Source organism: Panulirus ornatus, chromosome 6 (genome assembly GCF_036320965.1).
Source record: "Panulirus ornatus isolate Po-2019 chromosome 6, ASM3632096v1, whole genome shotgun sequence".
Lineage (NCBI taxonomy): Eukaryota > Metazoa > Arthropoda > Malacostraca > Decapoda > Palinuridae > Panulirus > Panulirus ornatus.
In genome coordinates, this window is record NC_092229.1 from 30,636,441 (window position 1) to 30,708,529 (window position 72,089).

The window sequence follows — 72,089 nt, forward strand, 5'->3', positions numbered from 1 at the left end:
ATGCATTATGGTCAGTCCTAAGTGTCAAGAGCGTGAGGGCGTCAAGTTACGTTCTCATTTAAGTTCTAATTTCTACCAGCCCGGCCACCATCAAAGTGTCATGCATCGATATATCTTTCTATTATGCCATACCCTGAACTCTGTATGTTCCGTGACCAAAATATACCAAAATATACAGAAGGTAGTGATGTTACGAGCAGCTACATACACAAAATGACCCAACCCGGACGGAGAGAATACAGACAAAAGAGAATGTTAAGAAGCGATCTAATACAAGTACTCGTAACCATTAAAGGTTTCGATAATCTCCATCTACCGAGATACTGCAGAACAGATTCCTCTGACACAAGGAGTTTCTGGCAACTATGCCACAAGGTGTTTCTGGCCACAGAGACACAAGGTGTTTGTGCCCATCAAACACAAGGTGTTTCTGGCCACAAAGACACAAGGTGTTTGTGCCCATCAAACACAAGGTGTTTCTAATCACCATGACACATGGCATTTCTGGAAACCGTGACACCAGGTGTATCTGGCCACCATAACACAAATAAGTTTCCGGTCACCACAGCACAAGGTGCTTTTGGCCACCATGACACACGGTGTTTCTGGTCACCATGATACAAGGTGCTCTGGCCATCATGACATAAGGTGCTTCTGGCCACCATGACGCAAGGTGTTTCAGACCATCATGACAAGTGTTTCTAAGCCACTGTGAAACAAGGTTTTTTTCCAAACATCATGACAGGTGTTTCTGACCATTATGACACAAGGTGTTTCTAGCCACCATGACGCAAAGTGATTCAGGCTACCATGGATAAAGGTGTACCTAGCCACCATGACAGGTGTTCCTAGCTACCATGACAGGTGTTCCTAGCTACCATGACAGGTGTTCCTAGCTACCATGACAGGTGTTCCTAGCCACCATGACAGGTGTACCTAGCCACCATGACAGGTGTTCCTAGCTACCATGACAGGTGTTCCTAGCCACCATGACAGGTGTACCTAGCCACCATGACAGGTGTTCCTAGCTACCATGACAGGTGTACCTAGCTACCATGACAGGTGTTCCTAGCCACCATGACAGGTGTTCCTAGCTACCATGACAGGTGTTCCTAGCTACCATGACAGGTGTTCCTAGCCACCATGACAGGTGTACCTAGCCACCATGACAGGTGTTCCTAGCTACCATGACAGGTGTTCCTAGCCACCATGACAGGTGTACCTAGCCACCATGACAGGTGTTCCTAGCCACCATGACAGGTGTTCCTAGCAACCATGACAGGTGTTCCTAGCCACCATGACAGGTGTACCTAGCCACCATGACAGGTGTTCCTAGCCACCATGACAGGTGTTCCTAGCCACCATGACAGGTGTTCCTAGCCACCATGACAGGTGTTCCTAGCCACCATGACAGGTGTTCCTAGCCACCATGACAGGTGTTCCTAGCAACCATGACAGGTGTTCCTAGCCATCATACCACAGGGCGTACCTGGCCACTAACCTGGTAAATACCAGGTAAAGTTTACGAGGTCTTCACCCCTACAACACGGGCTGGACCTAGGCTGCTGGATCGGGTCGTTGGTCGACCAAGGTGTTGGAAGCCGCAGCCCTCACAGCCTGGCTGGTCTGGTACACTGTGTAGGTACTTGTCCAGTGCACTCTTGACCTTCTCTACCGTGCATCCCACCAGGCTGTGTCTCATGATGGCAGATGGTAAGGTGTTGAAGAATCTTGACCTTCTCTACCGTGCACCCACCAGGCTATGTCTCATGATGGCAGATGGTAAGGTGTTGAAGAATCTTGACCTTCTCTACCGTGCACCCACCAGGCTATGTCTCATGATGGCAGATGGTAAGGTGTTGAAGAATCTTGACCTTCTCTACCGTGCATCCCACCAGGCTGTGTCTCATGATGATAGCAAGCAAGGTCATGAAGAATCTTGGACCCTGGATCTTCAAGATGTTCTCTCTTTTTAGACATCTCGCACCTCTGGATTTCAGAAGTAGTATTCTACCATCCATGGTTATCATGCCAGTAGGTCATTTCCAGACTAAGTTGGCAACGGTAACTTCTAGGATTTTCCAGGTACAGATGAGAATATACCTCTCCCGTCTGCCTTCCTGGGAGTACAGCCTCAGAGATTTCAGCCGTTCCCAGTAATTCAGTTCCTTTACCACATTAATATGGGATGTGAAAGATCTCCGAAATTTTTTTTACATCCGCAATCTCGCCCGTACTGTAGGGTGATGTTCGGATGTAGCAGCATTTCAAATCGTGACAGAATTATCGCACTGAATGATATCATTATTGGGTTTTTTTCTCTGGTCTTGAAGGTCTGCAGGATCCAGCGTCCCATCCTTCTGCATGGAGCAACCGTTATTTCGTTATGCTCGCAGTAGGTTAGGTCAATAGACATTATCAATTCAAGGTCTTTCACTTTATGCAATAGGTTAATGTTAGCGTCTATGTTTATCCGGTATAATGTGTTGTTTTAGATTCCCTTATATTCCCCATGCCGGAGGAGTTTAAATTTATCTCCATTAAAATCATGTTGTTCTTAGCTGCCCAGTTAAAGCCTTCTTTATGTCTCTTTCTTGTCTTTTTTTTATGTTGAAGGCTCCAGTCACGGTCAAAGGTCCACATCAAGGCCGGGCCTTAACTGAAATAAAGAATTATGAAACAGAAAAAGAAATGACAAGGGAAGGTATTTACGAATTTTTGAGGACGTGAAAGACCTGTCTTTAAAAAAAGAGAGTTCCAAAGTTTTGACGTTTAGGAAAAGAAGCAGGTGCCGATGGCCACACAATAATCATGTGACGCAACAGCCTGCCGAGTATTACGTGGTCTAGCTAGTGATGGGAGCACACAAGCAGCCAGCTCTCGGGAGCAAAAACTAAAGCAATACCTCAAGAAGAGGGAAAGTGAACCAACATTGCCAAATAGGGCAAGAGGTTCAAGTTTGCATATTAGCATGGGATAGTTTATAATTCGAACCGCTTTGGACTCAACTCTGTCCGGTACTCCACACAAGGACGAATCAATCACTTGTATAAACGTAGCAACTATTCAGAAAAGAGGTTTCGACATCTAAACAGGACACCCAGTTTCCTAGAGGCAGACTTAGCTATTCCTTAATGTGGGGGTTCCAAGAGAGAGTGGATGTTACAGTAATACCAAGTATGTTCAGCGAGTCAAGAGGGGGAATTACAAAGCCATCAAAGGAGACGTGAGAATTGTGAGTTTTCGATAAAGATGGGTAGAAATTGGGTCTTGGAGGCATTAGATGTAACAAGATTTGATCTACCCCACTGAGAAATCATGTCTAAGTCTGAGTTTATTGAGGAAGCTGTGTCAAGACGAGATGCAGATCGAGTGAGAGAAGAGGGAGCAGAATTGAAGGACGTGGATGAATGCAGTGATGAGTCGTCAGCGTATGAGCGCATTGGATCATCTATGGAGTGGAAATCGTTGAAAGAGGGATATAAAGTGTGGGAGACACCGCTGTTGATGAAAAGAAGGAGAGAGAGGCTGGTCCATCAACAACCACAGAGATAGATCGGCCAGAAAGGAAGTTAAATATAAAAGGAAACCAAAAGAGGGGAGCTCAGAGATGAGACCTCGAAGCCACACCCTGTCAAAAGCCTAAGATATGTCAAGGGCAACTAAACATGACTCCCTAAAATCTTTCAGGGATGATAACCAGACATTAGTAAGGATTTTCAAGGTGTTTAAGGAGTTGAGGATGGATTCACACTCCGGAAATGGTAGATGTTAGACAATAGGGCGATAGTTAGAGGGCTCAGAACGGTTACCCTTCTAAGGGATGGGATGTATCAATGAGTGTTTCCAAAGAAGGAAAAGTTTTGGTTTTTGAGCAGAAACAAAAAAGACGAGCAAGGACAGGTGCAAGTTCAGAGAAACACTCATTACACGGGGGTGGATGCCATCAGGACCATAAGCCTTGCATGTGTCCTGAGAAAGAAGCGCTCTTCGGACAGTCCGAAAAAAAGATCATGGGAAGAGGCATAGGATTAGTAAGAGAAGCATCAGGGGTGAAGGAATGTTAGAATCATCCAAGGTGCAGTTAGAGAGAAATCGAGAACCAAAGAGAGTTGCTTTGTCAGTGTGAAGGAAAGGTAAAGAGATAGTTGTTAGAGATGCCCTTAGCTAAAGACCCGGAAGACCTATCAATGGATGACGAGAAAGGTTATCGCTCTTCCTATGTATAAAAGAACGCTCCGCCTCCCGGATAACGTGCTTGCAACGGTTATGAGCAGTGATAAAAGCTGAATGGAAGCCAAAGGTAGGAGAGTTTTCACAAGCCTGATATGCGTGATCCCATGCCTGAATGGCCTCAGAACAGGAACGGTTGAAGCATGGGTTGGAAGAAGAGGTCCTCTTAGAGGAACAGGGAATAAGTGCTTCCACTCCCGCAATATTTTCATTCTTATTCTTGTATTATCTGCAAAGGATTATACGAAACTATGGCTCGTGTTGGCGTTAGTGTCAGATATGAAAATGAGGGAGGGGATGCGCGCAAGTACAGTTCTTTTGGGAACTAAGTGGTTTACCGTGGAGGCACTGGCATGGTTTACAACTACGTATAGTGAGCTATTAGTCAACAAGCTGTTTATCCAGCTCCCTGCGTTTCCTGTTATTCACATCCTTCTCAGTTGATGTGCTATGACGCCAGGATCACATGTGTCAAATGTTTTAGTGAAGTCTGTGTAAATCACGTCATCATTTTCTTTGTCAGCTTCAACGATGCCATCATAATGGTCAAGCAGGTGAGAGAGGCAGGATCTTCCCGCCCTGACACCATGTTGTTCTGGGTTATGTACATGTTATGTACATTGTCCACTTCCATAAATCCAGTACGTTTGCCTCCTAGGACTCGTTTAAAGCTTTTTGATAATGTGTGACGGTAATTAATGTTATCGTTCGATGTTTTCTGGGATTTCTTTGCTTCCAGCTTTGTGAAGTGGGGCGATGTGCGTCAGTTTCAGACTCTCGGGAATGCTGGCAGAATCTAGACTATTTCCTCAGAGAATATCAGTTCACGTGCTAGAGGCGTCCTGGTTTCTCTGACGGCTGCGTTTCGTGGGTCTGGGCCAGGGGCTGTGAGCACGGGTATGACCTTATTGGTCCTCTCCAAATCTTGTGGTGAGGTGGGGATACCTGCTTGGTCCTGACTTTAGGGATTACTGTTTACCAAGACGTCTGACGAATACATAAAGTCTTCCCAGGAACTCAACCACAAGAGTCAGGAAGGAGCCAAGACTGCTGGACCACAACAACGTCAGTACCAGACCACAACAACGTCACTACCAGAGCACAACAACGTCAGTACCAGACCACAACAACGTCAGTACCAGACCATAACAACGTCAGTACCAGACCATAACAACGTCAGTACCAGACCATAACAACGTCAGTTCCAGACCATAACGTCAGTACCAGACCATAACAACGTCACTACCAGACCATAACAACGTCAGTTCCAGACCATAACGTCAGTACCAGACCATAACAACGTCACTACCAGACCATAACAACGTCACTACCAGACCATAACAACGTCAGTACCAGACCATAACAACGTCAGTACCAGACCACAACAACGTCACTACCAGACCATAACAACGTCACTACCTGACCACAACAACGTCACTACCAGAGCACAACAACGTCAGTACCAGACCATAACAACTTCACTACCAGACCACAACAACGTCAGTACCAGACCATAACAACTTCACTACCAGACCATAACAACGTCACTACCAGACCACAACAACGTCAGTACCAGACCACAACAACGTCAGTACCAGACCACAACACCGTCAGTACCAGACTCTAACAACGTCAGTACCAGACCATAACAACTTCACTACCAGACCATAACAACGTCACTACCAGACCACAACAACGTCAGTACCAGACCACAACAACGTCAGTACCAGACCATAACAACGTCACTACCAGACCATAACAACGTCAGTACCAGACCATAACAACGTCACTACCAGACCATAACAACGTCACTACCAGACCACAACAACGTCACTACCAGACCACAACAACGTCACTACCAGGACCATAACAACGTCACTACCAGACCATAACAACGTCAGTACCAGACCATAACAACGTCAGTACCAGACCATAACAACGTCAGTACCAGACCACAACAACGTCAGTACCAGACCACAACAACGTCAGTACCAGACCACAACAACGTCAGTACCAGACCATAACAACGTCACTACCAGACCATAACAACGTCAGTACCAGACCATAACAACGTCAGTACCAGACCACAACAACGTCACTACCAGACCATAACAACGTCAGTACCAGACCACAACAACGTCACTACCAGACCATAACAACGTCAGTACCAGACCATAACAACGTCAGTACCAGACCATAACAACGTCACTACCAGACCATAACAACGTCAGTACCAGACCATAACAACGTCAGTACCAGACCAAAACAACGTCAGTACCAGACCACTACAACGTCCGTACCAGACCATAACAACGTCAGTACCAGACCATAACACCGTCAGTACCAGACCACAACAACGGTCAGTACCCAGACCACAACAAACTGCAGTACCAGACCACAACAACGTCAGTACCAGACCATATCAACGTCAGTACCTAAGAACCACAACAACGTCAGTACCAGACCACAACAACGTCAGTACCAGACCGACAACAACGTCAGTTACCAGACCACAACAACGTTAAGTACCAGACCACAACAACGTCAGTCTACCAGACCCACGAGCAACGTCAGTACCAGACCATAACAACGTCAGTGACCAGACCACAACAACCGTCAGTACCAGACCCATAACAACGTCAGTAACCGTGACCACTAACAACGTCTACGCACCAAAACCATACGTCAGTACCAGACCATACCACCGTCACTACCAGACACTACAGCGCAGTACCAGACCATAACAACGTCACTACCAGACCATAACAACGTCAGTACCAGACCATAACGTCAGTACCAGACCACAACAACGTCAGTACCAGACCATAACAACGTCACTACCAGACCATAACAACGTCAGTACCAGACCATAACAACGTCAGTACCAGACCATAACGTCAGTACCAGACCATAACAACGTCAGTACCAGACCATAACAACGTCAGTACCAGACCATAACAACGTCAGTACCAGACCATAACAACGTCAGTACCAGACCATAACAACGTCAGTACCAGACCATAACAACGTCAGTACCAGACCATAACAACGTCAGTACCAGACCACAACAACGTCACTACCAGACCATAACAACGTCACTACCAGACCATAACAACGTCACTACCAGACCATAAAGTCAGTACCAGACCATAACAACGTCAGTACCAGACCATAACAACGTCAGTACCACACCATAACAACGTCATTACCAGACCATAACAACGTCAGTACCAGACCACAACAGCGTCAGTACCAGACCATAACGTCAGTACCAGACCACAACAACGTCAGTACCAGACCATAACAACGTCACTACCAGACCATAACAACGTCAGTACCAGACCACAACAACGTCACTACCAGACCATAACAACGTCAGTACCAGACCACAACAACGTCAGTACCAGACCATAACGTCAGTACCAGACCATAACAACGTCACTACCAGACCATAACAACGTCAGTACCAGACCACAACAACGTCAGTACCAGACCATAACAACGTCACTACCAGACCACAACAACGTCATACCAGACCATAACAACGTCAGTACCAGACCATAACAACGTCAGTACCAGACCACAACAACGTCAGTACCAGACCACAACAACGTCACTACCAGACCACAACAACGTCAGTACCAGACCATAACGTCAGTACCAGACCACAACAACATCAGTACCAGACCACAACAACGTCAGTACCAGACCACAACAACGTCAGTACCAGACCACAACAACGTCACTACCAGACCATAACAACGTCAGTACCAGACCACAACAACGTCAGTACCAGACCATAACAACGTCACTACCAGACCATAACAACGTCACTACCAGACCATAACGTCAGTACCAGACCACAACAACGTCACTACCAGACCATAACAACGTCAGTACCAGACCATAACAACGTCAGTACCAGACCATAACAACGTCAGTACCAGACCATAACAACGTCAGTACCAGACCACAACAGCGTCAGTACCAGACCATAACGTCAGTACCAGACCACAACAACGTCAGTACCAGACCATAACAACGTCACTACCAGACCATAACAACGTCAGTACCAGACCACAACAACGTCACTACCAGACCACAACAACGTCATACCAGACCATAACAACGTCAGTACCAGACCACAACAACGTCAGTATCAGACCACAACAACGTCAGTACCAGACCATAACGTCAGTACCAGACCATAACAACGTCACTACCAGACCATAACAACGTCAGTACCAGACCACAACAACGTCAGTACCAGACCACAACAACGTCAGTACCAGACCACAACAACGTCAGTACCAGACCATAACAACGTCTGTACCAGACCACAACAACGTCAGTACCAGACCATAACAACGTCAGTACCAGACCACAACAACGTCAGTACCAGACCACAACAACGTCACTACCAGACCATAACAACGTCAGTACCAGACCATAACAACGTCAGTACCAGACCACAACAACGTCAGTACCAGACCACAACAACGTCAGTACCAGACCATAACAACGTCAGTACCAGACCATAACAACGTCAGTACCAGACCACAACAACGTCAGTACCAGACCATAACAACGTCAGTACCAGACCACAACAACGTCAGTACCAGACCATAACAACGTCAGTACCAGACCACAACAACGTCAGTACCAGACACAACAACGTCAGTACCAGACCACAACAACGTCAGTACCAGACCACAAACAACGTCAGTACCAGACCATAACAACGTCAGTACCAGACCATAACAACGTCAGTACCAGACCAAACAACGTCAGTACAGACCATACAACGTCATACCAGACCACAACAACGTCAGTACCAGACCATAACAACGTCAGTACCAGACCACAACAACGTCAGTACCAGACCACAACAACGTCAGTACCAGACCACAACAACGTCAGTACCAGACCACAACAACGTCAGTACCAGACCACAACAACGTCAGTACCAGACCACAACAACGTCACTACCAGACCATAACAACGTCACTACCAGACCATAACAACGTCAGTACCAGACCATAACAACGTCACTACCAGACCACAACAACGTCACTACCAGACCATAACAACGTCACTACCAGACCATAACAACGTCAGTACCAGACCACAACAACGTCAGTACCAGACCACAACAACGTCACTACCAGACCATAACAACGTCAGTACCAGACCACAACAACGTCAGTACCAGACCACAACAACGTCAGTACCAGACCACAACAACGTCACTACCAGACCATAACAACGTCAGTACCAGACCATAACAAAGTCACTACCAGACCACAACAACGTCACTACCAGACCATAACAACGTCAGTACCAGACCATAACAACGTCAGTACCAGACCACAACAACGTCAGTACCAGACCACAACAACGTCAGTACCAGACCACAACAACGTCAGTACCAGACCACAACAACGTCACTACCAGACCATAACAACGTCACTACCAGACCATAACAACGTCACTACCAGACCATAACAACGTCAGTACCAGACCACAACAACGTCAGTACCAGACCATAACAACGTCACTACCAGACCATAACAACGTCAGTACCAGACCACAACAACGTCAGTACCAGACCACAACAACGTCACTACCAGACCATAACAACGTCAGTACCAGACCACAACAACGTCAGTACCAGACCATAACAACGTCACTACCAGACCATAACAACGTCAGTACCAGACCACAACAACGTCAGTACCAGACCACAACAACGTCACTACCAGACCATAACAACGTCAGTACCAGACCACAACAACGTCAGTACCAGACCACAACAACGTCAGTACCAGACCACAACAACGTCACTACCAGACCATAACAACGTCAGTACCAGACCACAACAACGTCAGTACCAGACCACAACAACGTCACTACCAGACCATAACAACGTCAGTACCTTAAACAACATAAATATAGTATAAGAACAGGACAATAATCAAATGCCTTGTTTAATCACGTTAAGAACTACGATCATTGAACTGACTGGAGTAATGCCATCTCAGTTATTAACTCTAACTCTATTACCACGAGAAATATCATTGAATCTTCTATTATTAAATACACAAAAAATTATGATCTTAATATTTGTGATGGTCTATACAAATTGGATATCTTTATCTTTGATAAAATTTGTAAACAATTTACTTTCTTGTCCACAAAATAAGTTTGATACGCTCGTTGTCTGTCTTGGACAATCACCTGTTTACCAAATGGCGTCCTAGCTACGTCTCTTCTTTGTATATCAACTGACTTATATTTCTCTCTTGTGTCTCCCCTGATGATGTGATTATTACCCGAAAGTGCACTTGGGAACTTATCGTGTTTCATTTTCCTTATGGATTTATAGGAACATATATATATATATATATATATATATATATATATATATATATATATATATATATATATATATATGTGTGTGTGTGTGTGTGTGTGTGTGTGTTTCGTGAAACTGAAACAGCTCCACGTAAAGTGTCTGTTTCATAACAGCGAGCTATGTTTTATAGGAATACTTAAGAGCCAATCAGCATGCGAGTCACTGCAACCAATTGACCAATCAACGGTTAAGTTGCGAGTCAGGTACATGCACAGCAGCATAACCACGTACACAGCCACTCAACACATGTTCAAGTAATGTATGGGAGGAGAGTACGGTGGCCGCTGACTGTGGCTATACACACCAGTCAGGTGTATATGGCACCGTGGTACACTAACACACCTGCAGGTGTGCCGTCCGGGCTGCCTACACAGCGCCCAAAATGACCAAAGAAAACCAGGAACGCGTACACAATTATCTCCTACCTCCACCCACCGCCCAGGCCAACTTGGGCGCGCGTTAAGTGTGTCTACGACCCAGCAGGCACGTCCCCGGCCCCCGTGGGCGTGCAGACAGGCAAGGCTGATGAATGACTGTGTGTTACGGTTACACTGTGTTGCCTCTGTAACCTTGTGTATGTGTACCATGTCTTGATACACACACACACACACACACACACACACACACACACACACACACAGCCAGTGCCACCTACCCATCTATCTACCGCACCCCAAGGAAGGATGAACATCTGAGTTAGTTATAGGTCGACTGCCGCTCACAGGATTCGAACCCATGCGGTTCCGATTCCTGGCTGGCCCATGCTGACTGGTCAGAAACGCTAACCATCACGGAGGCCCGTGTGTGTGTGTGTGTGTGTGTGTGTGTGTGTGTGTAAACAAGGTTAAGAGACGGGACAATATGAGTGTAAGATTCTTTTCTCCCAACACACAAACATTAACCACAAATGAGTCATCACAATATCCAACCTCACCCGTCTTACATTAAATCCTCACCACAATCAAAACAACCCCCACAATATGCTAATAATAAAGTAAACCTCTGAATATACTCATAATAAGGTAAACCCCTCGATATACTCATAATAAGGTAAACCCCTCGATATACTCATAATAAGGTAAACCCCTCAATATACTCATATTAAGGTAAACCCCTCGATATACTCATAATAAGGTAAACCCCTCGATATACTCATAATAAGGTAAACCCCTCGATATACTCATAATAAGGTAAACCCCTCGATATACTCATAATAAGGTAAACCCCTCAATATACTCATAATAAGGTAAACCCCTCGATATACTCATAATAAGGTAAACCCCTCAATATACTCATAATAAGGTAAACCCCTCAATATACTCATAATAAGGTAAACCCCTCGATATACTCATAATAAGGTAAACCTCTCAATATACTCTTATTAAGGTAAACTTTTCAACACACTCATAATAAACTCCACAATCAAATATAAAATACTCAACCCACAATATGGTAAACCTCTCACAATACTCACAATAAGGTAAACCCCTCACCATACCCAAGTAAACCCCTCGCCACTGTTACCATAAGGCAAACCAACCAATTGAGCCGGAGGGAGAGATGGTTGGGGAGGTGCCTTCTCCTTTGCTGTCCTATTTCTACGACAATTTAGATGATAACCGCAGATTACCGAGTCATGGGCCATCAAGCACTATTACCTGTCCTTCCCACGTCGTCTTCCAGGGTTGTCTACCCCTACAGTTAACCCAAACTGTAGGGAGGAGAAGAAGACAACCCCCCCGGAATACTAACCAGACTGCTGAGTTGGGTCGCTGATCGACTAGGCTGTTAGAAGCCGCAGACCGCAGGCCCATATGGAGCCACCACATGTGTGTGTGTGTGTGTGTCTGGTACATTATGCACATATTTGTCCAGAGCTACCTTAAATTCCTTTATTGTACATCCCATACTGTTTCCTGTCCTGTTCTTATACTATATTTATGGTGCTTAAGTCTAACAGAAAAATCCTTACCAGTCTGACCAACACAAGGATCTTTCTGTTACACTTAAGCAACATAAATATAGTATAAGAACAGGACAAGAATCAAATGCCTTGGTAAATCATGTTAAAAATTATGATCATTGTATTGACTAGAGTAATGCCATCTCAAGTTATCAACTTTCAACTCCTGTACCATGAGAAATATCATGAATCTTCTATCATTAGATACACAAAGAATTGTAACATTAATACCAGTGAAGGTCTATACAAACTGGATAGCTTTAGTGTTTATAAAATCTGTAAACAGTTCCTCTTTTTGTCCACATAAGTTTATGATACGCATGTTGCCAGACTTGAACACACCCGACCTATATTCAGGTAGTCACTTGTTTACCAGATGACGTCCTAGCTAGGTCTCTTACTTGTGTATCAACTGAGTTCTATATCTTTCTTGTATTTCCCTTGATGATGTGATTATTACACGAAAGTGCAACTGGGAACTCAGCGTGTTTCATTTCCCCTTGGACTCATAGGAATATATATATATATATATATATATATATATATATATATATATATATATATATATATATATACATGGGTGTGTGTGTGTGTGTGTGTGTGTGTGAGGAAGTACTAGCAGAGACTGAGTGGAGAATGGAAAAAGGTGAGAGCAAATGAAGTTTGGGGAGTGGGGGAGGAATGGGTTGTATTTCGGGAAGCAGTGATGACTTGCGCAAGAGATGCCTATTGCATGAGAAAGGTGGGAGGTGGGTAGATTAGAAAGGGTAGTGAATAGTGGGATGAAGAAGCAAGATTATTTGTGAAAGAGAAGAGAGAGACATTTGGACGATTTTTGCAGGGAAATAGTGCAAATGACTGGGAGATGTATAAAAGAAAGAGGCAGAAGGTCAAGAGAAAGGTGCAAGGAGTGAAAAAGAGGGCAAATGAGAGTTGGGGTGAGAGAGTATCATTAAACTTTAGGGAGAATAAAAAGATGTTTTGGAAGGAGGTAAATAAAGTGCGTAAGACAAGAGAACATATGGGAAAATCGGTGAAGGGGTCAAATGGGGAGGTAATGACAATAATAAATTCCACTGCAATACCGTCCGAACCCGTCGCCTTGCCGTCGTTCATCTTCCGCAAAGCTTTCACTACCTCATCTCTGTTTACCAAACCATTCTCCTTGACCCTCTCACTTTGCACACCACCTCGACGAAAAAAACCTACATCTACCACTCTGTCATCTAACACATTCAACAAACCTTCAAAACACTCACTCCATCTCCTCACATCACCACCACTTGGGTATTCCTGGGAAATTATATGGGAGGGTATTGATTGAGAGGGTGAAGGCATGTACAGAGCATCAGATTGGGGAAGAGCAGTGTGGTTTCAGAAGTGGTAGAGGATGTGTCGATCAGGTGTTTGCTTTGAAAAATGTGAGAAATACTTAGAAAAACAGATGAATTTGTATGTAACATTTATGGATCTGGAGAAGGCATATAAGAGAGTTGATAGAGATGCTCTGTGGAAGGCATTAAGAGTATATGGTGTGGGCGGCAATTTGCTAGAAGCAATGAAAAATTCTTATCGAGGACGTAAGGCATGTGTACGAGTAGGAAGAAAGGAAAGTGATTGGTTCCCTGTGAATGTCGGTTTGCGTCAGAGGTGCGTGATGTCTCCATGGTTGTTCATGGTTTGTTTATGGATGTGGTTGTCAGGGAGATGAATTCATGAGTTTTGGAGAGAGGGCCAAGTATGCAGTCTGTTGTGGATGAGAGGGCTTGGGAAGTGAGTCAGTTGTTGTTTGCTGATGTTACAGCGCTGGTGGCTGATTCGGGTAAGAAACTGCAGAAACTGGTGACTGAGTTTGGTAAAGTGTGTGAAAGAAGAAAGCTAAGAGTAAATGTGAATACGAGCAAGGTTATCAGGTACAGTAGGGTTGAAGGACAAGTCAATTGGAAGGTAAGTTTGAATGGAGAAAAACTGAAAAAAGTGGAGTGTTTTAGATATCTGGGAGTGGATTTAGCAGTAGATGGAACCGTGGAAACGGAAGTGAGTCACAGGGTGGGGGAGGGGGCGAAGGTTGTGGGAGCGTTGAAGAATGTCTGGAAGGCGAGAACATTGTCTCGAAAAGAAAAATGGGTATGTTTGAAGGAATAGTGGCTCCAACAATGTTATATGGTTGCGAGGCGTGGGCTATAGATAGGGTTGTGCGGAGGAGGGTGGATGTGTTGGAAATGATGTTTGAGGACAATATATGGTGTGAGATGGTTTGATCGAGTAAGTAATGAAAGTGTAAGAGAGATGTGTAGTAATAAAAAGAGTGTCGTTGAGTGAGCAGAAGAGGGTGTATTGAAATGGTTTGGTCACATGGGAAGGATGAGTGAGGAAAGATTGACAAAGAGGATATTTCTGTCAGAGGTGGAGGGAACGAGGAGAAGTGGGAGACCAAATTGGAGGGGGAAGGATGCAGTGAAAAAGATTTTGAGCGATCGGGGTCTGAACATGCAGGAGGGTGAAAGGAGTGCAAGGAACAGAGTGAATTGGAACGATGTGGTATACCGGGGTCGACATGCTGTCAAAGGATTGAACTAGGGCATGTGAAGTGTCTGGGGTAAACCATGGAAAGTTTTGTAGGGCCTGGATGTGAAAAGGGAGCTGTGTTTCGGTGCATTATACATGACAGCTAGAGACTGAGTGTGAACGAAAGTGGCCTTTGTTGTCTTTTCCTAGCGCTACCTCGTGCGAGTGCGGGGGGGGGGTCAATTCATGTGTGGCGGGGTGGCGACGGTAATGAGTAAAGGCAGCAAGTACGAATTATGTACATGTGTATATATGTATATGTCTGTGTATGTATATATATGTATACGCCGAAATGTATAGGTATGAATATGTGGGTGTGTGGACGTTTATGTATATACATGTGTATGTGGGCGGGTTGGGCCATTCTTTCGTCTATTTCCTTGAGCTACCTCGCTAACGCGGGAGACAGCGACAAAGTATTATAAATAATATATATACATATATATATTTATATATATATATATATATATATATATATATATATATATATTTTTTTTTTTTTTTTTTTATTTTGTCGCTGTCTCCCGCGTTTGCGAGGTAGCGCAAGGAAACAGACGAAAGAAATGGCCCAACCCCCCCATACACATGTATATACATACGTCCACACACGCAAATATACATACCTACACAGCTTTCCATGGTTTACCCCAGACGCTTCACATGCCTTGATTCAATCCACTGACAGCACGTCAACCCCGGTATACCACATCGCTCCAATCCACTCTATTCCTTGCCCTCCTTTCACCCTCCTGCATGTTCAGGCCCCGATCACACAAAATCTTTTTCACTCCATCTTTCCACCTCCAATTTGGTCTCCCTCTTCTCCTTGCTCCCTCCACCTCCGACACATATATCCTCTTGGTCAATCTTTCCTCACTCATCCTCTCCATGTGCCCAAACCACTTCAAAACACCCTCTTCTGCTCTCTCAACCACGCTCTTTTTATTTCCACACATCTCTCTTACCCTTACGTTACTCACTCGATCAAACCACCTCACACCACACATTTTCCTCAAACATCTCATTTCCAGCACATCCATCCTCCTGCGCACAACTCTATCCATAGCCCACGCCTCGCAACCATACAACATTGTTGGAACCACTATTCCTTCAAACATACCCATTTTTGCTTTCCGAGATAATGTTCTCGACTTCCACACATTCTTCAAGGCCCCCAGAATTTTCGCCCCCTCCCCCACCCTATGATCCACTTCCGCTTCCATGGTTCCATCCGCTGCCAGATCCACTCCCAGATATCTAAAACACTTCACTTCCTCCAGTTTTTCTCCATTCAAACTCGCCTCCCAATTGACTTGACCCTCAACCCTACTGTACCTAATAACCTTGCTCTTATTCACATTTACTCTTAACTTTCTTCTTCCACACACTTTACCAAACTCAGTCACCAGCTTCTGCAGTTTCTCACATGAATCAGCCACCAGCGCTGTATCATCAGCGAACAACAACTGACTCACTTCCCAAGCTCTCTCATCCCCAACAGACTTCATACTTGCCCCTCTTTCCAAAACTCTTGCATTTACCTCCCTAACAACCCCATCCATAAACAAATTAAACAACCATGGAGACATCACACACCCCTGCCGCAAACCTACATTCACTGAGAACCAATCACTTTCCTCTCTTCCTACACGTACACATGCCTTACATCCTCGATAAAAACTTTTCACTGCTTCTAACAACTTTCCTCCCACACCATATATATATATATATATATATATATATATATATATATATATGAATCCGCCACCAGCGCTGTATCATCAGCGAACAACAACTGACTCACTTCCCAAGCTCTCTCATCCCCAACAGACTTCATACTTGCCCCTCTTTCCAAGACTCTTGCATTTACCTCCCTAACAACCCCATCCATAAACAAATTAAACAACCATGGAGACATCACACACCCCTGCCGCAAACCTACATTCACTGAGAACCAATCACTTTCCTCTCTTCCTACACGTACACATGCCTTACATCCTCGATAAAAACTTTTCACTGCTTCTAACAACTTGCCTCCCACACCATATATTCTTAATACCTTCCACAGAGCATCTCTATCAACTCTATCATATGCCTTCTCCAGATCCATAAATGCTACATACAAATCCATTTGCTTTTCTAAGTATTTCTCACATACATTCTTCAAAGCAAACACCTGATCCACACATCCTCTACCACTTCTGAAACCACACTGCTCTTCCCCAATCTGATGCTCTGTACATGCCTTCACCCTCTCAATCAATACCCTCCCATATAATTTACCAGGAATACTCAACAAACTTATACCTCTGTAATTTGAGCACTCACTCTTATCCCCTTTGCCTTTGTACAATGGCACTATGCACGCATTCCGCCAATCCTCAGGCACCTCACCATGAGTCATACATACATTAAATAACCTTACCAACCAGTCAACAATACAGTCACCCCCTTTTTTTATAAATTCCACTGCAATACCATCCAAACCTGCTGCCTTGCCGGCTTTCATCTTCCGCAAAGCTTTTACTACCTCTTCTCTGTTTACCAAATCATTTTCCCTAACCCTCGCACTTTGCACACCACCTCGACCAAAACACCCTATATCTGCCACTCTGTCATCAGACACATTCAACAAACCTTCAAAATACTCATTCCATCTCCTTCTCACATCACCACTACTTGTTATCACCTCCCCATTTACGCCCTTCACTGAAGTTCCCATTTGCTCCCTTGTCTTACGCACCCTATTTACCTCCTTCCAGAACATCTTTTTATTCTCCCTAAAATTTACTGATAGTCTCTCACCCCAACTCTCATTTGCCCTTTTTTTCACCTCTTGCACCTTTCTCTTGACCTCTTGTCTCTTTCTTTTATACTTCTCCCACTCAATTGCATTTTTTCCCTGCAAAAATCGTCCAAATGCCTCCCTCTTCTCTTTCACTAATACTCTTACTTCTTCATCCCACCACTCACTACCCTTTCTAAACAGCCCACCTCCCACTCTTCTCATGCCACAAGCATCTTTTGCGCAATCCATCACTGATTCCCTAAATACATCCCATTCCTCCCCCACTCCCCTTACTTCCATTGTTCTCACCTTTTTCCATTCTGTACACAGTCTCTCCTGATACTTCCTCACACAGGTCTCCTTCCCAAGCTCACTTACTCTCACCACCTTCTTCACCCCAACATTCACTCTTCTTTTCTGAAAACCCATACTAATCTTCACCTTAGCCTCCACAAGATAATGAATGTAGGTTTGCGGCAGGGGTGTGTGATGTCTCCATGGTTGTTTAATTTGTTTATGGATGGGGTTGTTAGGGAGGTAAATGCAAGAGTCTTGGAAAGAGGGGCAAGTATGAAGTCTGTGGGGGATGAGAGAGCTTGGGAAGTGAGTCAGTTGTTGTTCGCTGATGATACAGCGCTGGTGGCGGATTCATGTGAGAAACTGCAGAAGCTGGTGACGGAGTTTGGTAAAGTGTGTGGAAGAAGAAAGTTAAGAGTAAATGTGAATAAGAGCAAGGTTATTAGGTACAGTAGGGTTGAGGGTCAAGTCAATTGGGAGGTGAGTTTGAATGGAGAAAAACTGGAGGAAGTGAAGTGTTTTAGATATCTGGGAGTGGATCTGTCAGCGGATGTGTATGGGGGGGTTGGGCCATTTCTTTCGTCTGTTTCCTTGCGCTACCTCGCAAACGCGGGAGACAGCGACGAGGTATAAAAAAAAAAAAAAAAAATATATATATATATATATATATATTTTTTTTTTTTTTTTTTTTTTTTATACTTTGTCGCTGTCTCCCGCGTTTGCGAGGTAGCGCAAGGAAACAGACGAAAGAAATGGCCCCCCCCCCCCCATACACATGTACATACACACGTCCACACACGCAAATATACATACCTACACAGCTTTCCATGGTTTACCCCAGACGCTTCACATGCCTTGCTTCAATCCACTGACAGCACGTCAACCCCTGTATACCACATGACTCCAATTCACTCTATTTCTTGCCCTCCTTTCACCCTCCTGCATGTTCAGGCCCCGATCACACAAAATCTTTTTCACTCCATCTTTCCACCTCCAATTTGGTCTCCCTCTTCTCCTCGTTCCCTCCACCTCCGACACATATATCCTCTTGGTTAATCTCTCCTCACTCATTCTCTCCATGTGCCCAAACCATTTCAAAACACCCTCTTCTGCTCTCTCAACCACGCTCTTTTTATTTCCACACATCTCTCTTACCCTTACGTTACTTACTCGATCAAACCACCTCACACCACACATTGTCCTCAAACATCTCATTTCCAGCACATCCATCCTCCTGCGCACAACTCTATCCATAGCCCACGCCTCGCAACCATACAACATTGTTGGAACCACTATTCCCTCAAACATACCCATTTTTGCTTTCCGAGATAATGTTCTCGACTTCCACACATTTTTCAAGGCTCCCAAAATTTTCGCCCCCTCCCCCACCCTATGATCCACTTCCGCTTCCATGGTTCCATCCGCTGACAGATCCACTCCCAGATATCTAAAACACTTCACTTCCTCCAGTTTTTCTCCATTCAAACTCACCTCCCAATTGACTTGACCCTCACCCCTACTGTACCTAATAACCTTGCTCTTATTCACATTTACTCTCAACTTTCTTCTTCCACACACTTTACCAAACTCAGTCACCAGCTTCTGCAGTTTCTCACATGAATCAGCCACCAGCGCTGTATCATCAGCGAACAGCAACTGACTCACTTCCCAAGCTCTCTCATCCCCAACAGACTTCATACTTGCCCCTCTTTCCAGGACTCTTGCATTTACCTCCCTTACAACCCCATCCATAAACAAATTAAACAACCATGGAGACATCACACACCCCTGCCGCAAACCTACATTCACTGAGAACCAATCACTTTCCTCTCTTCCTACACGTACACATGCCTTACATCCTCGATAAAAACTTTTCACTGCTTCCAACAACTTGCCTCCCATACCATATATTCTTAATACCTTCCACAGAGCATCCCTATCAACTCTATCATATGCCTTCTCCAGATCCATAAATGCTACATACAAATCCATTTGCTTTTCTAAGTATTTCTCACATACATTCTTCAAAGCAAACACCTGATCCACACATCCTCTACCACTTCTGAAACCGCACTGCTCTTCCCCAATCTGATGCTCTGTACATGCCTTCACCCTCTCAATCAATACCCTCCCATATAATTTACCAGGAATACTCAACAAACTTATACCTCTGTAATTTGAGCACTCACTCTTATCCCCTTTGCCTTTGTACAATGGCACTATGCACGCATTCCGCCAATCCTCAGGCACCTCACCATGAGTCATACATACATTAAATAACCTTACCAACCAGTCAACAATACAGTCACCCCCTTTTTTAATAAATTCTACTGCAATACCATCCAAACCTGCTGCCTTGCCGGCTTTCATCTTCTGCAAAGCTTTTACTACCTCTTCTCTGTTTACCAAATCATTTTCCCTAACCCTCTCACTTTGCACACCACCTCGACCAAAACACCCTATATCTGCCACTCTGTCATCAGACACATTCAACAAACCTTCAAAATACTCATTCCATCTCCTTCTCACATCACCGCTACTTGTTATCACCTCCCCATTTACGCCCTTCACTGAAGTTCCCATTTGCTCCCTTGTCTTACGCACCCTATTTACCTCCTTCCAGAACATCTTTTTATTCTCCCTAAAATTTACTGATAGTCTCTCACCCCAACTCTCATTTGCCCTCTTTTTCACCTCTTGCACCTTTCTCTTGACCTCCTGTCTCTTTCTTTTATACTTCTCCCACTCAATTGCATTTTTTCCCTGCAAAAATCGTCCAAATGCCTCTCTCTTCTCTTTCACTAATACTCTTACTTCTTCATCCCACCACTCACTACCCTTTCTAAACAGCCCACCTCCCACTCTTCTCATGCCACAAGCATCTTTTGCGCAATCCATCACTGATTCCCTAAATACATCCCATTCCTCCCCCACTCCCCTTACTTCCATTGTTCTCACCTTTTTCCATTCTGTACACAGTCTCTCCTGGTACTTCTCCACACAGGTCTCCTTCCCAAGCTCACTTACTCTCACCACCTTCTTCACCCCAACATTCACTCCTCTTTTCTGAAAACCTATACTAATCTTCACCTTAGCCTCCACAAGATAATGATCAGACATCCCTCCAGTTGCACCTCTCAGCACATTAACATCCAAAAGTCTCTCTTTCGCACGCCTGTCAATTAACACGTAATCCAATAACGCTCTCTGGCCATCTCTCCTACTTACATAAGTATACTTATGTATATCTCGCTTTTTAAACCAGGTATTCCCAATCATCAGTCCTTTTTCAGCACATAAATCTACAAGCTCTTCACCATTTCCATTTACAACACTGAACACCCCATGCATACCAATTATTCCCTCAACTGCCACATTACTCACCTTTGCATTCAAATCACCCATCACTATAACCCGGTCTCGTGCATCAAAACCGCTAACACACTCATTTAGCTGCTCCCAAAACACTTGCCTCTCATGATCTTTCTTCTCATGCCCAGGTGCATATGCACCAATAATCACCCACCTCTCTCCATCAACTTTCAATTTTACCCATATTAATCGAGAATTTACTTTCTTACATTCTATCACATACTCCCACAACTCCTGTTTCAGGAGTATTGCTACTCCTTCCCTTGCTCTTGTCCTCTCACTAACCCCTGACTTCACTCCCCAGACATTTCCAAACCACTCTTCCCCTTTACCCTTGAGCTTCGTTTCACTCAGAGCCAAAACATCCAGGTCCCTTTCCTCAAACATACTACCTATCTCTCCTTTTTTCACATCTTTGTTACATCCACACACATTTAGGCACCCCACTCTGAGCCTTCGAGGAGGATGATCACTCCCCGCGTGACTCCTTCTTCTGTTTCCCATTTTAGAAAGTTAATACAAGGAGGGGAGGATTTCCGGCCCCCCGCTCCCGTCCCCTCTAGTCGCTTTCTACGACACGCGAGGAATACGTGGGAAGTATTCTTTCACCCCTATCCCCAGGGATAATATACATACATATATACATATACACACACACACACACACACACACATACGCACATACACACACACACACACACACATACATATATATACATATGAAAAATGTAAGAAACAATTTAGAAAAACAAACTTTTAGCTTGAAATGAATGAAAAAAATGAATGTCACATAATGGTTCAACCTCTGGCTATGGAAAAGGAAATGTACAATTTATTCACACAAACGTCAATAGCAGTTCTCATCAATTTCACCACTGTGTCAATAAGCTTCAATGTCTAAGCTACATTTTTTCCAACTTCACTATTTTCTTGTCAAAAACACCATGCATGAAAACTATCACTCCATTAACACAACTATAAACATTTACTTCCCCTTTAAAAGTTCTGGGGAAGTCTGTCTCGATACACTGCGGCGAGGCGACGCGACGCTGACACGATCACTGTCACAATATCACTTCTGCCTCCTCAAGTCAATCTCTCAGCCACAGTGCAGGCCTTCATCGTCGAAATCGGTTACTGCCACTCGTCAAGGTGATGCGTCATCTTCAGGACGACTTCTCTACGTCCAGTTGGTTGGCAGGTATAACCTCGGGCCTGCTGCCTCTTGTGACGAAACCTGCAACAGACATGAAGTTCTGTCTGAAACTTGCCAACGGGAGGTCTACCGGGCCACGGTGATGTACGTCCTCCCCCATCTGTCACTTTGGTTTAAAGTGAAATCTGTTCATCAAACACACACGATGGTGGAGAAATATAGGATGGTCGAGGGAGGGTGGCCCATGAGTGGATCAAATGGCGTCCTAGCTTCGTCTCTTCGATGTATATCAACTGACTTATGTTCCTCTCTTGTGTCTCCCCTGATGATGTGATTATTACACGAAAGTGCACTTGGGAACTTTTCATGTTTCATTTTCCCCGTGGACTCATAGGAATATATATATATATATATATATATATATATATATATATATATATATATTTATATATATCGTCAATGCACGGAAAGGAGCAGAGTCTTGTGAAAGACATTTTCATTGGAAAGGACTGTATCATTTCCCAGCTCCTGCGTGGAGCGCAGCCTTGAAGCTGCAGAAGCGCCATGGTAAGGGGTCCTGGGGTTATATAAGACCACATACAAGGCTAACGAGCCAGGAGAACACCAGCGTACTGTACAACAACTCCGGCAGTACCACACACACAGGAGACCACAAGGAGCCATTCATGATGTTGTGGTGCCACAGACTCCACAGTAATACTTCCTTTGAAGGAGCTAAGTCAACTCGCCACACAACACATTGTCACATTCCCCCCCTCAACCATTACTAAAGCCGTAAACATAAAAGCTTCACATTTTCCATTTTCCTTACGGAACATTTATATTTTTTCTTTACAAAACAGCCACATTAATGGATGAAATCCATTATCATGCCAAGAGGCGGTGTGGAAGGAACCTCCATGCTCGTAGGTCAACTATACAACATGGTCGTCGCTGTTCTTGTATTAGTGTGACTTGCTGTCTACACCTCACCTACCACAGGTGACAATGTCAGACCTGGCTAACGTTCTGCTCAGCTGGGGCAATGTCTTGACGACCATTCTTGGATCATACCTTCATCAACTCTCTCCCCCTCACTCTCCTCATCTACCTTCATATATCCCTCCAACTCATCTACCTACTTCACCCCATCACCCTCAGCCTTCTTATTTACCAGCAACGACCCACTTCCCTTCACCCTCCTCGTCTACCAGCATCAACCCCTTCCCCCTTCTCATCTACCTTTATCACCCCCCTCCATGATCCTACTTACCATCATCAACCCCTTACCCATCACCCTCCTCATCTACCTTCATCAATTCTCTCCTTCTTATCTAACTTCACCCACCATCTCTCCCTTCTTATCTACCTTCATCGTCCCCCCACCCCCCAACACCCTTATTATCTACCTGCATCAATCTTCCCACCCACTCTTTTGATCTACCTGCATCTACCCCTCACCATACATCTTCTTATCTACCCGCAACGACCCCCATCCCCTCACCCTCACCTCCCCAGCCTTCTTATCTTCCCACATCAGACTCTCATCCATCACCTTCCTCATCAACCTACATCAACCCCTTCCCTCGACTACATCTCTTGCAGTCTTCGGTGGCCTTCACCCCTACAACACGGGCTGGACCCAGGCTGCTGGATCGGGTCGTTGGTCGACCAAGGTGTTGGAAGCCGCAGCCCTCACAGCCTGGCTGGTCTGGTACACTGTGTAGGTACTTGTCCAGTGAACTCTTGACCTTCTCTACCGTGCACCCACCAGGCTGTGTCTCATGATGGCAGATGGCAAGGTGTTGAAGAATCTTGGACTCCGGATCTTTAATGTGGTTTCTCTTCTTGTGCATATCGCACCTCTGGATTTCACAGTTTGTATCTTACAAAGTCTTCCATGCCTGTCGTGCCAGTAGCATGTGATTTCCTAATGTAGGCAGCGAACCATAACTTCTTGGATTCTTCAAGTACAGTCTGCGCTCCAGGAAGTATAGCCTCAGTGTCTGCAGTCATTCCCAGTAGTTTAGTTCCTTAACCACAACAATATGGACTGAGGAAGATCTCTGACCACTTCTCAAATGCGCAATTTCGTCCTTCTTGAAGGGTGATGTTAGAATGCAGCAATACTCAACTCGTAAAAGAACTACTGCCTTCATCATAATAGCATTTCGTTTTTCTTCCTTTGCCCTGAAGGTCCACAGGATCCAGCCTGCCACCCTCCTGCATGAGGCATCCGTTGCTTTGTTGTGTTCTCTGAAGGTTTGGTCGTTACACATTATTACTCTGAGGTCTCTCGTAATTCATTTGGTTTATGATAGCGTCTCTGTCTGTCCGATATTCTGTGTTTTCTTGATTTCTTCATTTTCCCGCATACAGGAGGAGTTCAAATTCATCTTCATTTAAAAGCATGTTGTTCTCGGTGGCCCAGTTCAAGACTTCGTTTATGTCTGTAGCCGTCCGGCATCTTCTGTTGATGTGATTTTCATAATCTTCTATGATAGGAAAAATATAACATGCAACTGTAGCTCGTGCTTGTCTCACTGTCAGGTGGCTCGTGCTTGCCTCACTGTCAGTTGGCTAGTGCTCGCCTCACTGTCAGGTGGCTCGTGCTTGCCTCACTGTCAGGTGTCTCGTGCTCGCCTCATTGTCAGGTGGCACGTGCTTGCCTCACTGTCAGGTGTCTCGTGCTCGCCTCACTGTCAGGTGGCCCGTGCTCGCCTCATTGTCTGGCGGCTCGTGCTTACTTCACTGTCAGGTGTCTCGTGCTCGCCTCACTGTCAGGTGGCTCGTGCTTGCCTCACTGTCAGCTGGCTCGTGCTTGCCTCATTGTCTGGTGGCTCGTGCTTACTTCACTGTCAGGTGGCTCGTGCTTGCCTCACTGTCAGGTGGCTCGTGCTCGCCCCACTGTCATGTGGCTCGCGCTTGCCTCACTGTCAGGAGGCTCGTGCTTGCCTCACTGTCAGTTGGCTCGTGCTTGCCTCTGTCAGGTGGCTCGTGCTTGCCTCTGTCAGGTGGCTCGTGCTTGCCTCACTGTCAGGTGGCTCGTGCTCGTCTCAGACAGGTGGCTCGTGCTCGTCTCAGTCAGGTGGCTCGTGCTTGCCTCATTGTCTGGTGGCTCGTGCTTGCCTCACTGTCAGGTGGCTCGTGCTCGCCTCACTGTCAGGTGGCTCGTGTTTGCCTCATTGTCAGGAGGCTCGTGCTTGCCTCATTGTCAGTTGGCTCGTGCTTGCCTCACTGTCAGGAGGCTCATGCTTGCCTCACTGTCAGGTGGCTCGTGCTCGCCTCACTGTCAGGTGGCTCGTGCTTGCCTCACTGTCAGGAGGCTCGTGCTTGCCTCACTGTCAGTTGGCTCGTGCTTCCCTCACTGTCAGAAGGCTCGTGCTTGCCTCACTGTCAGGTGGCTCGTGCTTGCCTCACTGTCAGGTGGCTCGTGCTTGCCTCACTGTCAGTTGGCTCGTGCTTGTCTCACTGTCAGGTGGATCGTGCTTGCCTCATTGTCAGGTGGATCGTGATTGCCTCCGTCAGGTAGCTCGTGCTTGCCTTACTGTCAGGTGGCTCATGCTTGCCTCACTGTCAGGTGGCTCGTGCTTGCCTCATTGTCAGGTGGATCGTGATTGCCTTACTGTCAGGTGGCTCGTGCTTGCCTCACTGTCAGGTGGCTCGTGCTTGCCTCACTGTCAAGTGGCTCGTGCTTACCTCACTGTCAGGTGGCTGGTGCTTGCCTCTGCCAGGTGGCTCGTGCTTGCCTCTGACAGGTGGCTCGTGCTTGCCTCTGACAGGTGGCCCGTGCTTGCCTCACTGTTAGGTGGTTCGTGCTTGCCTCACTGTCAGGTGGTTCGTGCTTGCCTCACTGCCAGGTGGCTCGTGCTTGCCTCACTGTCAGTTGGCTCGTGCTTGCCTCACTGTCAGGTGGCTCGTGAATGCCTCACTTGCAGGTGGCTCGTGCTCACCTCACTGTCAGGTGGCTCATTCTGTACTTGGCTCGATGAATACCGATTCATGTTACCTTTTACAACCTTCCTCACACCTTGGCAGTTATATGTGAAGATGCTTTCTGTGTTGAGTGGGATAATAGAGTCTGTGGTTCTGGTTCTGCATTTGTGTAACTGTATTGTGGGTTATTTCTTGTCTAATTTATGGCTTTTCTTTTTCTATGTTTGATATGACATTCAGTTTATGGTCTACGTATGTCCTACAATTCACTTGATAGCTATTCTTTCATTTCCTGGGAAAGCTGTGGCTTCTTTAGATCTATAATCCTTTTTCGCCTCGTGTATTGTGCTCGTCCTCCTCCATCTGACCTGTTGTGTTTTCTTGTGGCTGGTGTATGTCTGCTGCATGTGTGTAGTACCAGAGTGGTCATGTCTCTTACACACGCCTCCTCCACTCTGGTACTCAGCAGTGTTTCCCATTGTGTTGGCAGACATATCATAGATCACGGACTCCCACTTTATCACTTTACTATTAAAATTGAAGCTACTGAAAACATCCCCATTATTTTGTGTGTTCTGACGGCGCAGTTCAGAATTCACACTTGCTTTACTTCAGTCAGGTTGTGATCAGAGTACAAGCTTGTGTTTACTTCAGTCAGGTTGTGATCAGAGTACAAGCTTGTGTTTACTTCAGTCAGCTTGTGATCAGAGTACAAGCTTGTGTTTACTTCAGTCAGGTTGTGATCAGAGTACAGGCTTGTGTTTACTTCAGTCAGCTTGTGATCAGAGTACAAGCTTGTGTTTACTTCAGTCAGGTTGTGATCAGAGTACAAGCTTGTGTTTACTTCAGTCAGCTTGTGATCAGAGTACAAGCTTGTGTTTACTTCAGTCAGGTTGTGATCAGAGTACAAGCTTGTGTTTACTTCAGTCAGGTTGTGATCAGAGTACAAGCTTGAGTTTACTTCAGTCAGGTTGTGATCAGAGTACAAGCTTGTGTTTACTTCAGTCAGGTTGTGATCAGAGTACAAGCTTGTGTTTACTTCAGTCGGGTTGTGATCAGAGTACAAGCTTGTGTTTACTTCAGTCAGCTTGTGATCAGAGTACAAGGTGTTTGTGATGGTAATATCACATATTAGGTCCATATTATTTGTGATGGTAATATCACATATTAGGTCCATATTATTTGTGATGGTAATATCACATATTATGTCCATATTATTTGTGATGGTAATATCACATATTAGGTCCACATTATTTGTGATGGTAATATCACATATTAGGTCCACATTATTTGTGATGGTAACATCACATATTAGGTCCACATTATTTGTGATGGTAACATCACATATTAGGTCCACATTATTTGTGAAGATTAAATATCATTTCCTCTAGCTGGTTTGTTATATGTTGGCTGATAGAGGAACTTTTCACATTGTCTTCATGATTCTGTTTTTGCAGTTTTTCGTCCAAGCCGCCTCTAGGGCCAGTATTTTCCGCTATGTTACTATTTCTTGTTTGTCTGCATTTAATGTGTGGTAAGTTGAAGTCTCATAAGACAATTATATCTGGGACTGGGTGTCCAAGGAAGTCGAGACATGATTCGATGTTTCTAATTTGTTCTTTATGAGGCTTTGTGTCAGGTGGCCTACAGATTACAGCAATGAGAATGTCTGGGTTTCCGACCTTGACCACGTGTGCTTCTGCTACATCATTTGAGTTCAGGAGTTCAGTTGTTATTAATGTGTCTACTATACACGGTGCAGCTCCTCCACATGATCTTGGTCTGCTGCATCCGCTGAGTTTGTAATTTGGAATCCACACGTCACTATTCATATGATCTCATTTGTGAGTTTCAGTGAAGACCACAAATACTGCACTTGACTCGTTTGTCAGGCCATTTAACGAGGTTTAGTTGTGCTATGTGATTTCAGTCTCTGTATGATGACATATACGAAGGGACGTTACATGGCTTGTCTGTATTGTTCTGTGGAGTCAATATGTTCAGCTGGATTTGGCAGAGAACTTCCAGATGCTTCACGATTTTGAAGAGAGAAGCCATTATAATTTCCTCTTCCAGTATTCCTTCCCTGCCTCTGTTTGGTCTTGTGTCTGTCAGCAAAAAAGATGTGCTTTGATGAGGGATATGTCTCCTTGTCCCTGATATGTGGTGGTTCGTACAAGCAGCACATAATCCCATGTGAACGTCTGCATAATACTGGATGGGAGAATCTGCTTCCTTTCCCATTTATCTTTCTTGAAGCAGTTCACACATTTTCCAGTGTGTTTACATTTTCCCCAGTACGGTACACTAGTGTTGCCATGCGTGCAATCTCCCTGTTGGATGTACAGACTTTGTCCCACCCTCGGCTTTGTTGTTGGTGTACTGCGTGGTGTCTCGCCCGCTCCGTGTCTGTGGCTTTCTTGCTCCCTCGTCCTTCCCTATCCGAGTCAGCGTCAAGGTCCCTGTCTCCACCCACACTAGAAGTTTCCTGGCTTCCACTTTCTCCTTCTCCCTCTGAACCTAGATGTGTCTGTGTCACTTTCTGTGGTCATGTTTGTGACTGAAGTCCAAACTTCGGTATTTTTCGCGACTTTCGTGTTGACCAGCACGACAGGAAATATTGCAAGTACCTCAAAAGTGACTGGTCGGTGATCTCTTGTACCAAACGGTACCCTCACTTCAACATGATGGACAAGATCCTCATCTGTAGTTACAACTACATCTAATGTTTTCATCGCGAGTAAATTTCTCGAGTGACTGTGTCTGGAGACCATCGAGCACATTCAGGCAGAGCCCATTACCCGTGCTGCTGGCTGGGGGTTCTCCCCACCTACCTGTATGTTAAGGTGTCTCAGTATGATCGAATCTGGTTCACCACACACCTCAGCTACCTGATCATAAAGCTTGTGCTATGATCTACTCCACGTGTTATCTTTCTGCGAGGATTATCTTTTAGTTCAACAAAAATTGAGTTGCTTTCATCCACAGCTGCAACAATGTTGACGTGCGGGATTACGATGAGATTCAACGAAGAGCAAGACACCACCGCCTCCTTTATTATCACAGATAAAGACAATGTATCAAGGAACTGCATATTCGGCGAGGAAATCCTTATTCTAAATATCTCACCAAGATCCTGAAATGCCAGTCATATGTGACTTTCCTCCAAGCAATATCTTCCGACTCTGAATGTAGGTTCCGAGTACTGACACACAGTCTTCTGCTGGCTGACTGATGCTTTTCATCGATGGTAAGTTTGTGTACATCAGTGGGAACAGGGACCCGTCTAGACGACATTACTTCCAACTGACATGTCCAGCCTTGTTCGTTACCTGCCTTGTTCCTTACTCCCACCCTGGTAGAGACATTCGGCTGCCCTACTCTCCCTTTTCCTCTAACTGCCTCGTGTCCAACCTGCACCGCTGATCTGTCTTGCTATTTACCCTCACTACCTTGCTCTCTGCCTCCACCTCTCAGGTGACCCCTTGCTACCCGGCAAGTGATCACCAGCTGCCCCAGGTTCCTGACCTTCCTCCACTTGATGTCTGACTTCTCGCTGACCTGTCCTGCCACGTCCCCTATGGACTCCAACCCCTCTCTCGATTTTCCTACATTTATTACTTAAAAAAAAGAGCATCATGCATTATATCCTTCACTTGTTCCCTTACAATTACCATCTACCTGTTTGAAGACTGACTAGCCCCGGCTACAACCCTCTCCAATGACTCTGCTCAAGCCAGCACGACTTGTATTTCCACACATTCTTCAGTTCTCCCTCAACCCTCGCACCCCATCCATCCTAAGACTCATTTCAAATTCCACAGTTCCATTCGCTGCCGTAACGTAAAGCAGTGGCAGCCGCATTATAAAGCGGTTCGTCCGAAAGGTTCACAACAAAGTCAGGATCAGTCAGCATGTTTCCACCAGTCACTTTATGTGGTCCATTTGGGGTTTTATCTGCGTCTTTTGTACACTCATGACTTATGTACATTTTGCATCAACGGAGACCACTGGTTTTCTCCTGAACTTTGCTGCACTTCATCCTGGAGTGGCTCCCTGCCTCCGTGAGCTGCCCTGGTCTCTGGTGAAGGTTCACAAGTTAACATCATGTCTCGATATCCTTCAGAAATGTATGAAAGAACAAATGTTACCAAAATCGGTTCTTCTACAACGACTGATACGGATGGTTGGTCAGCCATTCGATGATGTTCTGCGGATCATATGACAGAAACATATTGACGGTGTCAAACTTGAAGTGAAGGAAACGTTTAGAATAAAACGTATGATGAAGTGGAATAACTTTCGGTGTGACATAAGGTCGGATTATGAAGAAATGCTGTTGCTTGACTGTTTTCAGGTAATGAGATCTGAATGTGACATTCCATCTGGAAAGTTCCATCGAACTTACCAAGTTGTTATTGACGACCATGACTGGTGGACACATGTTAACCCTGACTTAACTGTGAACCTTCTGGACAAACCATTTGACACACCTGTTGCCACGGCTTTATGATACAAAGTCTTGCTCATACTTGAATGACCTTAATGATATGGCATTCTGCAGTCATCACAACATAATGATCTGTTGAAATATGTCATCAATATCTGTTAAGGTATTGTGTCATGTGCAGCAGTGCACCTCCCAGTTGTTCTGTTCGTGTCATAAGTGATCTGGTTGATGTGACACACGACCAGGAAGTGCACGTTACTATACCTGACAACTCGACCGCCGTTTTGAATCTAAATAAAAACAATTGATTAGATAAAGGGTCAGGTTTATTAGAGGAGAGAAGGACATACCATCCTCACAGAAGTGATTCCACAGTAACAACAAACAGCAAGTTTAATAAGAAAATTTCTTGTTTAAAAACAATGACGAATTAATTAGGAAATTTTCTTGCTCGAGTCCTTCCTTGTCCCACATATCTACTGTAAATAAGACTCATAAACCAGGAAACCCTGTAAGACCTACAGTATTTTCCGTGGAATCTGCAACATACAGACTGTCCAAATGTCTGGTCAGTATTCTCAGTCCATCAACTTCCACAATATCTTGATCTCTTATCAAACACCATATTGATCTAGCAGACCAACTCAGTAATGTCCACCATGATTACATATTGATCTAGCAGACCAACTCAGTAATGTCCAGCCTGATTACATATTGATCTAGCAGACCAACTCAGTAATGTCCACCATGATTACATATTGATCTAGCAGACCAACTCAGTAATGTCCACCATGATTACATATTGATCTAGCAGACCAACTCAGTAATGTCCAGCCTGATTACATATTGATCTAGCAGACCAACTCAGTAATGTCCACCATGATTACATATTGATCTAGCAGACCAACTCAGTAATGTCCACCATGATTACATATTGATCTAGCAGACCAACTCAGTAATGTCCACCATGATTACATATTGATCTAGCAGACCAACTCAGTAATGTCCACCCTGATTACATATTGATCTAGCAGACCAACTCAGTAATGTCCACCCTGATTACATATTGATCTAGCAGACCAACTCAGTAATGTCCACCATGATTACATATTGATCTAGCAGACCAACTCAGTAATGTCCAGCCTGATCACATATTGATCTAGCAGACCAACTCAGTAATGTCCAGCCTGATTACATATTGATCTAGCAGACCAACTCAGTAATGTCCAGCCTGATTACATATTGATCTAGCAGACCAACTCAGTCATGTCCAGCCTGATTACATATAGATTTCAACTTATCAGTTGTGATGTTGCGTCATTATTCATGAAATTCATTACTGATGATTTAGTGTTGTTTTAGGCAGAAGAGCAAGACAAACATAATTTACCATCGCCTGCAAGTATCATTTCAGAGATAATTATACAACGTATTAAAGATTGTGGGTCTCGCTTCCACTATAGTGTCTTCCCACAACAGTTTGGTATGAGCATGGGAAATCCTCTCTCACTCCTCTGAACTACTTCATCTCTGGAATTTTTGAGAGCAAGATACTTTATGACATCTTCCCTAGTAATATCACACGGTATATACAGGTATCCTGTTGACTATCTTTGTTTGTGGGCAGGTGGTAAAGATGAACATTAACTTCTTACCAATCTAAACTGCTTGGTGGACTCAAAATTTTAAGTTCACTCGTGAAACTGAGACAGACAACACATTGGCCATCTTAAACTGTAATATTCATAGGAATGAAAACAAGCAACACTTTAGCATACATCGTAAAGCCACAAAGGTCTGTTCATATATTAACTCAACTCATCACAATAAAGTAAAACGTTCTGTGTTTTCATCTACGCTTCTTAGTGCATTTCGCCTATGTAGTCCAGAATTCATTAATGATGTACTCTACAATATCCATAACAAAGGTTATAAATAATAATATCCCAAACATTTCCATGATTCAGCTTGTACTCTTGCTACAGAGTCTTTGTATAATGTTCAACCTAAGGAACCACTTGTGAACAAAACTTGTAAATATCACGATCTTGCGAGGTCTTGCTTAATCAGTGTGTTAAAAATGTTTAACATTAATGCAGTCTTCAGCAATAATAACAATACGGTCAGAGAAAATCTTATCACATGTTCCGTAATTTCTCAGAAGGTTGTGTGTACAATATCTTATGTAAAGTGAGTGAACAGCTTTACAATGGTCAAGCTGGTAAGGGTTTCATTATCTGGGCAGGTTAAACAAGCATCAGGTTAGGTCAAGATTCGAATGCAATATTTGTCCATCTCAAAGACTTTGGTCACCAAACAGACTGGAGCAGTTACATAGTTGACTTTATAAGTGAAAAAATGCAAATATGTTTCCCAAAACACACACACACACACACATATATATATATATATATATATATATATATATATATATATATATATATATATATATATATATATATATATATATATTTTCAGCACATAAATCTACAAGCTCTTCACCATTTCCATTTACAACACTGAACACCCCATGTATACCAATTATTCCCTCAACTGCCACATTACTCACCTTTGCATTCAAATCACCCATCACTATAACCCGGTCTCGTGCATCAAAACCACTAACACACTCATTCAGCTGCTCCCAAAACACTTGCCTCTCATGATCTTTCTTCTCATGCCCGGGTGCATATGCACCAATAATCACCCACCTCTCTCCATCAACTTTCAGTTTTACCCATATTAATCGAGAATTTACTTTCTTACATTCTATCACATACTCCCACAACTCCTGTTTCAGGAGTATTGCTACTCCTTCCCTTGCTCTTGTCCTCTCACTAACCCCTGACTTTACTCCCCAGACATTCCCAAACCACTCTTCCCCTTTACCCTTGAGCTTCGTTTCACTCAGAGCCAAAACATCCAGGTTCCTTTCCTCAAACATACTACCTATCTCTCCTTTTTTCACATCTTGGTTACATCCACACACATTTAGGCACCCCACTCTGAGCCTTCGAGGAGGATGAGCACTCCCCGCGTGACTCCTTCTTCTGTTTCCCATTTTAGAAAGTTAATACAAGGAGGGGAGGATTTCTGGCCCCCCGCTCCCGTCCCCTCTAGTCGCTTTCTACGACACGCGAGGAATACGTGGGAAGTATTCTTTCACCCCTATCCCCAGGGATAATATACATATATATATACATATACACATACACACACATACACATACATACGCACATATACACACACACACATACATATATATACATATGAAGAATGTAAGAAACAATTTAGAAAACTGAAGCTTCTAGCTTGAAATGAAGGACTGATGATTGGGAATACCTGGTTTAAAAAGCGAGATATACATAAGTATACTTATGTAAGTAGGAGAGATGGCCAGAGAGCGTTATTGGATTACGTGTTAATTGACAGGCGTGCGAAAGAGAGACTTTTGGATGTTAATGTGCTGAGAGGTGCAACCGGAGGGATGTCTGATCATTATCTTGTGGAGGCTAAGGTGAAGATTTGTATGGGTTTTCAGAAAAGAAGAGTGAATGTTGGGGTGAAGAGGGTGGTGAGAGTAAGTGAGCTTGGGAAGGAGACCTGTGTGAGGAAGTACCAGGAGAGACTGAGTACAGAATGGAAAAAGGTGAGAACAATGGAAGTAAGGGGAGTGGGGGAGGAATGGGATGTATTTAGGGAAGCAGTGATGGATTGCGCAAAAGATGCTTGTGGCATGAGAAGAGTGGGAGGTGGGTTGATTAGAAAGGGTAGTGAGTGGTGGGATGAAGAAGTAAGAGTATTAGTGAAAGAGAAGAGAGAGGCATTTGGACGATTTTTGCAGGGAAAAAATGCAATTGAGTGGGAGATGTATAAAAGAAAGAGACAGGAGGTCAAGAGTAAGGTGGAAGAGGTGAAAAAAAAGGGCAAATGAGAGTTGGGGTGAGAGAGTATCATTAAATTTTAGGGAGAATAAAAAGATGTTCTGGAAGGAGGTAAATAAAGTGCGTAAGACAAGGGAGCAAATGGGAACTTCAGTGAAGGGCGCAAATGGGGAGGTGATAATAAGTAGTGGTGATGTGAGGAGATGGAGTGAGTATTTTGAAGGTTTGTTGAATGTGTTTGATGATAGAGTGGCAGATATAGGGTGTTTTGGTCGAGGTGGTGTGCAAAGTGAGAGGGTTAGGGAAAATGATTTGGTAAACAGAGAAGAGGTAGTGAAAGCTTTGCGGAAGATGAAAGCCGGCAAGGCAGCAGGCTTGGATGGTATTGCAGTGGAATTTATTAAAAAAGGGGGTGACTGTATTGTTGACTGGTTGGTAAGATTATTTAATGTATGTATGACTCATGGTGAGGTGCCTGAGGATTGGCGGAATGTGTGCATAGTGCCATTGTACAAAGGCAAAGGGGATAAGAGTGAGTGCTCAAATTACAGAGGTATAAGTTTGTTGAGTATTCCTGGTAAATTATATGGGAGGGTATTGATTGAGAGGGTGAAGGCATGTACAGAGCATCAGATTGGGGAAGAGCAGTGTGGTTTCAGAAGTGGTAGAGGATGTGTGGATCAGGTGTTTGCTTTGAAGAATGTATGTGAGAAATACTTAGAAAAGCAAATGGATTTGTATGTAGCATTTATGGATCTGGAGAAGGCATATGATAAGAGTGATAGAGATGCTCTGTGGAAGGTATTAAGAATATATGGTGTGGGAGGAAAGTTGTTAGAAGCAGTGAAAAGTTTTTATCGAGGATGTAAGGCATGTGTACGTGTAGGAAGAGAGGAAAGTGATTGGTTCTCAGTGAATGTAGGTTTGCGGCAGGGGTGTGTGATGTCTCCATGGTTGTTTAATTTGTTTATGGATGGGGTTGTTAGGGAGGTAAATGCAAGAGTTTTGGAAAGAGGGGCAAGTATGAAGTCTGTTGGGGATGAGAGAGCTTGGGAAGTGAGTCAGTTGTTGTTCGCTGATGATACAGCGCTGGTGGCTGATTCATGTGAGAAACTGCAGAAGCTGGTGACTGAGTTTGGTAAAGTGTGTGGAAGAAGAAAGTTAAGAGTAAATGTGAATAAGAGCAAGGTTATTAGGTACAGTAGGGTTGAGGGTCAAGTCAATTGGGAGGTGAGTTTGAATGGAGAAAAACTGGAGGAAGTGAAGTGTTTTAGATATCTGGGAGTGGATCTGGCAGCGGATGGAACCATGGAAGCGGAAGTGGATCATAGAGTGGGGGAGGGGGCGAAAATTCTGGGGGCCTTGAAGAATGTGTGGAAGTCGAGAACATTATCTCGGAAAGCAAAAATGGGTATGTTTGAAGGAATAGTGGTTCCAACAATGTTTTATGGTTGCGAGGCGTGGGCTATGGATAGAGTTGTGCGCAGGAGGATGGATGTGCTGGAAATGAGATGTTTGAGGACAATGTGTGGTGTGAGGTGGTTTGATCGAGTGAGTAACGTAAGGGTAAGAGAGATGTGTGGAAATAAAAAGAGCGTGGTTGAGAGAGCAGAAGAGGGTGTTTTGAAGTGGTTTGGGCACATGGAGAGAATGAGTGAGGAAAGATTGACCAAGAGGATATATGTGTCGGAGGTGGAGGGAACGAGGAGAAGAGGGAGACCAAATTGGAGGTGGAAAGATGGAGTGAAAAAGATTTTGTGTGATCGGGGCCTGAACATGCAGGAGGGTGAAAGGAGGGCAAGGAATAGAGTGAATTGGAGCGATGTGGTATACCGGGGTTGACGTGCTGTCAGTGGATTGAATCAAGGCATGTGAAGCGTCTGGGGTAAACCATGGAAAGCTGTGTAGGTATGTATATTTGCGTGTGTGGACGTATGTATATACATGTGTATGGGGGGGGGGGGGTGGGCCATTTCTTTCGTCTGTTTCCTTGCGCTACCTCGCAAACGCGGGAGACAGCGACAAAGTATAATAATAAAAAAATAAATATATATATATATATATATATATATATATATATATATATATATATATATATATACACTCAATATAATAGAGTTGATAGAGATAATTTGTGGAAGGTATTCAAGAGTATATGGTGTGATAGTAAGTTGCTAGAAGAAGTGAAAAGTTTTTATCAAGGATGTAAGGCATGTGTACGAGCAGAAAGAGAGGAAAGTGATTGGTTCCCAGTGAATGTCGGTTTGCGGCAGGGGTGCGTGATGTCTCCATGGTTGTTTAATTTGTTTATGTTTGGGTGAGTCAGGGAGGTGAATGCAAGAGTTTTGGAGAGAGGGCCAAGTATGCAATCTGTTGTGGATGAGAGGGCTTGGGAAGTGAGTCAGTTGTTGTTCGCTGATGATACAGCGCTGGTGGCTGATTCGGGGGAGAAACTGCAGAAGTTGGTGACTGAGTTCGGTAAAGTATGTGAAAGAAGAAAGCTGAGAGTAAATGTGAATAAGAGAAAGGTTATCAGGTTCAGTAGGGTTGAGGGACAAGTTAATTGGGAGGTAAGTTTGAATGGAGATAAACTGGAGGAAATGAAGTGTTTTAGATATCTGGGTGTGAATTTAGCAGCGGATGGAACCATGGAAGTGGAAGTGCGTCACAGGGTGGGGGAGGGGGCGAAGGTTCTGGAAAGCAAAAATGGGTATGTTTGAAGGAATAGTGGTTCCAACAATGTTATATGGATGTGAAGCATGGGCTATAGATAGGGTTGTGCGGAAGAGGGTGGGTGTATTGGAAATGAGATGTTTGAGGACAACATGTGGTGTAAGGTGGTTTGATCGAGTAAGTAATGAAAGGGTAAGAGAGATGTGTGGTAATAAAAAGAGTATGGTTCAGAGAGCAGAGGAGGGTGTATTGAAATGGTTTGGTCACATGGAGAGAATGAGTGAGGAAAGATTGACAAAGAGGATATATTTGTCAAAGGTGGAGAGAACACGGAGAAGTGCAAGACCAAATTGGAGGTGGAAGGATGGAGTGAAAAAGATTTTGAGCGATCGGGGCCTGAACATGCAGGAGGGTGAAAGGCGTGCAAGGAATAGAGTGGATTGGAACGACGTGGTATACCGGGGTCGACGTGCTGTCAATGGATTGAACTAGGGCATGTGAAGTGTCTGGGGTAAACCATGAGAAAGTTTTGTGGGGCCTGGATGTGAAAAGGGAGCTGTGGTTTCGGTGCATTATACATGACAGCTAAAGACTGAGTGTGAACGAATGTGGCCTTTGTTGTCTTTTCCTAGCGCTACCTCGCGCGCGTGCGGAGGGAGGGGGGTGTCATTTCATGTGTGGCGGGTGGCGACGTAAATGAATAAAGACAGCAAGTATGAATTATGTACAAGTATATATATATGTATATGTCTGTGTATGTATATATATGTATGTGTTGAAATGTATAGGTACGTATATGTGCGTGTGTGGACGTGTATGTATGTACATACATGTGTGTGTGGGTGGGTTGGGCCATTCTTTCGTCTGTTTCCTTGCGCTACCTCGCTAACGCGGGAGACAGCGACAAAGTATAATGAAAATATAATATATATATATATATATATATATATATATATATATATATATATATATATATATATATATATATATATATATATATTATATTTTCATTATGGGCTATGGATAGAGTTGTGCGCAGGAGGATGGATGTGCTGGAAATGAGATGTTTGAGGATAATGTGTGGTGTGAGGTGGTTTGATCGAGTAAGTAACGTAAGGGTAAGAGAGATGTGTGGAAATAAAAAGAGCGTGGTTGAGAGAGCAGAAGAGGGTGTTTTAAAATGGTTTGGGCACATGGAGAGAATGAGTGAGGAAAGATTGACCAAGAGGATATATGTGTCGGAGGTGGAGGGAACGAGGAGAAGAGGGAGACCAAATTGGAGGTGGAAAGATGGAGTGAAAAAGATTTTGTGTGATCGGGGCCTGAACATGCAGGAGGGTGAAAGGAGGGCAAGGAATAGAGTGAATTGGAGCGATGTGGTATACAGGGGTTGACGTGCTGTCAGTGGATTGAATCAAGGCATGTGAAGCGTCCGGGGTAAACCATGGAAAGCTGTGTAGGTATGTATATTTGTGTGTGTGGACGTGTGTATGTACATGTGTATGGGGGGGGTTGGGCCATTTCTTTCGTCTGTTTCCTTGCGCTACCTCGCAAACGCGGGAGACAGCGACAAAGTATAAAAAAAAAAAAAAAAAAAAAAAAAAAATATATATATATATGTATACATACTGTACATCCATATACAAACATGCACGTATTCGTACATGCTCGCCTTCATCCATTCCCGGCACCACTCCACCCCACAGACGAAGGGTGACCCGCCACGCGTGTGAAAAACTGTTCTTGAAACCCGGACCAAGCAATACGAACCCACGACACAAGAATCCGAAGGTGACCCAAACAGAAAGTTTAGGGAAGGTCAACCAGTCGGTCAACAAGGGTCATATTTCACATTAATATAAACATTAAAACGTGTTCGGTACCAAAATAAATAACGGCAGAAGATAAACCATTGTAGTCCCAGTTTGGACAAGTTGTTAGTCACATCGACCTGATCTACAGGTCAGGAGAGGTCATTAGCTCAACCATTCGCTACATGCAAACCAATGCATCTTGGGCGTCCAAATGAATGACTTCCATAAGACACGATTTACCCACACAACTAAACATTTTACGACGAGATGAAGACGACTGAAGGTGATGATCGTCAATAAACTGTGTGATATGGGCGTTACTAAGACCAACTAACTGGCGGTGCTGACCTGGTCACCACCACTGTACAGCGGCACAACACAGTAATATACTAAAGCACGGCACATCCACACTTGTATAACCTCAAAATATATCCCGAAGTTATAGTTTAGCGGGCACCACGTACAGTCTACGGACAGTGTCGACTGAAACACTCAGTGTGGGAGTGACACGTTTGGCTTGACATTATGACACTATCATCTGACACTCTCAGTGTGGGAGTGACACGTTTGACTTGACATTATGACACTATCATCTGACACTCTCAGTGTGGGAGTGACACGTTTGACTTGACATTATGACACTATCATCTGACACTCTCAATGTGGGAGTGACACGTTTGGCTTGACATTATGACACTATCATCTGACACTCTCAATGTGGGAGTGACACTTGCTATCAATACACGTACTTCTCTCCGATACTATTTAGTCTTCGCCGGGAGAAGCTATAGTGCACAGACCACTGGACTATACATCAACCTTCATGCACAGACCACTGGACTATACATCAGCCCTCATGCACAGACCACTGGACTATACATCAACCTTCATGCACAGACCACTGGACTATACATCAGCCTTCATGCACAGACCACTGGACTATACATCAGCCTTCATGCACAGACCACTGGACTATACATAGATGTTGTATAGGCCTCCCGACAACACAGTTTTAACCAGTGTTTATATCTGTGCTGGAGACAGACGCCTCCTGAGTGAATATATTCACCCATGGTCACGTGTTGTTACTGAGAGCCAGCTGGCCAGCCTGTGTGTGGGAGAGGTGAAGACAATACACAAGTTATATGATGTCTCACTGGATGGTGAGTGGCGCTAATATCTGACTCATTTTGCGTTTCTAGTTGACCTGTTTGTATATGCTGATTCTGTTATATAATGATAAAGTACAATAAAGAACAGGTAATTCATCCAATTAGTTTGGGGGTCCGACGTGAGATGAGCTACAGGTGATGGAGCACTTCCAGTGTCGCCTCTGTGGCCCAAAGTGAGATAGTGAGAATGTCATCATCTTGTGTACGAGCTGGCAGGGATCAGACGTAGCCAGACACGTCGCCATGTTCAGCCAGCTGTCTACCTCACAACAGTCTGGTGTGCTAATGCAGATAAAGACCTTTATTCCTGCGGCTGGCATGAAGAACACGGATAACTTATCACAGATAACCAGAGGCACAACCCTGTACGTGCAGACACCACCGGGTTATCTATCAAGACCATGCAAAGTCCCAGGCAGAGGCAGGAGGCAAGGTCTGGTGTGAGCCATACCATACAATCCTGTCTTGTGACGATGGTTATCCTAATCTTCTACTTTGTTGTCATTATCAACTTTTCCTTCCTCATCCTACGTTCCTGCCAGAAGAAGAGACGTCATCATGTGATTTACCAATCATGTTTATTTCTGACATTTTTTATTTTGTTGTATAATGTAATACAATTTTTACTCACTTGTGTAAATCATTTATCTTAAGCAAACCTTCACCGGTGTACCTCACATATTGGTCTGGTCTGATGCTGACCAACCGGCCATAAAAATGGGTCAGATTTGAGTAAAACTTGTCCAAATGCGTCTCTGCAGTGCTCGTGTTTACACACTTTTGATTCTGGTACTAAACATGAAGAGGGTTGAGGCAATACCAGGCTTGACCAAGGGTTGACCCACTACTTCAACCTCCCCTGTCCTGGGATAAGTCGTCTGGGGTCATCGATAGATAACTGTTCCATACATCCAGGTCATCAGTCTGACCAAGTTCAAACATTGTTTTTCATGAGCTTAGTATCGAACTGGGAGTAATTCAACGGATCCTCGGCTTCACCATGAGCCATGCAACGTCCCACACTCCGGCCACCGCACCTCCCCGGGACACACACATACAGCATCAACACGTAACGATCAAATACAGCAACGACCCAACCAGGGAATGATGTGCCTTATGAAGGAAACAACACAAGCCAACATACGACCATACTGCACACTGAGCTACAACATACGACCATACTGCACACTGTACTACAACATACGACCATACTGCACACTGTACTACAACATACGACCATACTGCACACTCTGCTACATAATACGACCATACTGCACACTGTGCTACATAATACGACCATACTGCACACTGTGCTACAACATACGACCATACTGCACACTGAGCTACAACATACGACCATACTGCACACTGTGCTACAGCATACGAGCATACTGCACACTGTGCTACAACATACGACCATACTGCACACTGAGCTACAACATACGACCATACTGCACACTGTACTACAACATACGACCATACTGCACACTGTGCTACATCATACGACCATACTGCACACTGAGCTACATCATACGACCATACTGCACACTGTGCTACATCATACGACCATACTGCACACTGTACTACAACATACGACCATACTGCACACTGTACTACATCATACGACCATACTGCACACTGTACTACAACATACGACCATACTGCACACTGTGCTACATCATACGACCATACTGCACACTGTACTACATCATACGACCATACTGCACACTGTGCTACAACATACGACCATACTGCACACTGTGTACATCATACGACCATACAGACACTGTGCTACAACATAGACCATACTGCACACTGTGCTACAACATACGACCATACTGCACACTGTGCTACAACATACGACCATACTGCAGACTGTGCTACATCATACGACCATACTGCACACTGTGCTACAACATACGACCATACTGCACACTGTGCTACAACATACGACCATACTGTACACTGTGCTACATCATACGACTATACTGCACACTGTGCTACGAACAATACGACCATACTGCACACCGTGCTACCAACATACGACTATACTGCACACTGTGCTACACCATACGACCTATACTGCCACACGTACTACAACATACGACCATCGCACACTGTGCTCATCATACGACATACTGCACACTGAGCTACAACATACGACCATAATGCACACTGTGCTACATCATACGACCATACTGCACACTGTACTACATCATACGACCAACTGCCACACTGACTACAACATACGACCATACTGCACTCTGTACTTCAACAATACGACCATACTGCACACTGTGCTACAACATACGACCATACTGCACACTGAGCTACAACATACGACCATTCTGCAAACTGAGCTACAACATACGACCATACTGCACACTGAGCTACAACATACGACCATACTGCACACTGTGCTACAACATACGACCATACTGCACACTGAGCTACAACATACGACCATACTGCACACTGTGCTACAACATACGACCATACTGCACACTGTGCTACAACATACGACCATACTGCACACTGAGCTACATCATACGACGATACTGAACACTGTACTACAACATACGACCATACTGCACACTGTACTACATCCTACGACCATACTGCACACTGTACTACAACATACGACCATACTGCACACTGTGCTACATCATACGACTATACTGCACACTGTGCTACATCATACGACCATACTGCACACTGTACTACAACATACGACCATACTGCACACGGTGCTACATCATACGACCATACTGCACACTGTACTACATCATACGACCATACTGCACACTGAGCTACATCATACGACCATACTGCACACTGTACTACAACATACGACCATACTGCACACTGTACTACAACATACGACCATACTGCACACTGTACTACAACATACGACCATACTGCACACTGTGCTACATCATACGACTATACTGCGCACTGTGCTACAACATACGACCATACTGCCCACTGAGGTACATCATACGACCATACTGCACACTGTGCTACATCATACGACCATTCTGCACACTGTACTACAACATACGACCATACTGCACACTGTACTAGAACATACGACCATACTGCACACTGTACTACATCATATGACCATACTGTACACTGTACTACATCATACGACCATACTGCACACTGTGCTACATCATACGACCATACTGCACACTGTACTACATCCTACGACCATACTGCACACTGTACTAGAACATACGACCATACTGCACACTGTACTACATCATACGACCATACTGTACACTGTACTACATCATACGACCATACTGCACACTGTACTACATCATACGACCATACTGCACACTGTACTACATCATACGACCATACTGTACACTGTACTACATCATACGACCATACTGCACACTGTGCTACATCATACGACCATACTGCACACTGAGCTACATCATACGACCATACTGCACACTGTGCTACATCATACGACCATACTGCACACTGTGCTACATCATACGACCATTATGCACACTGTACTACATCATACGACCATACTGCACACTGAGCTACATCATACGACCATACTGCACACTGTGCTACATCATACGACCATACTGCACACTGTGCTACAACATACGACCATACTGCACACTGTACTACATCATACAACCATACTGCACACTGTGCTACATCATACGACCATACTGCACACTGTACTACATCATACGACCATACTGCACACTGAGCTACAACATACGACCATACTGCACACTGTGCTACATCATACGACCATACTGCACACTGTACTACACCATACGACCATACTGCACACTGTGCTACATCATACGACCATACTGCACACTGTACTACAACATACGACCATACTGCACACTGTGCTACATCATACGACCATACTGCACACTGAGCTACAACATACGACCATACTGCACACTGTACTACAACATACGACCATACTGCACACTGTGCTACATCATACGACCATACTGCACACTGTACTACAACATACGACCATACTGCACACTGTGCTACATCATACGACCATACTGCACACTGTGCTACATCATACGACCATACTGCACACTGTACTACATCATACGACCATACTGCACACTGTACTACATCATTCGACCATACTGCACACTGTAATACATCATACGACCATACTGCACACTGTACTACATCATACGACCATACTGCACACTGTGCTACATCATACGACCATACTGCACACTGTGCTACAACATACGACCATACTGCACACTGTACTACATCATACGACCATACTGCACACTGTACTACATCATACGACCATACTGCACACTGTACTACATCATACGACCATACTGCACACTGTACTACACCATACGACCATACTAGACACTGTGCTACAACACCACCGGTCTCACCTTGACCATTACACAACATCCACAACTCAATAATATCCAGAGGTTTAATCATGACAACAAACAAACGTATCAACTACTAACACGATATCAACTGGCGAAGTGTATGGCATACTGGGCCAGAAAGCCTATGAGCCGCTGTCGCCTTGAACAGCATTATCGATCCAAGGATCCATACAATGTACTGGTTCATACATGTGAGCGGATGTGGCATTTCTTCACATGCATCCTGGCGCTACCTCACTGACGTAGGGGGTGGCGATGATGTTTCTTGTGGGTCGGGTAGCACCGGCAGCGGATAAAGCCAAGCAAGTATGAATATATATATATATATATATATATATATATATATATATATATATATATATATATATATATATATATATGGCAGCGGATGGAACCATGGAAGCGGAAGTGGATCATAGGGTGGGGGAGGGGGCGAAAATCCTGGGAGCCTTGAAGAATGTGTGGAAGTCGAGAACATTATCACGGAAAGCAAAAATGGGTATGTTTGAAGGAATAGTGGTTCCAACAATGTTATATGGTTGCGAGGCGTGGGCTATGGATAGAGTTGTGCGCAGGAGGATGGATGTGCTGGAAATGAGATGTTTGAGGACAATGTGTGGTGTGAGGTGGTTTGATCGAGTAAGTAACGTAAGGGTAAGAGAGATGTGTGGAAATAAAAAGAGCGTGGTTGAGAGAGCAGAAGAGGGTGTTTTGAAATGGTTTGGGCACATGGAGAGAATGAGTGAGGAAAGATTGACCAAGAGGATATATGTGTCGGAGGTGGAGGGAACGAGGAGAAGAGGGAGACCAAATTGGAGGTGGAAAGATGGAGTGAAAAAGATTTTGTGTGATCGGGGCCTGAACATGCAGGAGGGTGAAAGGAGGGCAAGGAATAGAGTGAATTGGATCGATGTGGTATACCGGGGTTGACGTGCTGTCAGTGGATTGAATCAGGGCATGTGAAGCGTCTGGGGTAAACCATGGAAAGCTGTGTAGGTATGTATATTTGCGTGTGTGGACGTATGTATATACATGTGTATGGGGGTGGGTTGGGCCATTTCTTTCGTCTGTTTCCTTGCGCTACCTCGCAAACGCGGGAGACAGCGACAAAAAAAAAAAAAAAAAAATAATATATATATATATAATATATATATATAATTAATTATTTTTATTTATACTATGTCGCTGTCTCCCGCGTTTGCGAGGTAGCGCAAGGAAACAGACGAAAGAAATGGCCCAACCCACCCCCATACACATGTATATACATACGTCCACACACGCAAATATACATACCTACACAGCTTTCCATGGTTTACCCCAGACGCTTCACATGCCTTGATTCAATCCAATGACAGCACGTGTATGCGCGTTTATGTGTATATATGTGGAGGTGAGTGGATGGGTCTTCCTTCGTGTTTCCCGGCGCTAACGCGGGAAACGGCGATCAAGCATAATCATTATATATATATGAATGAATAGTGTCCACGTATCATACTGCTCCTCTGACATGAGTGAGTGAGGAGTCATACCACCATTGTGACTGCTGAAAGACGCGACCTCTACACATAACGTCTGGTACACAAACCTCTCGGTAATGTGTGTACCGGTCAGCCCATTCTGGCTCTCATGGCTGTGGGCAATGTACTTAATAATATTAGCCTCCTACTCACATGGCTTCCTATCAATGGCCTTGTCACACCTTTTCTAGATAAAATATTATACATAGTAGCGGTCTTCCACACCGAACATGCTAAAACAGAACTTTTTTTTTAGCGTAAAATGAGAGTTAAGCTTTACCGGAACTTGCAAGTGTTAATATACGTGCGCTGCAGTGTGTTAATGGTGGCAGTGAGGAACGCTAATTCTGGCCTCGCTGCAAGATGGTATGAACACGGCGCCGTATTCATCCCAGCAGAGTGCAGGGACTTTGTAAGGCGTTACCACTGGTTTTACTTCTCTTGTCTTGAATGTTCCTAGTATTCAGGCTGCCATCCTTTGATGTCTGCTGAAGGTAAGGTCATAGAAACACTATTACTCGAAGCTCCTTCACACGGCTCTTCCCAGAAATAATGATATTCTTTTCTCTCCAGTATTCTGTAAGTTCTCTATGTCTTTGCTAATGAAGAGGTTCAAACTTCTCACCATTAAAGAGAGCTTTACTATCAGTAGTCCTCCTCCAGAGCACGTTCCGTAACCTGTACACTCTCAGTGTTTGATACAGATAACATGTCCATCATTTCTGGTATCCTGTGCAACGTATTATACGACACTACGGCTGGTGTTTACGTCTGTCAGTAAGAGAAGGACAGAGAGTAAGGATGTGAAGTTCCTTTGGGATCTGACCTGTTGATCCTAGAAGCCTCGTCATGGTTGGGTTAGCTGTACATCCACATTCCCATTCTTCCAGTTTTTCCTGTCTTACATATTTTGTGCCCGACACTGTGGTCACATGGGGCGAAGGCTTTTGCAATGTCTACGTACATCACACCAGCGCCCCTACATCACATCTTCCCGTCCTAAGAACAAGTTCGTGTCTATTATGTGGATTATATGATTTCATCAGTCAGTCATCTTGATGAACATCAAAGTCGGTGCCTTCGAATCGAAGTCCACAAAAATCGTCCGTTACTCTTTACAATCCACTGGTTCGTCCGCATCTTGAACACTGTATACAGTCTTGGTCACCTTACCTACTTATAGACACAATGGAGATAGAACAGCGTCCACCTACCACGATGACTCCCGGACTGAGAAACAAATCCTGGGTGATCAGACTTAAATCGTCTTAAATCTATTCAACTTAGAAAATATGTTATGATCTGATCTAATACAAGTATGGAAAATGGTCAAACACTTTCATAATCTTTAGCTATCTGGTTACTCATCACTTGATTCATCTCATCTTACTCGTAGGTAAACGTTTTACCTCGAACGAGGCGAAGCTCTTTTTCTTCAATAAGATTGTTAACACAAGGACCAATTTCCCAGTTAGAGAGATTGAAATCAGTAGTTTATATACGTTGAAGAATAAACTTTGCTTCATGTCCACGACTTTCATCATTTGCGCCTCCACAGTCACAATGATAATTTCTAGGTTATTATCTTTGAATTATCTGTACTACTTCTTCTAACTTTGACCACATTAATCTGTGAGGTTCTGATGTCTTCCACGATCACAAACAGCCTCGAAGGACCTAATGATCCGTTGCTGTTTGAAGATCTTTATATAATTCACATCTTAGAAATCAACAAAATATAATGATGTGTAACGTCAGATAATTAAGATTTTGGGGGAGGGTAGTGTTGAGGGGGAGGGTTGATGGGCAGGGTTGATGGGGAGGGTTGAGGGGGAGGGTTGATGGGGAGGGTTGAGGGGGAGGGTTGAGGGGGAGGGTTGATGGGCAGGGTTGATGGGGAGGGTTGAGGGGGAGGGTTGATGGGCAGGGTTGATGGGGAGGGTTGATGGGGAGGGTTGATGGGCAGGGTTGAGGGGGAGGGTTGATGGGCAGGGTTGATGGGCAGGGTTGAGGGGGAGGGTTGAGGGGGAGGGTTGAGGGGGAGGGTTGATGGGGAGGGTTGATGGGGAGGGTTGAGGGGGAGGGTTGATGGGCAGGGTTGAGGGGGAGGGTTGAGGTGGAGGGTTGATGGGCAGGGTTGATGGGGAGGGTTGATGGGGAGGGTTTAGGGGGAGGGTTGAGGGGGAGGGTTGATGGGCAGGGTTGAGGGGGAGGGTTGAGGGGGAGGGTTGATGGGCAGGGTTGAGGGGGAGGGTTGAGGGGGAGGGTTGAGGGGGAGGGTTGATGGGGAGGGTTGAGGGGGAGGGTTGATGGGCAGGGTTGAGGGGGAGGGTTGAGGGGGAGAGTTGATGGGCAGGGGTTTGAGGGGAGGGTTGAGGGGGGGGTTGATGGGGAGGGTTGAGGGGAGGGTGAGAGGGAGGGTTGAGAGGGAGGGTTGAGGGGGAGGGTTGAGAGGGAGGGTTGAGGGGGAGGGTTGAGAGGGAGGGTTGAGGGGGAGGGTTGAGAGGGAGGGTTGAGGGGGAGGGTTGATGGGGAGGGTTGAGAGGGAGGGTTGAGGGGGAGGGTTGAGAGGGAGGGTTGAGGGGGAGGGTTGATGGGGAGGGTTGATGGGGAGGGTTGAGAGGGAGGGTTGATGGGGAGGGTTGATGGGGAGGGTTGAGGGGAGGGTTGAGAGGGAGGGTTGAGGGGAGGGTTGAGAGGGAGGGTTGAGGGGGAGGGTTGATGAGGGAGGGTTGAGGGGAGGGTTGAGGGGGAGGGTTGAGAGGGAGGGTTGAGGGGGAGGGTTGATGGGAGGGTTGAGGGGGAGGGTTGATGGGGAGGGTGATGGGGAGGGTTGAGGGGGAGGGTTGATGGGGAGGGTTGAGGGGAGGGTTGATGGGGAGGGTTGAGAGGGAGGGTTGATGGGGAGGGTTGAGAGGGAGGGTTGAGGGGGAGGGTTGATGGGGAGGGTTGAGGGGGAGGGTTGAGGGGAGGGTTGAGAGGGGAGGGTTGAGGGGAGGGTTGATGGGGAGGGTTGAGGGAGGGTTGAGGGGAGGGTTGAGGGGGAGGGTTGATGGGGAGGGTTGAGAGGGAGGGTTGAGGGGGAGGGTTGAGGGGAGGGTTGAGAGGGGAGGGTTGAGAGGGAGGGTTGAGAGGGGAGGGTTGAGGGGGAGGGTTGAGGGGAGGGTTGAGGGGGAGGGTTGAGAGGGAGGGTTGAGGGGGAGGGTTGATGGGGAGGGTTGAGTGGGAGGGTTGGAGGGGGAGGGTTTGAGGGGAGGGTTGAGAGGGGAGGGTTGAGGGGAGGGTTGAGGGGAGGGTTGAGAGGGAGGGTTGAGGGGGAGGGTTGAGAGGGAGGGTTGAGGAGGGAGGGTTGAGGGGGAGGGTTGAGGGGAGGGTTGAGAGGGAGGGTTGAGGGGGAGGGTTGAGAGGGAGGGTTGAGGGGGAGGGTTGATGGGGAGGGTTGAGGGGGAGGGTTGAGAGGGAGGGTTGAGGGGAGGTTTGAGGGGAGGGTTGAGGGGAGGGTTGAGAGGGAGGGTTGAGGGGGAGGGTTGAGGGGGAGGGTTGAGAGGGAGGGTTGAGGGGAGGGTTGAGAGGGAGGGTTGAGGGGGAGGGTTGAGGGGGGAGGGTTGAGGGGGAGGGTTGAGGGAGGGTTGATGGGGAGGGTTGAGGGGGAGGGTTGAGGGGGAGGGTTGAGGGGGGAGGGTTGAGAGGGAGGGTTGAGAGGGAGGGTTGATGGGGAGGGTTGAGGGGGAGGGTTGAGGGGGAGGGTTGATGGGGAGGGTTGAGAGGGAGGGTTGAGGGGGAGGGTTGAGAGGGAGGGTTGATGGGGAGGGTTGAGAGGGAGGGTTGAGGGGGAGGGTTGATGGGGAGGTTGAGAGGGAGGGTTGAGAGGGAGGGTTGAGGGGGAGGGTTGAGAGGGAGGGTTGAGGGGGAGGGTTGAGGGGGGAGGGTTGAGGGGGAGGGTTGAGGGGAGGGGAGGTTGAGAGGGAGGGTTGAGGGGGAGGGTTGAGGGGGGAGGGTTGAGGGGGAGGGTTGAGGGGGAGGGTTGAGGGGGAGGGTTGAGGGGGAGGGTTGATGGGGAGGGTTGAGAGGGAGGGTTGAGAGGGAGGGTTGATGGGGAGGGTTGAGAGGGAGGGTTGAGAGGGAGGGTTGAGAGGGAGGGTTGAGGGGGAGGGTTGATGGGGAGGGTTGAGAGGGAGGGTTGAGAGGGAGGGTTGAGGGGGAGGGTTGAGAGGGAGGGTTGAGGGGGAGGGTTGAGGGGGGAGGGTTGAGAGGGAGGGTTGAGGGGGGAGGGTTGAGATATCCGGTTATGGAGTAAGGCGATGTGAGTTAACCTTCCACTTCCTATGATCATGGCCGAGCCCAAGGCTTCCTTTACAGCGAGTGTGTAGTGGTCATACTGACGGTGGTCTGCATCTCGGTCAAATACCATGGGAGTCTGGTCCTGGTGCAGCACGAGCGCCTGTGCTGACGGTGTGGTGTGGTGAGATCAACCCTGGGAGGACGCCTTTAAGTCCTCCTTTGGGTCATTAACCTTTATAGTAAATTTTGTCCCAGTGAACAGTGATTACTGCTTGCTGAGTACCGCCTTAGTCCCAGGGACACATTCATTACTGCTTGCTGGCTGGCTACCTGTATGATCTCCAAGCACTCATCCTTGCCCTCAGTCAGGCATGTACCCCTCCTCCTCTTACTGGGCCTAACGTTCTTGAGACCCTTCACCAGCCTCCTGCACACGAGCACACACATCTCTTCACCGTTTTGCAAATAAACAAGCTCCCCCCCCCCCTTACGCCTCATGTATTTTGAGTTTATGGTTTATATTTCTTAAGTCAGTGATCAAGTCCTGCTCTCCTCTGCTGAACCAGCAGTGGCTCATGAACGTTTTCAACCCCTCCGCCTCGTGTACGTGAAATGATTTCCTCGTTCTGGTGTGCATCACTTGTACATCTGAGAGGTACATGTGTGGCGTGTGTCTGGACATCTGAGTGGTACATGTGTGGTGTGTGTTTGTACATCTGAGTGGTACATGTGTGGTGTGTGTCTGGACATCTGAGTGGTACATGTGTGGCGTGTGTCTGGACATCTGAGTGGTACATGTGTGGTGTGTGTCTGTACATCTGAGTGGTACATGTGTGGTGTATGTCTGGACATCTGAGTGGTACATGTGTGGTGTGTGTCTGGACATCTGAGTGGTACATGTGTGGTGTGTGTCTGTACATCTGAGTGGTACATGTGTGGTGTGTGTCTGGACATCTGAGTGGTACATGTGTGGCGTGTGTCTGGACATCTGAGTGGTACATGTGTGGTGTGTGTCTGTACATCTGAGTGGTACATGTGTGGTGTATGTCTGGACATCTGAGTGGTACATGTGTGGTGTGTGTCTGGACATCTGAGTGGTACATGTGTGGTGTGTGTCTGTGCATCTGAGTGGTACATATGTGGTGTGTGTCTGGACATCTGAGTGGTACATGTGTGGTGTGTGTCTGGACATCTGAGTGGTACATGTGTGGTGTGTGTCTGGACATCTGAGTGGTACATGTGTGGTGTGTGTCTGGACATCTGAGTGGTACATGTGTGGTGTGTGTCTGGACATCTGAGTGGTACATGTGTGGTGTGTGTCTGTACATCTGAGTGGTACATGTGTGGTGTGTGTCTGGACATCTGAGAGGTACATGTGTGGTGTGTGTCTGGACAGCTGAGTGGTACATGTGTGGTGTGTGTCTGGACATCTGAGTGGTACATGTGTGGTGTGTGTCTGGAAATCTGAGAGGTACATGTGTGGTGTGTGTCTGGACATCTGAGTGGTACATGTGTGGTGTGTGTCTGGAGTGCTTCTGTAGTCGAACATTGCTCACACTAACCCAGTGTGCTGCCACTCAGGAGTGTTCCCAGTGGATAACAGACACCTCAGTGCACCATGTGTTATGTGCCAGGTTTGACATACATACTTGTCTGTCTTCTGCAACTTGTACTTACTTGTACCCGAGATGATGGTGTCACATACCCGGCACATATGTACATATTATGTGTAACAGGTAAATCTATCGCAGTATTTCTTCTCTCTATTTAGTCGTCATGTGCAGACTAATGTAGAAAGTTCCATCATGTGCAGTTGTGCATCTGAGGTACTCCTGGTGGGATTCTCAGCTACGGTTCTGTTCCCTGGCCATCACCACTGTGTGTGTGTGTGTGTGTGTGTGTGTGTGTGTGTGTGTGTGTGTGTGTGTGTGTGTGTGTGTGTGGTGGGCTGAAGTGTCCTACAAAGATCATATGTGAAAGTGGGTCACCAAGGGAGTCAACACAGGGTTCTGTATCTTTTACTTTCTTCATATTTGTTTGCTGTTTCCCGCGTGTGCAAATTAGCTTCAGGAACAGACGTAGAGCGAACTGATTTATTCACATCCATACCATAGTAAGTTAATCATAATTCAGCGTAACCAGAGCCCTCTATCTACAGCCAAATCCAACAAATCTTTTCGTGGTTTCCCCTGATTGCTTCATATGTCTTGGTTCCACCTACTGACAACACATAGCCCCATGTATAATACATCACTCCAATTTGGTCTATCCCATGCATGCCCCCCCCCCCCCCCCCCCCACCAAAGGCCCCCAAAACTCAAAGCGTCTTTAACTTCATCCTTCCATCACCTCCTCAGGTGCTCTCCCCCTCCTTCCCTCACTTCCGACAGTGTATATCTTCTTAGTCAACCTCTCTTCACTCATCCTCTCTATATTTCCAAACCATTAATGAGCAACCTCTTCAGCTCCGTCAATACCATACCTCTCATTTCTCACTAGTTCAACCTTTCTTACACCACATGTTGTCCTCAGTAAATATTGTAGTCCTACCCCTGTTGGCCTATCAGTTAGAGGTGACCAACTTTAACCATTCTATTACATCACTTGAGGAATTTATTGGTTCAAGTATTACACGAGAATCTTTAACGTACAACTCGACTCCTCCACAATACTGTCACGCCCGTAGAAGTTGTGGTAGGGTCTAACCTCACTCTCCATGTAATGTTTCATGTCACATTATGTGAAGACAGAACGTCCTGCATTTGTATCAGACCGTAAACAGTTCAAGGAATGGATTTGATCAGTTTTGTGTAGTCTAAGTCCTTGTCTGTTGCCATATATGTAGCAAGGTACCTTCCTTGTTCGGGGATTTTTCTATACAGTTTTTCGTTATTCTGCTCACTTTCGTGTGTATGGTGACCAAGTCCGTGTTGTCTTAGGAAGCATGTGTTCTCATCCTTCATCGTAACCAGGACCATCCCTTCCTCTGGCACATCTCCCATGTCTTTGCTTCTCTCCAGTTCTGAATCTCAGTGTTTGCTTAGCTTCGCTTCTGTTGGTTTTACTGGCATACGTGTATGTTGTTGGTGTTGAGGTGTGTACCATCACACTGTTCCCTCCACAAGCTGTGTCTGACACTACTCGTTAAGGCATCGTATTTCTCTAATGATGATCAACATATTTCTGGGTGCTCAAACATACGGTTCTTCCACCACGGGAGCGGCACTTAACGTTCTTAAGCAGACTTGAGTATTCTGGGAGGCAATGAATTCTTGACAGTAAACTGACCTGCCAAACATACATATTTCCAGTACCTAGTACCCACGTACATAATAAACTGGGCTCTGTGCGGTGTTGTTCACTGGTTAGTCCGGATACTGAGTGAGTGTGTGGCTTAGAGAAAGGTGCCCCAGGAATGACGGAATCTTGTATTCTTTCACTGTATGAAAGTAAGGGAGGAAAAAAAATGTTAGCATTACGGTGGTATAAATTTGTTGAGTAATCATGGTAAGTTGTATTTGAGACTGGTTATTGAGAGGGGTTGTAGCATGCATACAACATAGCCTGAAGAACAATGTAGATTCAGGAGTGCTGAATGAGATACAGAATAAGTGTTTCCTTGGAAGAATCTGTTTGAGAAACACTAAAAGGGAAGAATTTGTATGTACCATTTACTGGTCTGGAGGAGGCGTATGATAGGGTTGACAGAGATGCTTTGTTAAAGGCGTTAAGAATACATTATGCAGGAGAAAAGCTACAAGAAGCGGTGAGATGTTTCTATCAAGAAAGCAAGTGTTGAGTTAAGAGTTGGAGGCTGAATGGTTCCATGTGAAGATGGATCTGCGGCAAGGGTGGCTGATATCACCATGGCTTTTTAATCTGTTTATGGATGTTGAGGCAAGGACATGAATGCGCGCGCGGGCCTTGGAGACTGGGGGGGGGGGGTTCCAGTCTGCTGGGGGTGAATCAGTTCTATTTGCAGATTACACGGCTCTGGTGACAGAATCGAGTAAGAAAGAGCAAAGATCAGTGACTGAATTTGGGACAGTGTGAGAGAAGAATGATGACAGTCTATGTAAACAAAAGTAAGGTTATGAACTTCAACAGAGGAAAGACAGGTTGAGGTTAGTTGCATTATGTTTGTACATGGAGAGAACCAGGAGAAAGTGGAGTACTTTACATACGTGGGAGTGGGCACGACAACGGACTGAACCAAGGAAGCTGAGGTAAGCCATAAGGAACGGGTGTAAGTTAAGGGTTTGTAAGGGCTGAGATAGACATATCTGAAGATACAGTAACATCAAAGATGCTGTATTGTTGCAAACCGAAGAACAGAGAGAAAAAAGTGGGTGTAAGAGGGTGGATGTGTTGAAAATGAAATGCTTGTGAACAATATGTGGTGTGAGGAAGGTTGACGAAGTAGGCCATGATAGGATAAGAGGGAGGCGTAGTGGTGCGAAGAGTACTTTATTGTTGAGAGAGTTGAAGAAGGTGTGCTGGAATGGTTCTGGACATGTGGAGAGGATGAGTGAGGAGAGGTTGACTGTGATGCTTCCACGGGCCGCCTGGGGTCAAGCGAAAAAGTTCGAATTCTGTTATGGAAGTCAGTCCACCATCAACCCAGCTGTTCATCCTCCACTAGATGTTAGTCGGTAAAATGGATACCTGGCGAGCAAGTATGATTATGTACATCTGTACATATGTATATGTGTATGTAAGTGAGCGTATATATATATTTATATATTTGTGTGTGTGTGTATGTGTGCGAGTGTGTGTATATACGAGTGGATGGGTATTTCTTCGTCTGTTTCCTGGCGCTACCTCGCTAACGCGTGAAACGGCGATCAAGCATAAAAAATATATACATAAATAATAATAATAATATATATATATATATATATATATATATATATATATATATATATATATATATATATATATATATATATATATATCATACTTAATAGACGCCTCCCGCGTTAGCGAGGTAGCGAAGGGAAACAAACGAGGAATGGCCCAACCCATCCACATACACATGTATGTACATAAACGCCCACACACGCACATATACATACATAAACAATTTAACTTATACACATACATACAGGCATATACATATATGCACTCATGTAAAAACTCATATTTGCTGCCTTCATCCATTCCCGTTGCCACCCAGCTACACATGTAGTGGCATTCCCCCACCCCACCCCCACCCCCTCCGGCGAGGTAGCGCAAGGAAAGAACAAAAACAAAAAAAACGAAAAAAAAGGTTATACTCGTTCACACTCAGTCTCTAGCTGTCATGTGTAATGCACCGAAACCACAGCTCCCTATTCACATCCAGGCTTCACAGACCTTTCCATGGTTTACCCCAGACGCTTCACATGCCCTGGTTCAGTCAATTGACAGCACGTCGGCCCAGGTATACCACATCGTTCCAATTCACTCTATTCCTTGCACCCCTTTCACCCTCCTGCATGTTCAGGCCCCGATCCCTCAGAATCTTTTTCATTCCATCTCTCCACTTCCAACTTGGTCTCCCGTTTCTCCTTCTTCCCTCCATCTATGACACGTACATCCTTTTTGTTAATCTTTCCTCTCATTCTCTCCATGTGACCAAACCATTTCAACACACCCTCTTATGCTCTCTCAACCACAATCTTCATATCACCACACATCTCTCTTACCCTTTCATTACATACTCGATCAAACCACCTTACACCACATATTATCCTCAAACATCTCATTTCCAACACATCAACCCTTATCCTCGTAACCCTATCTATAGCCTATGCGTCGCAACCATATAACATTGTTGGAACCACTATTCCTTCAAACATACCCATTTTTGCTCTCCGAGATAACGTTCTCGCCTTCCACACATTCTTCAACGCTCCCAGAACCTTCGCTCCCTCCCCCACCCTGTGACTCACTTCCGCTTCCATGGCTCCATCCGCTGTAAAGTCCACTCCCACATATCTAAAACACTTCACTTCCTCAAGTTTTTCTCCATTCAAACTTACCTCCCAATTAACTTGTCCCTCAACCCTACTGAACCTAATAACCTTGCTCTTATTCACATCTACTCTCAATTTTCTTTTTCACACACTTTACCAAACTCAGTCACCAATTTCTGCAGTTTCTCCCCCGAATCAGCCACCAGTGCTGTATCATCAGCGAACAACAACTGACTCACTTCCCAAGCTCTCTCATCAACAACAGACTGCATACTTGCCCCTCTCGAAAAATCTTGCATGCACCTCCCTAACAACCCCATCCATAAACAAATCAAACAGCCATGGAGACATCACGTACCCCTGCTGCAAACCGACATTCACTGGCAACCAATCACTTTCCTCTCTTCCGACTTGTACACATGCCTTACATCCTTGGTAAAAACTTTCACTGCTTCCAGCAATTTACCTCCCACACCATATACTCTTAAAACCTTCCACAAAACATCTCTATCAACCGTATCATATGCCTTCTCCGGAACCATAAATGCTACATACAAATCCATTTGTTTTTCTAAGTATTTCTCGCATACATTCTTCAAATGAAACACCTGATCCACACATCCTCTACCATTTCGGAAACCACACTGCTCTTCCCAATCTGGTGCTCCGTACATACATTTACCCTCTCAATCAATACCCTTCCATATAATTTCCCAGGAATACTCAACAAACGTATGCCTCTGTAATTTGAACACTCACCTTTAACCCTTTTGCCTTTGTACAATGGCACTATGCATGCATTCCACCAATCCTCAAGCACTTTACCATGATCCATACATACATTGAATATCCTTATCAACCAATCAACAACACAGTCACCCACTTTTTTAATAAATTCCACTGCAATATCATCCAAACCGCCGCCTTACCGGCTTTCATCTTCCGCAAAGCTTTCACTATCTCTTCTCTGTTTACCAAACCATATATCTATATTCATACCTATCATACTTAATCGCCGTCTCCCGCGTCAGCGAAGTAGCCCAAGGAAACAGACGAGGAATCGCCCAACCCACCCACGTGCCGAGCTGAACGCAGAAGGTTGGAGTGAAAGATACTTTCAGTAATCGGGGCCTGAGCAGGTAGGAGCGTGTGAGGAGTACATGAGGTAGAGCAAAATGGAGTGGTGTGGTATACATGGGACGACTCGCTCTCAATGGGCTGAACCAGGAAAGATGAAGCGATTTGGGGAAAACCACCAAAAGGTGCAGTGGAGCTTGACTGTGGCGAACTGTTTGCGGTTTCGGTGTACTTTATATGAAATCCAGAGAATGGATGAGCAAATGAGGTCCTTCTTCTGTACCTGGTGTTAACCCGCAAATATGAAAAAGACGAACAAGAGTGTACTGCTTTTTGATGGCCCGCCGACAGGAAGTGGACCTAACACCGTTTTAGTACAGGGAGAACACGTCACTGACCCGCCACAAGATACCGAATCTGCCATTTCAGGACACGGGGAAAGTGTCACTGACCCATCCGGTCCTGAGTTACGAAGGTTAACGAGAATCAGATGAGCCCGACCTGACCTCAACGCCACACCCAGACAGACAGTAACAGTCTCGCTTGGCCCAACTTGGTTCATTTAGTGATGGAGTTTCTATATTCCTACCTCGTTAAAGAGTGTTTTACTGTGTTCCTCTACAGTAAATTTTTCTATATTTCTGTATCTATAATTTGTATGTAGGTTGTAACTCATACTATCCGTCACGACATTGCTAATGTGTATCACTTATAGTTTTGTCCCATACATTTCACGCTCTGTGTACTTAGGTTTTCCCAAAATTGTTTCATATATATACATGTTGTTTGCGCTTTACATTCCATATCAAGGTATTTTGAATCTTTATGTAAATTCCTGATGATGCCTCAGTGAATGAAAAACTTGATAGAAATGAAATGTGTAAATTTGGACAACTGGTGTCTGAGCACCCACATAATGATAGAATAATAATGATATAATTAGAGAACATAAAAGATTAATAACTATGATTCAATTGTGTGTGCATTAGAGAAAACCTGCTCGCAACTTGCGCTGAAGAATGTGTGAAAGGCGAGAACGTTACTTTGGAAAGCAAAAATGGGTATTTGAAGGAATAGTGGTCACAACAATGTTATATGGTCGCGATGCATGGGCTATAGATAGGGTTGTGCGGAGGAAGGTGGATGTGCTGGAAATGAGATGTTTGAGGACAGTATGTGGTGTGAGGTGGTTTCATCGGGTAAGTAATGTAAGGGTAAGAGAGATGTGTGGTAATAAAAAGAGTGTCGTTGAGAGAGCAGAAGAGGGTGTATTGAAATGGTTTGGTCACATGAAGAGAATGAGTGAGGAAAGATTGACAAAGAGAATATATGTGTCAGAGGTGTAGGGAACTAAGAGAAGTGGGAGAACAAATTAGAGGTGGAAGGATGGAGTGAAAAAGATTTTGAGCAATCGGGGCCTGAACATGCAGGAGAGTGAAAGACGTGCAAGGAATAGAGTGAATTGGAATGATTGTGGTTCATCGGAGTCGACGTGCTGTCAATGGAGTGAACCAGGGCATGTGAAGCGTCTGGGGTAAACCATGGAAAGTTTTGTGGGGCCTGGATGTGGAAAGGGAGTTGTGGTTTCGGTGCATTATACATGACAGTTAGATACTAAGTGTGAACGAATGTGGCCTTTGTTGTCTTTTCCTAGCGCTACCTCGCGCGCATGCGGGGGGAGGGGGGGGCTGTCATTTCATGTGTGGCGGGGTGGCGACGGGTATGAATAAAGGCAGCAAGTAAGAATTATGTACATGTATATATATGTATATGACTGTATATATATATATATATATATATATATATATATATATATATATATATATATATATATATATATATATATATATATATATATATATATACGTTGAAATGTATATGTATGTAAATGTGCGTGTGTGGACGTGTATGTATATACATGTGCATGTGGGTAGGTTGGGCCATTCTTTCGTCTGTTTCCTTGCGCTACCTCGCTAACGCGGGAGGCAGCGACAAAGTATGATACATATAAATAATATATATATATATATATATATATATATATATATATATATATATAGAGTTGTGACATAGTGCACTGTTACTCCTGCTAGCTACACACTTCACCATACTTCCCTGGTATGGTAGCATGAACAAAGAACATTTTCAGTGACAGACACTTCATTAAACATCGTCATATTAAAATTATAATCCCATAATTTATCGTTCAAAGAGTTGAATTAGTGCGTTGTGTCTCACGTGCACTTGTGTCATTGTAACTAATTCTCATAAGCTGAGCAAAAGTATTCTCATTAACCTGGTCCAGCACAACGTCAAAGCTGCCTCCACACCACCTCATACACCAAGGCTGCCTCCACATCACCTCATACACCAAGGCTGCCTCCACACCACCTCATACACCAAGGCTGCCTCCACATCACCTCATACACCAAGGCTGCCTCCACATCACCTCATACACCAAGGCTGCCTCCACACCACCTCATACAGCAAGGCTACCACCATACCACCTCATACACCAAAGCTGCCTCCACATCACCTCATACACCAAGGCTGCCTCCACACCACCTCATACACCAAGGCTGCCTCCACATCACCTCATACACCAAGGCTACCACCATACCACCTCATACATCAAGGCTGCCTTCACACCACCTCATACATCAAGGCTGCCTCCACATCACCTCATACACCAAGGCTGCCTCTACATCACCTCATACACCAAGGCTGCCTCCACACCACCTCATACACCAAGGCTGCCTCCACATCACCTCATACACCAAGGCTACCACCATACCACCTCATACACCAAGGCTGCCTCCACACCACCTCATACACCAAGGCTGCCTCCACATCACCTCATACACCAAGGCTGCCTCCACATCACCTCATACACCAAGGCTGCCTCCACACCACCTCATACACCAAGGCTGCCTCCACATCACCTCATACACCAAGGCTACCACCATACCACCTCATACACCAAGGCTGCCTCCACACCACCTCATACACCAAGGCTGCCTCCACATCACCTCATACACCAAGGCTACCTCCACACCACCTCATACACCAAGGCTGCCTCCACACCACCTCAAACACCAAGGCTGCCTCCACACCACCTCATACACCAAGGCTACCACCATACCACCTCATACATCAAGGCTGCCTCCACATCACCTCATACACCAAGGCTGCCTCCACATCACCTCATACACCAAGGCTGCCTCCACACCACCTCATACACCAAGGCTGCCTCCACATCACCTCATACACCAAGGCTGCCTCCACACCACCTCATACACCAAGGCTACCACCATACCACCTCATACACCAAGGCTGACTCCACACCACCTCATACACCAAGGCTGCCTCCACACCACCTCATACACCAAGGCTACCACGATACCACCTCATACACCAAGGCTGCCTCCACATCACCTCATACACCAAGGCTGCCTCCACACCACCTCATACACCAAGGCTACCACCATACCACCTCATACACCAAGGCTGCCTCCACACCACCTCATACACCAAGGCTACCTCCACACCACCTCATACACCAAGGCTGCCTCCACACCACCTCATACACCAAGGCTACCACCATACCACCTCATACATCAAGGCTGCCTCCACACTACCTCATACATCAAGGCTGCCTCCACACCACCTCATACACCAAGGCTGCCTTCACACCATCTCATACACCAAGGCTACCTCCACACTACCTCAAACACCAAGGCTGCCTCCACACCACCTCATACACCAAGGCTACCACCATACCACCTCATACACCAAGGCTGCCTCCACACCACCTCATACACCAAGGCTGCCTCCGACACCACCTCATACACCAAGGCTGCCTCCACACCACCTCATACACCAAGGCTACCTCCACACCACCTCAAACACCAAGGCTGCCTCCACACCACCTCATACACCAAGGCTACCACCATACCACCTCATACATCAAGGCTGCCTCCACACTACCTCATACATCAAGGCTGCCTCCACACCACCTCATACACCAAGGCTGCCTTCACACCATCTCATACACCAAGGCTACCTCCACACTACCTCAAACACCAAGGCTGCCTCCACACCACCTCATACACCAAGGCTACCACCATACCACCTCATACACCAAGGCTGCCTCCACACCTACCTCATACATCAAGGCTGCCTCCACACCACCTCATACACCAAGGCTGCCTTCACACCATCTCATACACCAAGGCTACCTCCACACTACCTCAAACACCAAGGCTGCCTCCACACCACCTCATACACCAAGGCTACCACCATACCACCTCATACACCAAGGCTGCCTCCACACCACCTCATACATCAAGGCTGCCTCCAACCACCTCATACATCAAGGCTGCCTCCACACCACCTCATACACCAAGGCTACCTCCACACCACCTCAAACACCAAGGCTGCCTCCACACCACCTCATACACCAAGGCTGCCTCCACACTACCTCATACACCAAGGCTGCCTCCACACCACCTCATACATCAAGGCTGCCTCCACACCACCTCATACACCAAGGCTGCCTCCACACCACCTCAAACACCAAGGCTGCCTCCACACCACCTCATACATCAAGGCTGCCTCCACACCACCTCATACACCAAGGCTGCCTCCACACTACCTCATACATCAAGGCTGCCTCCACACCACCTCATACACCAAGGCTGCCTTCACACCATCTCATACACCAAGGCTACCTCCACACTACCTCAAACATCAAGGCTGCCTCCACACCACCTCATACACCAAGGCTGCCTCCACACCACCTCAAACACCAAGGCTGCCTCCACACCACCTCATACATCAAGGCTGCCTCCACACCACCTCATACACCAAGGCTGCCTCCACACTACCTCATACACCAAGGCTGCCTCAACACCACCTCATACACCAAGGCTGCCTCCACACCACCTCATACACCAAGGCTGCCTCCACATCACCTCATACATCAAGGCTGCCTCCACGCCACCTCATACACCAAGGCTACCACCATACTACCTCATACACCAAGGCTGCCTCCACACCACCTCATACACCAAGGCTGCCTCCACACTACCTCATACACCACGGCTACCACCATACCACCTCATACACCAAGGCTGCCTCCACACCACCTCATACACCAAGGCTGCCTCCACACCACCTCATACACCAAGGCTACCACCATACCACCTCATACACCAAAGCTGCCTCCACATCACCTCATACACCAAGGCTGCCTCCACACCCCTCATACACCAAGGCTGCCTCCACACCACCTCATACACCAAGGTTGCCTCCACACCACCTCATACACCACGGCTACAACCATACCACCTCATACACCAAGGCTGCCTCCACACCACCTCATACACCAAGGCTGCCTCCACACCACCTCATACACCAAGGCTGCCTCCACACCACCTCATACACCAAGGCTACCACCATACCACCTCATACACCAAGGCTGCCTCCACACTACCTCATACACCAAGGCTGCCTCCACACCACCTCATACACCAAGGCTACCACCACACCACCTCATACACCAAGGCTGCCTCCACACTACCTCATACACCAAGGCTGCCTCCACACCACCTCATACACCAAGGCTACCTCCACACCACCTCATACACCAAGGCTACCACCATACCACCTCATACATCAAGGGTGCCTCCACACCACCTCATACATTAAGGCTGCCTCCACACCACCTCATACACCAAGGCTGCCTCCACACCACCTCATACACCAAGGCTGCCTCCACACCACCTCATACACCAAGGCTACCTCCACACCACCTCATACACCAAGGCTACCACCATACCACCTCATACATCAAGTCTGCCTCCACACCACCTCATACACTAAGGCTGCCTCTACACCACCTCATACATTAAGGCTGCCTCCACACCACCTCATACACCAAGGCTACCTCCACACCACCTCATACACCAAGGCTGCCTCCACACCACCTCATACACCAAGGCTGCCTCCACACCACCTCATACACCAAGGCTACCACCATACCACCTCATACATCAAGGCTGCCTCCACACCACCTCATACACCAAGGCTACCACCATACCACCTCATACACCAAGGCTGCCTCCACACCACCTCATACGCCGTCTCTGTACCCAGTGAACACAACAAAGTATTCTTGTGCCAACAATCAGGTGCCAGGCCAGCCACACATAGTCTATGACAGATATATATATATATATATATATATATATATATATATATATATATATATATATATATATATATATATATATATATATATACCATAATCTTGTTCCTGTTACACTGTTTACGTGTCTGACGGTGACAACAATATATTACTGTACTGAAACTATTATTAGCAATATTTTCTTATAATTTGCAGGTATGTTATTTTATTTCATATTGTACTGGATCTGTTTACAAATGATTAATGTGGATATAATAATAATGCACATTAATGTTGTATATAACACATGTATTTGATCGTGTGTTACTTCTCTCTATATAAGGATGGGGTGTGAGGCGTTCCTCATCACCGCGATCACTTCAGGTGAGGTGAGGGAAGGTTCCCCTCACATTCTGACACTTGGTGTCATCGTGGTCACAGGTATGGTCCGTGAGGGATCATGTGTGTACTTGACTGTCTGATTCTGCTTCATCATTTGAGTTATAAGACAACTAATTCTCACAGGGGCGGTGTTGGTGACAGTTATGACCTCACACTTGATACAATGGTCTGGAGAATATTTTGACTTTAAAATAAACATCACCGAACATAAAGACGTAGATGATGCTGGGTAGGTCACGTCTTACTCTTGTAAATGTGTTTATTTCAGTTGGATCCTGGTTTTTCATGGCCAGTGGTACTAAGAATGGGAGCAGCCTAGTTACCTGCTAACATGGGACGATGTTAATACACGAACAGTCTATGGGGAATGACACTATGTGAGTGGTCTATAATATTATGGACAAGTATATGATTAATGATTTATCTATCAAGCTTAATGAATATTGATAATTTCATTTTCTGTTACATTGGCACAGTCGCATGAGGCCCTAATCAAGGCCATCCCATTAACGTTTTATATATATATATATATATATATATATATATATATATATATATATATATATATATATATATATATATATATTCTTTTCTTCTTTCATACTATTCGCCATTTCCCGCGTCAGCGAGGTAGCGTTAAGAACAGAGGACTGGGCCTTTGAGGGAATATCCTCACCCGGCCCCCTTCTCTGTTCCTTCTTTTGGAAAATTAAAAAAAAAGAGAGGGGAGGATTTCCAGCCTCCCGCTCCCTCCCCTTTCAGTCGCCTTCTACGACACGCAGGGAATACGTGGGAAGTATTCTTTGTCCCCTATCCCCAGGGAAATTATATATATATATATATATATATATATATATATATATATATATATATATATATATATATATATATATATATATATTATACTTTTTCGCTGTCTCCCGCCTTAGCGAGGAGGGTGGATGTGCTGGAAATGAGATATTTGAGGAAAATATGTGGTGTGAAATGGTTTGATCGAGTAAGTAATGAAAGGGTAAGAGAGATGTATGGTAATAAAAAGTGTCGTTGAGAGAGCAGAAGAGGATGTTTTGAAATGGTTTGGTCACAAGGAGAAAATGAGTGACGAAAGATTGACAAAGAGGATATATGTGTCAGAGGTGGAGGCAACGAGGAGAAGTGGAAGACCAATTTGGAGAAGGAAGAATGAAGTGAAAAAGATTTTGAGCGATAGGGGCCTGAACATGCAGGAGGGTGAAAGGCGTCCAAGGGATAGAGTGAATTAGAACGATGAGGTAAACCGGGGTCGACGTGCTGTCAATGGATTGAACCAGAGCATGTGAAGCGTCTGGGGTAAACCATGGAAAGTTTTGTGGAGCCTGGATGTGGAAAGGGAACTGTGGTTTCGGTGCATTACACATGACAGCTAGAGACTGTGTGTGAACAAATGTGGCCTTTGTTGTCTTTTCCTAGCGCTACCTCGCGCGCGGGGGGGAGGGGGGGAGTGCCATTTCATGTGTGTTGGGGTGGCGACGAGAATGGATGAAGGCAGCAAGTATGAATATGTACATATGCATATAGGTATGTAAGTATATGTAGGTATAGGTTGAAATGTATAGTTATGTATATGTGCGTGTGTGAGCGTTTATGTATATACATATGTATGTGGGTGGGTTGGGCCATTCTTTCATCTGTTTCCTTGCGCTACCTCGCTAACGCGGGAGACGGCGACGAAATATAATAATAATAATAATAATAATAATAATAATAATAATAATAATAATAATATATTTGATTTTCAAAAAAAAGGAACAGAGAAGGGGGCCAAGTGAAGATATTCGCTCCAAGGCTTAGTCCTCTGTTCTTAACGCTACCTCGCTAACGCGGGAAATAGCGAATATGTATAATATATATATATATATATATATATATATATATATATATATATATATATATATATATATATATTATCCATGGGGATAGGGGAGAAAGAATACTTCCCACGTGTTCCTTGCGTGTTGTAGAAGGCGACTAAAAGGGAAGGGAGCGGGGGGCTGGAAATCCTCCCCTCTCGGGTTTTTTTTTTTCCAAAAGAAGGAACAGAGAAAGGGGCCAGGTGAGGATATTCCCTCAAAAGTCCAGTACTCTGTTCTTAACGCTACCTCGCTAACGCGGGAAATGGGGAACAGCATGAAAGATATATATATATATATATATATATATATATATATATATATATATATATATATATATATATATATATATATATATATATACATATATACATTAGAATTAGGTAGATAATGGAATGAATGCGCACAGAACCCAGAAGTTAAGAAGGTTATATGAGTGCAAAGAAGTTCAGGAGATGGGAGCACCATGTATGTGGAACGTCATCCCCCTAATGCACAAATATGTAATCTCAAATATGCACACACTCACATTTTCAGCTTTTTTTTGTAAACATAAATTCATTTTCCTTATCCCTGGGATAGGGGAGAAAGAATACTTCCCACGTATTCCCTGCGTGTTGTAGAAGGCGACTAAAAGGGAAGGGAGCGGGGGGCTGGAAATCCTTCCCTCTCTTTTTTTTTTTTTTTTTTTTTTATTTTCCAAAAGAAGGAACAGAGAAGGGGGCCAGGTGAGGATATTCCCTCAAAGGTCCTGTCCTCTGTTCTTAATGCTACCTCATTAATGTGGGAAATGGCGAATAGTATGAAAGAAAGAAAGAAAAGATATATATATATATATATATATATATATATATATATATATATGTATAATGAGTGAGGAAAGATTGACCAAGAGGATATATGTGTCGGAGGTGGAGGGAACGAGAAGTGGGAGACCAAATTGGAGGTGGAAAGATGGAGTAAAAAAGATTTTGAGTGATCGGGGCCTGAATATGCAGGAGGGTGACAGGCGGGCAAGGAATAGAGTGAATTGGATCGATGTGGTATACCGGGGTCGACGTGCTGTCAATGGAGTGAATCAGGGCATGTAAAGCGTCTGGGGTGAACCATGGAAGGTTCTGTGGGGCCTGGATGTGGAGGGGGAGCTGTGGTTTCGGGCATTATTGCGTGGCAGCTGGAGACTGAATGTGGACGAATGGGGCCTTTTTGTCTTTTCCTAGCGCTACCTCGCACACATGAGGGGGGAGGGGGATGTTATTCCATGTGTGGTGAAGTGGCGATGGGAATAAATAAAGGCAGACAGTATGAATTATGTACATGTGTATATATGTATATGTCTGTGTGTATATATATATGTGCACATTGAGATGTATAGGAATGTATATTTGTGTGTGTGGACGTGTATGTATATACATGTGTATGGGGGTGGGTTGGGCCATTTCTTTCGTCTGTTTCCTTGCGCTAACTCGCAAACGCGGGAGACAGCGACAAAGCAAAATAAATAAATAAATAAATAAATAAATAAATAAATAAATATATATATATATATATATATATATATATATATATATATATATATATATATATATATATATAGGGGATAGGGGATTAAGAATACTTCCCACGTATTCCCTGCGTGTCGTAGAAGGCGACTAAAAGGGGAGGGAGCGGGGGGCTGGAAATCCTCCCCTCTCGTTTTTTTTTTAATTTTCCAAAAGAAGGAACAGAGTGAGGCCAGGTGAGGATATTCCAAAAAAGGCTCAGTCCTCTGTTTTTAACACTACCTCGCTAATGCGGGAAATGGCGAATAGTTTAAAAGAAAAAAAAAAGATATATATATATATATATATATATATATATATATATATATATATATATATATATATATATATATATATATACCCTAGCCAGAGGCAGGTACCCATCTTATCGACCAACCCCTAGGTGTGGATGAGCGGCTGTGTTAAGTGCGGACCGACTACCACAACCAAGATTCGTACCTCTGTGCTGGATCTTGGGCGGCCCGTGAATGCGTCACGGGGAATGCGACACCAAGGGAGTCCACAATGATCATATATATCGTGATTCATGACATATATGATGCGTCATGTCATATCATAGTTTGCTTTGTTGTTTGCATATTTGGTTATATGATTATCCACGATGAACTAACCATACAAGTACAAACCAAGGATTATAGTCCAGTATTATTGGTCGAGCAATTACCATTATAAGTAAACCACAGACAACCACCACATATCACGAAGCAAGACCCTCCCATCATGTGACACACACCTCCCTACCATGGCTGGTGACACTCACCTCCCTACCATGGTTGGTGACACTCATCTCCCTACCATGGCTGGTGACACTCATCTCCCTACCATGGCTGGTGACACTCACCTCCCTACCATGGCTAGTGACACTCACCTCCCTACCATGGCTAGTGACACTCACCTCCCTACCATGGCTGGTGACACTCATCTCCCTACCATGGCTGGTGACACACACCTCCCTACCATGGCTGGTGACACTCACCTCCCTACCATGGCTGGTGACACACACCTCCCTACCATGGTTGGTGACACACACCTCCCTACCATGGCTGGTGACACACACCTCCCTACCATGGCTGGTGACACTCACCTCCCTACCATGGCTGGTGACACTCACCTCCCTACCATGGCTGGTGACACACACCTCCCTACCATGGCTGGTGACACTCACCTCCCTACCATGGTTGGTGACACACACCTCCCTACCATGGCTGGTGACACACACCTCCCTACCATGGCTGGTGACACTCACCTCCCTACCATGGCTGGTGACACACACCTCCCTACCATGGTTGGTGACACACACCTCCCTACCATGGCTGGTGACACACACCTCCCTACCATGGCTGGTGACACACACCTCCCTACCATGGCTGGTGACACTCACCTCCCTACCATGGCTGGTGACACACACCTCCCTACCATGGTTGGTGACACACACCTCCCTACCATGGCTGGTGACACACACCTCCCTACCATGGCTGGTGACACTCACCTCCCTACCATGGTTGGTGACACTCACCTCCCTACCATGGTTGGTGACACACACCTCCCTACCATGGCTGGTGACACACACCTCCCTACCATGGTTGGTGACACACACCTCCCTACCATGGCTGGTGACACACACCTCCCTACCATGGCTGGTGACACTCACCTCCCTACCATGGCTGGTGACACACACCTCCCTACCATGGCTGGTGACACACACCTCCCTACCATGGCTGGTGACACACACCTCCCTACCATGGCTGGTGACACACCTTCCTACCATGGTTGGTGACACACACCTCCCTACCATGGCTTGGTGACACTCACCTCCCTACCATGGTTGGTGACACACACCTCCCTACCATGGCTGGTGACACACACCTCCCTACCATGGCTGGTGACACTCACCTCCCTACCATGGTTGGTGACACACACCTCCCTACCATGGCTGGTGACACACACCTCCCTACCATGGCTGGTGACACACACCTCCCTACCATGGCTGGTGACACACCTCCCTACCATGGTTGGTGACACACACCTCCCTACCATGGTTGGTGACACTCACCTCCCTACCATGGCTGGTGACACACACCTCCCTACCATGGCTGGTGACACACACCTCCCTACCATGGTTGGTGACACTCACCTCCCTACCATGGCTGGTGACACACACCTCCCTACCATGGTTGGTGACACTCACCTCCCTACCATGGCTGGTGACACACACCTCCCTACCATGGTTGGTGACACTCACCTCCCTACCATGGCTGGTGACACTCACCTCCCTACCATGGTGGTGACACACACCTCCCTACCATGGCTGGTGACACACACCTCCCTACCATGGCTGGTGACACACACCTCCCTACCATGGCTGGTGACACTCACCTCCCTACCATGGTTGGTGACACTCACCTCCCTACCATGGCTGGTGACACACACCTCCCTACCATGGCTGGTGACACACACCTCCCTACCATGGCTGGTGACACTCACTCCCTACCATGGTTGGTGACACTCACCTCCCTACCATGGTGGTGACACACACCTCCCTACCATGGCTGGTGACACACACCTCCCTACCATGGCTGGTGACACTCACCTCCCTACCATGGCTGGTGACACACACCTCCCTACCATGGCTGGTGACACACACCTCCCTACCATGGCTGGTGACACACACCTCCCTACCATGGCTGGTGACACTCACCTCCCTACCATGGTTGGTGACACACCTCCCTACCATGGCTGGTGACACTCACCTCCCTACCATGGCTGGTGACACACACCTCCCTACCATGGCTGGTGACACTCACCTCCCTACCATGGCTGGTGACACACACCTCCCTACCATGGCTGGTGACACACACCTCCCTACCATGGCTGGTGACACACCTTCCTACCATGGCTGGTGACACACCTCCCTACCATGGTTGGTGACACTCACCTCCCTACCATGGCTGGTGACACACCTTCCTACCATGGTTGGTGACACACCTCCCTACCATGGCTGGTGACACACACCTTCCTACCATGGTTGGTGACACTCACCTCCCTACCATGGTTGGTGACACTCACCTCCCTACCATGGCTGGTGACACACCTTCCTACCATGGTTGGTGACACACACCTCCCTACCATGGATGGTGACACACACCTCCCTACCATGGTTGGTGACACTCATCTCCCTACCATGGTTGGTGACACTCACCTCCCTACCATGGTTGGTGACACTCACCTCCCTACCATGGCTGGTGACACTCATCTCCCTACCATGGATGGTGACACACACCTCCCTACCATGGCTGGTGACACACACCTCCCTACCATGGATGGTGACACACACCTCCCTACCATGGTTGGTGACACTCATCTCCCTACCATGGTTGGTGACACTCACCTCCCTACCATGGTTGGTGACACTCACCTCCCTACCATGGCTGGTGACACTCATCTCCCTACCATGGATGGTGACACACACCTCCCTACCATGGTTGGTGACACTCATCTCCCTACCATGGTTGGTGACACACACCTCCCTACCATGGTTGGTGACACTCACCTCCCTACCATGGTTGGTGACACACACCTCCCTACCATGGATGGTGACACACACCTCCCTACCATGGTTGGTGACACTCATCTCCCTACCATGGTTGGTGACACTCACCTCCCTACCATGGTTGGTGACACTCACCTCCCTACCATGGCTGGTGACACTCACCTCCCTACCATGGTTGGTGACACTCATCTCCCTACCATGGTTGGTGACACACACCTCCCTACCATGGTTGGTGACACACACCTCCCTACCATGGCTGGTGACACTCATCTCCCTACCATGGATGGTGACACACACCTCCCTACCATGGTGGTGACACTCACCTCCCTACCATGGTTGGTGACACTCACCTCCCTACCATGGTTGGTGACACTCACCTCCCTACCATGGCTGGTGACACTCACCTCCCTACCATGGCTGGTGACACACACCTCCCTACCATGGTTGGTGACACTCACCTCCCTACCATGGCTGGTGACACACACCTCCCTACCATGGTTGGTGACACTCACTCTCCCTACCA